A 72089-nucleotide genomic window follows, 5' to 3' on the forward strand; every position below is an offset into this window, starting at 1 on the left:
CCACAGCGAGGACTCTCATTAATAACACTGCTCTCAGCAGATGGGGAAATCAGTAATAACATCAATCTATATACGCATAGTAATGGAATACTAGTATATTGTCAGTCACATATCTTACTATAACAGTCACCTTTGTACCTAGTAAGCTTCGGGCTAGACTCAGTAAAGGGGATGAATACCCCAGCCCACAATATACCCCAATACTAAACTGCTCCATAACTGAAGCTGCAGAATCTCTGACCTTTACATGTAATATGCTATTCCAGTAGTCAGTTTATAATAGTGTATCCAGTATGTAATAAACTATATGTTACACACTGTAGGTATTTTGGGTATTTGATGAAGCTGATAACACAGAAATATATCTATAGTAAAAATCTTCACAAGAAGTCCTAAAATGTGAGTGAGAATCAATATTGGGTGAAGGACAAATTATATTATTTATTTATTTATCAACAGTTTCTTATATAGCGCAGCATATTCCGTTGCGCTTTACAATTAGAACAACAGTAATAGAACAAAACTGGGTAAAAACAGACAGACATAGAGGTAGGAAGGCCCTGCTCGCAAGCTTACAATCTATAGGATATAATCTTTTAGGCGCTGCGGAACCTTTGTGGCACCATATAAGCAAATTATAATAATAATAACAATAATAATTTTATTTATATAGCGCTCTTTCTCCAAGAGGACTCAAGGCGCTTTACAGACCTCAAACACAGAGCACATAGTACAAAAGATTACAGGCATAAGATCAAAGCACATAGTACCAAAGATTAATACAGTAATAAAGAGGTGAAAAGAAGACCTAGAGTGCGTAATAAGCATAATGCAGGGTTGGTGCAGACATTTTGGGTAATAACTTCCATGGGTCATCTATATTCCATCCACAAAAGGTACCATGTTTGGCGCGCTACATAGGATTACCCTGGGTGGAATCGGTCATGCCTAGAAGAGATGACCCAAAATGGAGTGAATACATTGACCTAATGCTAGGAGTGCGGTCCCAACATAATGGTATGGTCTATGTATTTTTCATAACATCCACAAGTGTACCAGGCGAGTCAGCCATGTTGTGCACGCTACAAAGGTTACACTGTGGGAGATAAGCCATACATGGACACAAGGCATACATAAGTTAGAGTGGACAGAAGACCAGTCAGAAGAAGTACACAATGCAGTGGGGGATTGCAGAGAGGAAAGGACAGTAGGTAGCAGTATCAGCACAGGGTAAGCAGCGGTCCAAACTATTTTAAATGGAAATAAATGATAGTTTCCAATCAGTATTATGCAGGTGGCAGCCTCAGCAATAGCACAAAGTGGGACGATGAACAAGTGGGCGATACAAAGGGGAGCCAGCCAAAATTAAGTGTGCAAAAGTCCAAGACCACAATGGTGACCCACAGTGGAGGAGTGGAAGACAAGACAATGGAGAGTGGGGAACAAGTGGTAGCAATAATAAGTGGTACCAAGTATTATTACTAAATAATAATAATAATAATGCATCTCCTACATATAATATATGCAGGGGCGAATTTAGGGGTCAGTCTGCTCCTATTCACAATGTTATTGGTCGCCCCCACCACCTCACTGCCCATTCTGCCCCACTCTCCAAGATGCTGGGCAGCCCCCAGGCTCCCCTACACTGTGGATAGATGTTGTGTACATCTGTTCCCCCCCACTCGACTCTGCGGCCTGTGGGTGGGACAGTTCTACAGTTGGTAGAAATGAAGTTGTATTGACAACAAAAAACAAAACAAAGCATGGTCTCATCTGGCTGGTGGTATCAGGTCTGTCATGCCAGGGAGCCTACAGTGCCCCCCACCCCCCCAAAAAAAAGTGTCACCCCTAGGAACATGCATCACATGCCCACTGGGAAATCTGTCACTGAATGCATATTAACATAAAAAATATATGTACTGATTTATAGGCTCTTAGGATGTTACAAGTCACCATTGACTTTAATGATCGTGTACAAGTGTAGGGCTATGGAGTACACTGACACCACCTGTATAATAATCCAGTGACCTGTATATGGATACACTCCTATAAATGATATCTTTATAACATATCACCCCAGTATAACATACATATATTTAGCTGTGGTGTCACGTGTCACATAAGTGACATGACTCAGTCAGTGTGACCTACTGTATACACTGTATAATAATCAAGGCAAAACTCACCAGAATATAAGGATTATCTCATTAAAATAACTTATGAATTTATATGGTCACATAAATCACCTGTAACATATAATGCCCTTGTATTATACAGTAGAGTATATTAGAATCATCATAGTCTACGATGCATCCGTAAATATTCTTTAAAAAATGAAGATATCTACATGCGCTGATAGGCAGCCCGATTAGACTATTTTGTGATAAAAAGATGTCACCTCACATCCAATGATATACAAACAATACAAAATTATATCACCAAACCGCCCTTAGGCGCCACAAAATTCCACCAATAGAACATATGTTCTGAACCACGTTTGTAACGCTGATTTTCCTCCAACATGCAAATGAAAAGACAAAAAGAACATGCAATAGTGTAACACTGTCACGTCCACTGGTTCTTTCTATTCAAAAACTACAAAAGGGATCCGTACCATATGTTGAGTCTACCCTTTGTAGACAATTGACGCATGAACAGGAGAAGATCAATATCTTAAAGGAATTTCCACCTCTTCTGTCGAAGTCAGAAAAATGTCTCAATGCACACTGCCATATTTGCACCGCACACTGGTCCGTGCTGCGCATGCGTATGCTCTCCCGTGGAAGCGCATACCCGCAATAGCGTGCACTCGCACGCGCAGTATGCGCATTTACGGTAGAGTTTATGTGATCGTAGCGTGCGACTCATTCGTTACAAAAGTTCACAATTAATGTCGTTTATAGATCATGTTCCCCTCAATAGTTTCTGTAAGTTTGGTTTAGATAGAATGTCCCTGAGCGGAGGAATCCCTCTTTGTATTGCACGAAGGGTCTAACAGGAGTCATACAGCAGTGTTTGATACCCATCGGAAGAGTATTTAATTAGCAATATTCCGGTGTTGGTTTGGAGCGTATTAATCGCTCGTGCGAATAGTTATGAACATAAGAAGTTTATGTCCATTTCTATTATTTACCCATACTCAGGTATGCGGCGGGAAACCCAGTTTCCCACCCACCTGAGCCGTTTAAACTCAGCACAGCCCACCTGTATGAATCAACCTATGACCTTTGGTTACAGTACAGGGCCGAATTCCTGTGTCCAATAAACTGAAGGATTGTAGGACCAGGAGATTGCATTGTGTGTGGGGCATAAATAGGCAGGCCGACCACATCCAGCTCTCACTCTCTCATCAACGGTTATCTGCTGATAATCGGGAGCTGGATATCGAGGCGCAGGCGATCATACCCTTTGTGCGTAAGTTCTCTCCGTAATCATTGTCTTTCTGTGAGCCAATTTCTCTCTCTCTCTCTGTGTCTATTTCTCTCTCTCTATTTTCTCTTTTCTCTCGTAACTCCCCTAGACTAAACTTTATAGTATTGTATTGTATTGTGTTAGGCCAGGATAGTATTGTAGTTTATCCCTTAGTTAGGTGTTTGGTTAGGAAGGCTTTGTTATATTGTAGTGTATCATTTGTACTGTGTTACTCTTTTACAAGTATACTAGATATAATACAGATAATAGGCTTTGGAACCCTAAAACAGTATCTGTGTATTTACTATAGTGTTAAGTGTTCACTTGAGCGTCGGTGACGCTCAAACAGCTTTGTAGGTAGTCAGGCTACACAAAGTTGCATTTACACCCTGTATTCACATTAAGGTATATAGCGCATTACATTGTTAAAAGGTTTAAATATAAAGGTATTGTGCTGTGAGCGTCTGCACCGCTGGTGACCTCCTCGTGGTCTCGAGCGTACGCTACGTTACAGCGAATCTTTCCCCTAGACATAACCAATAACGTGTCCTGTGATCGCTGGGCCGTGAGCGAACGTGACGCTTGAGCGTCTCGCCTACGGCTGAGCGATCGTTACGCAAATAGCGTACCATTACGGTATTTCTTAAGTAAACAGCGTACAGTGTTCTTAGCTTCATAAGGGTTGTTTATACGACATAGGAATTTAGCATTGTCAATTGCGGGCTCGCCCGGTCCTTTTCACATCTGCACTAGGTAGATCAGCAGACATTATCCCCCAGCAAAAGGGTGGGAGGTTGTCTCGCAGTTGCTGACGGGATAAGCGTCTGCTTCACTTAGGTAAAGAGTGCTGAAGGAATCCGGTAACCGGAAGTAAGAACAAAACGCTTGTCTTTTAAAAACTGTTTATTTGTCTTTTGTCTTGCGTACGCACGCATATATCTGCATTTCTGTTCCATTTTTCGTATATCACTATTCCTGTTTGCCAAATTTTATAGTTGATAGAAAGTGCTAAAAGGAGATTTGCTGTTATTTAATAAATAGAGGTAATAGTTAAAGAATAGAACAACACACGGCTTGTCCGAGAGACGAGGCAGCCAGTGTGCAGTGTGGATTGCGGTAGATGATCAGGGATCATCTACATTGATAAAATATATATTGTGTTACGGTGGATCCTTTGCATTGCGTACACGTGTCGCTAACAAAGACTAGCGTACGCAATCCGAAAGGCAGACGCACGCAGCGTACATTACGCAACGTAGCGTCTGGTTACGCCCACGTAGCTCAAGTTGTGATAAAGTTGAATTAGCGCAAAAGCGATAAGTAGCGCAAAAGCGATAAGTGGCGCAAAGGCGATAAGTAACGCACAGCGGTAGATAACGCGACGCGGTAAATAACGCAAATCTATTTTTGGAAAATCTGAAATTTAGTTTAACAGATCCTGCTCCTAATTGGTAACACTCTTGGCCTGAAGACAATTTCTGCGCAGAAATAGATATAGAAACAAAAGTGTACATGTGTTGAGTGAGTGTGTTTTGTATACAAAAGTTTATATAACTTTAAGGTGGAACCAAAAGGAAAGTCGGGTACTCGTTAAGGAACATACGTGTAAGTGACATATACGGTGGCCAGGGAGGCATCTCTGGTTAAATAAATATTTGAGCATTAGAGTATAGCGGACCATAAGGTGTAACAAGACCAGGAGGTCATAAGGTGTAACAAGACCAGGAGGTCATAAGGTAACAAGACCAGGAGGTCATAAGGTAACAAGACCAGGAGGTCATAAGGTAAAAAGGTCCGCTATAAAAGTCCAGTGGCACAACGCCTGGGGTGTTGGTGCAGAACCCATATAGGCCATTAAGCTCTGGCTGAAGGAATTCGCAGCCGAAATTTTCGATTCCACTGGTCGCTCCGCACATAAGATTAGTTGCTTATGTGCTGAACGATTGTACCGCACGTAATTGTGTGCATTGGTAAACCTGACCGGTACTATTTGTGTACGAAGGTCATAAACGCTATTTGTACATTCTGACGTGATTTGTGTAATTTTTTATTTTTGGAAGGGAAGTTCGCTGGTCACTCAGGAACTATCTAACAACCCCAACGTTTACTGGAAAGAGTAAGTGTCCTGCGGGTATCCCTCATATGTTCCAGTAAACTGAAGGTTCCATAGGGGCCCTGTATCGAGTACGCCAGCACCACGTCGGTGTGATCAGGTCGTATTGGTCGAGGTGGGCGAGTGAGTGGGGTACTCGGTAAACCGCCACCGCCGGCCTACTGCGGAGTAATTTGGTTGTCTGTAAAGGCTTGCTGAAAACCTTGATACAGAAAATCCAAGGAGGACTAAGCAACACCTACAGACGATGGGGGCCAGTTGCTCAGGTAGGGGGCGATCAACCCTGGTTCAGGTTGATTCTGTGAACCGACCAGTTGGGTCGGCACGATATGTAATGTGTGAAAAATATGGAATTCACACCGAATCTTTATGTGATGAATGGGAGAGAATGACTGTACAAGACAGGGACAAGTTCCCAAGAATAGGTAGCTTCAGTCCGGAAGTGTTACAAAATTTAAGGAGGAGGATATGTCTCGTAAAACCAACAAAGAGACGAATTCAGCATTATGATTATTTACAGTTGTGGCACCAGGAAGGTGAGATACAGAGAGGTTTGGCTCTGGCGGCAGGATCTGGGGCAGTCAGGAAGTTGATTGCCACAGCTCCTCCTCCACCATATATTGCAGGAGAGAAGTTGATTGCGGAGAGAAACGCACTGGGTTGTAAAACACAAACTCTTAGTAACAATGTAAATGTTAATGATGTTAACCAAATAACTCATGCAAGTATTAACCCGTGCAAGTTGTACCCTGTTTTGAACCTTCCTCAGGAGTGTGAACAAGAAGACGATTCGGCAACGATTTCAGCGCTCTCTCTAGCGGCCACCATAGCAGAGACCACAGTAGGCACAGCACCACCCACGAGATTAGTGAAGGCCCCTAGCGGAGGGATAGGTGAGGTCGTGTCAGCGGGTAAGTACGGCACCATGCATTACACTGAAACAATTGTACCACAAGTTGTAGAATCTACACAGAATGAAGTTGTTAGAATTGCTCCTGTAAAGGTGATAGTAGTTCCCAATGGGAAAACAGATGCATCAGGAGTCACACCCGTCAGGAACATTGCCATGTATTGCCCGTTAACTAGAATGGAATTGAGGACCATAGTGTCTGAATTCCCAGACCCCAGAAAGGATTTAGTGGCAAGCCAAAAATACATCAGGGATTTAGGAAACACTTTAGAGCCCAATAATAAGGATTGGCAGATAGTGTTAAGAGCTTGCTTACCTCCCAGTGTCGACTCAGTTAAATTCTTAGCTGATTGTCTATTAGATAAAGATGTACCACTTACAGATGTGTACGACCAGGATAATGTAAAAAGGATAAATTTACAGCTAAAAGAATATTTCCCAGCCGTTGCTAAATGGAATAAACTATTTTCCATCAAACAAAAAGAGTCTGAAACGGCAGCAGAATATTTCCACCGGGCATTATCAGAAATGGCAAAATACACTGGTATAGAAGACATAAAGACCAACCCAAACCATCGAGAAGTAGCAGTATCTGTACTGATGGATGGTTTGAAAGAAACATTAAAGGCTAGGGTACAGACCACGCAGCCATGCTGGCGAGGTCTGTCAGTGTCCACTTTGAGAGAGGCTGCTGTTGATCACGACAAAAACATCACTAGGCACAGGGAGTCGCAAAGTGATAAGTTGATGTCCGTAAGTATACAGGCGCTGACCACAAGGCAGCCTGCGTATGTACCACCGAATCCTGTGGATAAGGCAAGTATGATAACATGTTTTTCTTGTAACAAACCAGGACATTTTGCACGAGACTGTAGAGTAAGAAATGTACAAAGATCTTTTCAACCCCCTAGACAACAACACCACACACGACATTGGGAGCAGGGTCCACAGAGGCGGAGTTTTGAGCCACATACAGGGGAAACAAAAAGATATCCCCCAAACAGAGATTGGCATGCCTCTGGTAGTTCCCAGCTAACCCCCGCACAAGTAGTTGCTGCCAATGGGATTCAGGGCGGTCAGCATACCCAATAGGGGTGTGGCCATACCTGTAATCTGCAACCAGTTAAATTGATTGCCAGTCTTGGAAGCGAACCAGAGATTGCAATCAATGTGGCTGGTAAAACTTTAAACTTTCTTGTAGACACAGGGGCGGCCAAGTCAGTGATAAATTCGACAGTGGGCATGAGAACCACTGGTAGGACAGTTCCAGCCATGGGAGTAACAGGAGTAGTCCAGCATTACCCTGTTAGCAAACCAGCAGAGATTACAATAGGACCTTTGCATACCAAGCATTCCTTTTTGCTGGCTGCATCGGCACCTACCAATCTCCTGGGAAGAGACTTACTATGTAAAATGGGTTGCGTCATTTATTGTACTCCTGAAGGTGTATTCTTGGACATACCTGAGAATCACGCTCAAGAAGTACGAGATATGTTAGACTCCCCATCAAAATTAATGTCACATTCCATTATGACAAATAGGAATCCATCCCAGGTAGAAGAGATGACATCTCAGATACCAGATTCACTTTGGACAAAAGATGGACAAGACACTGGATTAATGGCAAACGTAGCTCCAGTAGTAGTGCAAGTAAAAGATGGTAGGATAGCTCCAAAAATCCCACAGTATCCTCTGAAGCCAGAGGTGGAGTTAGGAGTTTTTCCCGTAATAGAGCGCTTGCTACAACAGGGCATTCTAGTAAGAACGTCCAGCACAGCAAATAGTCCCATCTTCCCTGTTAAAAAGAGTGGGGGGAGGGGTTACAGGCTAGTGCAGGATCTAAGGGGGATTAACAAAATAGTCGAGAGTCAGTTCCCCGTAGTGCCTAATCCAGCTGTCATCCTAATGCAAATTCCTCCCACTGCCAAATTTTTCACTGTTATTGACCTCTGCTCCGCTTTCTTTTCGGTACCTCTGCACCCTGACAGTCAATATTTGTTTGCATTCACATACAGAGGAGTCCAATACACGTGGACTCGATTACCCCAAGGTTTCATAGATAGTCCAAGTATATTTTCTCAGGCTTTGCATGATTGTTTACAGTCTTTTCAACCAGAAAGTGGATCAGTGTTGATACAGTATGTGGATGATCTACTACTGTGTTCTGATTCATTGGAGGCATCCCTGAAAGATACGAAACAGCTCCTGTTTCATCTTTCAGACACAGGTCACAAGGTCTCCAAAGACAAGTTGCAATTATGCCAAGCTAAGGTAAAATATTTGGGACACTGTCTAACACAAGGACTGAGACACCTGACCGCTGATAGAATCCAAGCCATTAGAGACATGACACTACCACAAACCCAGCAACAGATCAGAACGTTTTTAGGAATGTGTGGGTATTGCCGTAATTGGATCCCAGGGTTTTCCATATTGGCACTACCTCTGCAGGAAATGGTCTCCTCAAACAAACCTGATCGGATTTCGCATACAGACGAATCTGAAACGGCATTTGAGAGACTCAAACAGTGTCTAACGCAGGCACCTGCACTAGGTATGCCAGACTATGGGAAACCCTTTGAACTATACGGAACAGAAAGTGCTGGGTGCGCAGCAGGTGTACTAACACAAAAACACGGTGACGCCAGCAGGCCAGTTGCATACTACAGCGCTCAGCTAGATACGGTAGCGCGGTCCCTCCCCACATGCTTGCGTAGCGTTGCGGCGATAGCATTGCTAGTGACGAAAAGCGAAGATGTCGTGCTAGGCCACAACCTCACAATCCATACACCACATGCAGTATCTGCCTTATTAAATTCTGCCCAAACCAGACATGTCTCATCAGCAAGGTTTACGAGATGGGAATTGGCATTAATGGCCCCAGTAAACATCACCATAAGGAGATGCAGCGCATTAAACCCTGCAACATTTCTCCCAGGTGTGCCTGGACAGGCACAAAGGGTGGGAGGTGAGAGTGATGGGGAAGGAGGATTTTATACAAAGGAGGATGCACATGATTGTATGGAATATTTGACCCAAAATTTTACCGCAAGGCCTGACATCAGTGACAATCCACTAGAAGATGCAGAACTCACGTTCTACACGGACGGTAGTTGTCACAGACAGTCAGACTCGGGAGACTTGTGTACTGGATACGCAGTCGTAGATGACCAAGACACCATAGAAGCGGAACCGCTAGGCCCACCTCACTCAGCCCAGGTTGCTGAACTGGTCGCCCTAACCAGAGCATGTGAATTGGCTAAGGGTAAGTCTGCCAATATCTACACCGATTCTAGATACGCGTTCGGGGTAGTCCATGATTTCGGAGCCCTATGGCGGCTCAGAAATTTCATGACGGCAGCTGGCACACCGATAGCGCATGCAGCGTATATAAAAAGGCTTCTAACAGCGATACAGGAACCCGACAGAGTGGCTGTTATCAAATGTAAAGCACATACGTATAGCCAAGACCCAGTATCCCTTGGTAACAGCCGAGCAGACGAAGCTGCAAAGCTTGCAGCTGCTACCCCCATACGGACAGACACCACACAGTTGATGGTATTTAATACCATCAACACACAGAAGTTGTGTGAGATGCAGAGTTTGTGTTCCACTCAAGAGAGAGCAGTCTGGAAGGCAAAGGGATATGGCCAGGAGCCCTCAGGGCTCTGGACGGATGGACATGGTAAACCAGTGGCCCCCAGGGCATACCTTCCATGTCTGGCTGAAGCAGCTCACGGGCTGACTCATCTAGGCAAGGAGGGGATGTGCAAATTGGTAAGAGCATACTGGTGCGCCCCAGGATTCTCCTCTCATGCTGGTAAAAGAGCAATGTCATGCCTTACCTGTCTGAGAAAGAATATTGGAAAGGCAATACCTACAGAACCCTCCCATATCCCACCTGCCGGCGGCCCTTTCCAAGTAATACAAATTGACTTCATCCAATTACCCCCATGTAGAAATTTGAAGTATGTACTTGTTTGCATAGATGTTTTCTCGAATTGGGTAGAAGCTTTTCCAGCAGCTACAAACACTGCTATGTTTACAGCTAAGAAAATCGTGCAGGAATTTGTATGTAGATATGGTATCCCTAGAATCATTGAAAGTGATAGGGGTACCCATTTTACAGGTGATGTCTTTCAAGGAATGTGTAAGTTGATGGGAATTGATAGCAAGCTGCACACTCCGTACCGTCCACAGGCGAGTGCGAAGGTCGAGAGAGTGAACAGCACTATTAAAAATAAATTGAGTAAAGTAATGGCAGAGACAGGATTGACATGGCCAGAAGCTTTACCCATTGTTTTATATAGCATCAGAACCACTCCCAGGTCCCCTCTTAATCTGTCTCCTTTTGAAATTCTGTTTGGTCGACAACCGCATGTCATGATTAACCCTCAGGATGATTTGAAATGTAACAATGAAGTAACTGTAAAGTACTTGATTAACATGAGTAAGCAGTTGAGGAGTCAAAATGATAATCTGAAGTTGGTGATTCCTGATTTACCAGATAGTAATTGTCATGACATTGAACCTGGGGATTATGTAATGATACGAAATTTTCTACGCTCAGGTTGTCTTATTGATAGATGGGAAGGACCATACCAGGTCTTATTGACTAGCACCACAGCATTGAAGGTTGCTGAGAGAGAGACTTGGGTCCATTCATCCCACTGCAAGAAGGTTGCTGACCCAGAGAAGTCCCGTGATAAGGAACAGACGGTAGAGGTTGTATCACTGGAGTGTCTGTTCCAGGAGGACTGAGGCGGCACCTGAGCCTTGAAGATCGAAAGCAGTTGTCGACTCCCTTCTCCCTTTTATTGTTTTTCTCCACTTCCCATCCCTTCTCCCTTGATATTTCTTTTTCCCCTTTCTCATTCTTCTCCATTTCCTCCTCAAAGATGGACTTGCCCAAAGAGACTGTGATCCGGATTTTGATGTTAACCATGATGTTGACCAGAGCAGTCTGTTCCGGCGAGAGTACCATAGAGGTCGAGAGAGGTTCTGGAATGGGTTCCGATTATGATGATGGAGGCGTAGTTTTCCAAGATCAACCAATCCAACAAGCAAAGGCGAGTATCAGAAAACGATCCGATAGAAGAAATTGTGATGGATTGTTAGCTGAGGAAAATTGTATCTGTAGGCTCTGTGGTAATCTGGTTGAAGATGGATGCATAAAGCAATGCCAATCTAGTTTTAATATCCATATGGACCGGCATCCATTGAGTGACTATCACTCTCTAGTGGGTAACGTGTTGAACCAAACAGATTGTTGGGTATGCTCTCAAGTACCTCAGGGTCACAGCAAATCAGGGCTAGTACCATTTCCTTTAACGTTAGGGGAAGTACTTGAGCTAAGTGGTGGGAGACCGGTGGACCGGAGGTTTAACATCTCCAGCCCTCCTAGTTTGAAGCTCCACCAATACCATGTGGATAGGTCCCTCTTATGTTTTAACATCTCCAATCCTAGAAAACCGGGAAATTGGGAAGTGTCATGGAGCAACCTTACCATGACCTTTTCACACAGAGCAGATAGAATGCCTACAGATACAGAGCTTGTACGCCACATAGCCAGTAGAGGAAAATCTTTCCGGTATAGGTATACCTTAGGAAATAGAATTACTAAAGTTGGAGAGGTATCACCAGGATACTGTGCACATATCGTACAAACCGATACATGTATTAGACAGATGGAAGAATTAGGGTCAGGAGATTTCACCTGGAAGGTTTGTAACATGGTCATGTCCTTCTCCGTCCCTTATGTTCTCCCCGATGATGCATATTTCATATGCGGGAGAAAGGCGTACAAGTGGCTTGCCCCAAACTCTGAAGGATTGTGTTATATTGGAAAAGTATTGCCTGAAGTGATGACTGTAACACATGACAAAATGAAAGACATACACCATGGTGCCCAAGCTCCTTATACTCACACTCACTACGAACACCGAGTTAAAAGACAACTGTCAGAAAGGTTAGAGCATCCGGCCTCTGATCTTATCCATGAATCCACCGGGATTCAGGTTCTGGTAGCGTTAGATTTCACTCGTACCGCTCGAGGAGTGATGAATTATAAATACATTTCCGCACTCGCCAATTTGTTAGATAATATCACTGAAATGTATGATGACACGTTTAGATACACTGGAAGAGAACTTCAAGCTTACAAAACAGAACTAGTTCAGCATAGGATGGTTCTTAATTACCTTACAGCAGTAACAGGCGGATATTGTGTTACATTGGCAACACAGTACGGTATAAAGTGTTGCACGTATATCACAAATAACACCGAGGATCCGGTAGAGGTCATAGACCAAAAGATGGACGATATTCTGCAATTAAAGTGGGAATTTCGTCGGAAACACAATCTCACCCTTGCTGCTGTAGGTAATGAGCTGACTGGTTGGGTGTCATGGTTGAACCCGCGAAATTGGTTCTCCGGTTTGGGAGAATGGGCTCAAGGAATCATAATGGATGTTGGAAAGTTTCTCCTGTGTATCTTAGGTGTCGTTATATCTATTGGATTGATATTTAGATGCGGGCAGGCTTTGATGAGGTGTAAACAAAGTACGAAAGTGATGAGCTTGAGGAGTGAGGAAACTGTAATTAACCTGGATTTGATTTATGACCCAATGCTAGAAACCATGACGTAATGATGTAATGAGTATACGGTCCGTCTTTCACCCATTTCTATGTTTTCCTCCGAGGTACAAAGACCCACGTAGACGAAGGACCTGATGAGCCAAGGGGCCGACAACGGAAAGATGGAAAGAAGAAGAGCAGACGACCTGATAAACAAGATTTTGATGGACAATGCCATGGGTACCCCAGTTTCCCTAGGAACTTTAAAATCACGCTAGCCCAACATTTTTTGTAAATCCATGGACGTTGTTTGCTTTACTCACGATTTATGAGCAAAAGCACAAAGAAGAAGACTGCAATCAAACGACACCAATCAAGACCTCAATCGACGAACGTACATTAACCTGACATAGAATATCATTGCATTTTTCGTAAGTGTTCTTTATCTTCATCTCTGCAACCCTCAGGTAATAACACACATAGTCGATAGGGAATACAGGCACAGATAGCAGCAACCACATACCCCCCCAATTCATGTATCATCAACTAAAATGTGCATCCCCATTGTGTTACAACCACAGCCGAAATGAGCTCGGTAGAGTTTGACAGCCCATCCACAGACCTGTACCACAGGATAAGAAGGAATTCAAATGTATACTTCGCAATACCTCGAAGCTTGATTTACCACACGTACGGCACGATGATACATGACCCCCCCAAACATGGACTCATACACACATGCTCCTGCTTTCTCACTAGGTCATACTCTCTTCACACCTACTCCATTCTTCCTCCTTTCCCCACCATGGAAATCAATTAACCCCTGACTTACATTTTTCTCCTTAAATATTTTGTGGCAGTTATTATTGACTGCCAAAGGGTGGACTGTCGAAGTCAGAAAAATGTCTCAATGCACACTGCCATATTTGCACCGCACACTGGTCCGTGCTGCGCATGCGTATGCTCTCCCGTGGAAGCGCATACCCGCAATAGCGTGCACTCGCACGCGCAGTATGCGCATTTACGGTAGAGTTTATGTGATCGTAGCGTGCGACTCATTCGTTACAAAAGTTCACAATTAATGTCGTTTATAGATCATGTTCCCCTCAATAGTTTCTGTAAGTTTGGTTTAGATAGAATGTCCCTGAGCGGAGGAATCCCTCTTTGTATTGCACGAAGGGTCTAACAGGAGTCATACAGCAGTGTTTGATACCCATCGGAAGAGTATTTAATTAGCAATATTCCGGTGTTGGTTTGGAGCGTATTAATCGCTCGTGCGAATAGTTATGAACATAAGAAGTTTATGTCCATTTCTATTATTTACCCATACTCAGGTATGCGGCGGGAAACCCAGTTTCCCACCCACCTGAGCCGTTTAAACTCAGCACAGCCCACCTGTATGAATCAACCTATGACCTTTGGTTACAGTACAGGGCCGAATTCCTGTGTCCAATAAACTGAAGGATTGTAGGACCAGGAGATTGCATTGTGTGTGGGGCATAAATAGGCAGGCCGACCACATCCAGCTCTCACTCTCTCATCAACGGTTATCTGCTGATAATCGGGAGCTGGATATCGAGGCGCAGGCGATCATACCCTTTGTGCGTAAGTTCTCTCCGTAATCATTGTCTTTCTGTGAGCCAATTTCTCTCTCTCTCTCTGTGTCTATTTCTCTCTCTCTATTTTCTCTTTTCTCTCGTAACTCCCCTAGACTAAACTTTATAGTATTGTATTGTATTGTGTTAGGCCAGGATAGTATTGTAGTTTATCCCTTAGTTAGGTGTTTGGTTAGGAAGGCTTTGTTATATTGTAGTGTATCATTTGTACTGTGTTACTCTTTTACAAGTATACTAGATATAATACAGATAATAGGCTTTGGAACCCTAAAACAGTATCTGTGTATTTACTATAGTGTTAAGTGTTCACTTGAGCGTCGGTGACGCTCAAACAGCTTTGTAGGTAGTCAGGCTACACAAAGTTGCATTTACACCCTGTATTCACATTAAGGTATATAGCGCATTACATTGTTAAAAGGTTTAAATATAAAGGTATTGTGCTGTGAGCGTCTGCACCGCTGGTGACCTCCTCGTGGTCTCGAGCGTACGCTACGTTACAGCGAATCTTTCCCCTAGACATAACCAATAACGTGTCCTGTGATCGCTGGGCCGTGAGCGAACGTGACGCTTGAGCGTCTCGCCTACGGCTGAGCGATCGTTACGCAAATAGCGTACCATTACGGTATTTCTTAAGTAAACAGCGTACAGTGTTCTTAGCTTCATAAGGGTTGTTTATACGACATAGGAATTTAGCATTGTCACTTCTTACATACGTCTCCACAGTAATAGGTTATCATAAAAAGGATGAAACCAGATATAGTATAATACTGTTTAATATCACACAAATTAAAAACAGAGGAGCGGCTGGTCTCTCACCATATGAAAACAGATACAAGGCAGATATAAACATATACCAGGCGTCCCCAGCACCTTATACATCCGTCTATGGATCCCTTCCCAGGCTCCCCAAACGTCCACACAGGTCAGCCAACGCGTTTCAATACTTTACAGTATCTTTTTCAAGGCATATAAAACCATCTGTTAGGGTCATCTATATATACCCCTCTCAATAATGCAATTATTCATTATTGGGAAAAACCTATTTCCAGACATGGATATACTAACTACTACTCCCTATTGAATTCTCCTAACAAAAAGTTCATTCCTAATGTCCATTCCTTCTCTTCCGCTTTATTTTAGAGGTCCAATTTTAGCGCCAACATGTTCTCCCATCTCTTTCCTCCGGAAGTCACCCGGCTTCCGCATTTGCGTTTCACCGTCATAACTTCCGGTGACGTCACGTCCGGTAAAATCCCGTCTTTGCGTTTCAAATTCGGGACTTTAATTTCAAATGACTCCGGACCTCCCACTTGCATAGATATGTGTGTAGGGGGAAAACTTCCATTCAGTTAATATATTTGGCACGGCCATCTCAATGCGGACTTGATGTGGACTTTGATTCCGTATTTTCAATGCAAAATTAAAAATATATAAAAACAATTAAAATTCATACATATAATCACATATATCATATAGTTTTTATAGAAACTACTTAATTTCAAAATCTTTATTAATACCCATCGGAGACAATGTGTTAAAATGATATATCATGTTCATCTCACACTTAGCTAATTTGGTGGCTATTAAGCCTCCCCTTGCATCTGCAGACACTTTTCTTAAAATTGTATGCCATTGAATGCCAATGTAACAAATTTTATATAGGTAGAACAAGTAGGGCATTTAAAGTGAGACTGGGAGAACATCTTAGAAATATTCGTAAGGGTCTTGATACACACGCACTATCAAAGCACTTTAAGGACGCACATAATTGTGATATTAAGTGTATCAAGAATTTCTATATTTTAAGAAAAGTGTCTGCAGATGCAAGGTGAATGTTTGTAATATATATCATATAGTTATTGAAAAAACTCCCCTTTAGAATGTAAGCTCTCACGGGCAGGGCCCTCTTCCCTCATGTGATTTTTCTTCTCTTTTATTTAAACCATCTTTTACTCCATACTCCCTTTGAAGGCATGAAATCCCTCGGTTTTCTGCCACCCTGATACTTATTTCAGTGTCTTGTCTCCTGATGCAGCCATATTAATATACCCTGTACTTGTACTGTATTGTCTTGAAATGGAAGTCACTATTTTCTTGTTTTGCTTATTTGTTTATGTACTCTGTAATTCAGAGCTGGATTAAGGCTTCGGGGGGCCTGGGGTACTTAAGACAGGGGGGCCCTAAAATTTTAAATTAAAATCATAACGTCTTCAATCACTACAATGATCCAAAATTCACATTACGCCACACAGTATGAGTCAAAATTCACATTAAGCCACACAGTATGAGCTGTATTCACATTACACCACACAGTATGAGCAGTATTCACATTATCCCACACAATATGAGCCGAAATTCACATTATGCCACACAGTATGAGTCGTATTAAATTACACCACACAGTATGAGCCGTATTCACATTACACCACACAGTATATACCGTATTCACATTACACCACACAGTATGAGCCGAAATTCACATTATCCCACACAGTATGAGCCGTATTCACATTATTCCACACAGTATGAGCCGTATTCACATTATGCCACACAGTAAGGGCCAATGTTCAGGGACAGGGAGAGTGACAGCAGGGACAGTGACAGAGAGTGACAGGAAGGTACATAGGGACAGGGAGAGTGACAGCAGGGACATAGGGGCAGAGAGAGTGACAGCGGTGATAGAGAGACAAAAAGAGTTAACTAATGAGCAGTGGTAGGGGCTGTGGTCAGCAGCGGTGCAGAGGCTGTAGTCGGCGGCAGTGCGGAACAGGACGTGGGTAACAGCGGCGACGGTGCAGAGGGGCAGTCCTGGGGCAGCAGTGATGTGGACCTTCGGTCCCTATGACCGCGGCACCACCATTTGAAATCTGCTGCGTTTCGGCAGCAAATCAGGTGATTGGCTGCAGCTTCCAGCGCTTAAACAGTGCGGAATTTGAAAGGCGGTGGTGGCGGGGGACAGTGCTCAAAGTACCGGTATGCCATACCGGCATATACTGGCCCCTTCAGCAATTAGTACAACAGGAAGAAAACAACGGAGCAAAAAAAAATACATTGCATTATTTGAACAAGACTATCGGACTGACGCTGTTTTCTTCCTGTATATATATAGATAGATAGATAGATAGATAGATAGATAGATAGATATCTCCTATAATAGCCCAGATCTGTGACTTTGTGACTCATTTGCTAACGCTGGGCGGAGTCACAACACTGGGCGGAGTTAGTCAAATGAGTCACAGATCTGGCCAAATCTATAGGAGACTAGGAGCAGAAGCAGATAGTATGGGCATGGCACAGGCAGGGGTGCATACCTCCAAGCTTTCTTCAGGCAGAAGGAGGGACACACATGCGTCGAAAAGGGGGCGTGGCCAACAAAAGGGGGCGTGGCTTCACGGGAGGGCCCCCGTTTTCGTCAGAGAGGGGGCATGCCCAGCGCTCTGTGAGCTGCTGGCATGCCCCAAGGGGCTGATTATGAGTCCGGGGGGCCCAGGGCACTTGAGACAGGGGAGCCCTATCTCATTGCTGTGCCTGCAGTGGGGTTGGGGGCGTGGCCTAATCGCGGGGCGCGAGGCCACGCCCCTCATGCAAATTCCGGGATTTTTTTTGTTTTTTATGGAATTTTGGCCCCTCAGCTTGGGCTAAATCCAGAGGAGGTGGTCACTCCCCCCTACACACCCGCACAGGCAGAAAAAAGCAGGGAGACTGCTGCCTCCCTGCAACACCACAGACCTGCCAACACGCAGCAGCGTGTGCTGACTGTAGCACAATGCTGCCGCTGTTGCTGGGCAGGACGGGGGAGCTTCTGAGCTGGGACAGAGCTACTCGAGCTGGGGGGCCCCCTAAAACTGTGGGGCCAACGGTACGTACCCCCTGCCCCCCCCCCCCTTAATCCGGCTCTGCTGCTGGTACCCCCCCTTAATCCGTACCCCCTGATGCCCACTCTCCCTCTGTCTCCACTATTCACCGCTGCACTGCTAAGCAGAACAGCGAGTACAGGAGCTTTCCAACTGACCCCCCCCCCACCGCGGGACACTGCGACCCGAGGGTGGGACAGACCCCAAAAAATGGGACTGTCCCGCGAAAATCGGGACAGTTGGGAGGTATGGGGGTGTGTGAGGGGGTATGCCGTACAGACAGATGGGCACCGGCTCACTGTGTGCTTGACCCCCCACATCAGCATTCTCAGCAGGGTCTCTCTGGCGCGGAGGAGCGTCACTTTCTGGCACACTCCACGCTTCTTAGCTGCAGTTTTGTGGGGCACCTGCCGCTGTGCAGGTTCCGTACTGCCTCTGTTATCACCAGCCTCGGCAACCCCACCACTAGCTGCAGCGCTGCCACCCGCAGTGAGGTGCGCCCAGCTTCTTCACACACTTTAACCGGCGGGTAGCGCTGCAGAAGTCCGAGCTGCTTGCAGGCTCCGACCCCCTCCTCCCTCCAGCCGCAGCGTTTCCTGGGAGCTAACCAGTCACTCCCAGTCTCCCCTTATCACAGTGCCCAGCAGCCGCGAGGTCCGCGCCGCGTGCATGCTATGACCCCCTCCTCCCTCCAGCCGCAGCGTCTCCTGGGGGCTAACCAGCCACTCCCAGTCTCCCCTTACCACAGTGCCCGGCAGCTGCGTGAGGTCTGCGGTGTGTGACTGAGGAGGGGGGGAGGGATGTGGACGGGCAGAGGAAGCAGGACTCCACCCTAAGAGAGTCAGCCATGCCAAGTCTCCACCAGCAGCAGATCCCAACAGGTTGGAGTGGAACAGCAGCAGCCAGCAGCAGTGACTCCGGTAAGACACATCTGTCTGTCACCACTGTTTTGTCCCTATTACCAATCTCTCCCATGCCCTGTGTTCTGTCATGTCCCTGTCACCCCTGGCCTTGTCCTGTCATCCTTATCCTGGCCCTTTCACCCTTATCCTGGCCCTGTCACCCTTATGCTGGCCCTGTTACCCCTATCCTGGCCCTGTCGCCCCTGTGCTTGCCCTGTCAACCCTATACTGGCCCTGTCACCCCTGTCCTGGTCCTGCCGCCCCTACCCTGGCCCTGTCACCCCTATCCTGTCCCTGTCATTTCTGTCCTGGCCCCGTCGCCCCTGTCCTGACCCTGTCACCCCTGTCCCGACCCTGTCACCCCTGTCCCGACCCTGTCACCCCTGTCCCGGCCCCGTTACCCCTGTTCTGACCCTGTCACCCCTGTCCTGGCCCTGTCACTGCATACCCTCCAACTACCTTTTTGGCAGGTACAGTATCCGCAGCGCCTCCAGACCCCTCCCCAATGCACCGCACCTTCCCCTCCACCACATGCGGCACTCCACCCCTCCCCCACACACTGTGCCTCCAGACCCCCTACACCACCCGCGGCTCCCACTCCTCCGCCCCTTCACCACCCACAGCACCTCCAGACCCCCTCCACCATCTACCCCTCATATATGTCTCCCCCCACACCTGCCACCCTCCACCCGCAGCATCTGCAGACACCCTCCTCCATCCGCGGTCCCCCCGCTCACCCACCCCTCCCCCGCCCATGGCACCCCCGCACCTGCCCCTCCACCACCTGCAGCACCTCCGGACCTCCTTCCCCATCCGCCGCACCACCCGTACCTGCCCCTCCCCTACCCACGGCGCCTGCGGACCCCTACCCCACCCCCCACCCTTCCCATCCCACAGCACCTCCGGAACCCTTCACCCATCCGCTACATCCCACACCTGCCCCGCTCCCACCCGTGGCACCCCTGCCCCTCCTCCACCTGCAGTGCCTCCGGACCCCTCCCCCATCTGCAGCCCCCACTTCTCTGCCCCTCCCCCACCCGCAGCACTTCCCGACCCTTCCCCATCCGGCCCTTCCCACTTCCACCCCCCATCCGCAGTCCCCCCCCCGCACCCGCTACATTCTGTACATTGTGCCCTGCAGGTGCTGTTCACGCCGTCGCAAGGGGCTGCGCCTTTTTCACCATCGCACGCCCTTTCATTGTGCAATATTTAACCACTAACAAAGGAATGCAGGTAATACTCCATATAATACAAATATTGAACCCCAGAAAGGCATGCAAGGGTTAAGGGGGCGTAGCCCCTTGCGACGGTGTGAAGAGCGCCCGTAGGGCGCGATGAAGCACCTAGTAGATATATATATATATATATATATATATATATATATATATATAGGAACACAGTACATAATACAGACAGTACATAATAGTACATAATACAGCCAGTACATAATACAGCCAGCCTTACGTTTTTCTGTACTTTGCTGCTGGCAGGCTGCACAGATAATGTACTGTAGTCTGTATAAATAGGAGAGCTGCTTCTACGCAGGGCCGGCTCCAGGTCTACTAGCACCCTGAGCGAGAAAATATAAAAGCGCCCCCCCCCTCCCCCAAACCCTATGCGCACGCCGAAGGCGCGCTCGCTCCAGGAAAAGTGGGTGTGGCCTCCTGTAAAAGTGGGCGTGGCCTCATATTATCACACTATAAATATATTTCCACACCCCCTCTACGCACACAATTAGCAGCCTTACACATAACAGCCACAGCAGTGTTCCTTACACACAATGTCTCCAGTATAGTGGCAGATACACATAATGTGCAGTGCCAGATAGACGTAATATGCCCCCCAGCAGTGCCAGCTACACATGACATGCCCCGCAGCAGTGCCAGCTACACATGACATGCCCCGCAGCAGTGCCAGCTACACATGACATGCCCCGCAGCCATGCCAGCTACACATGACATGCCCCCCAGCAGTGCCAGCTACACATGACATGCTCTGCTGCCATGCCAGCTACACATGACATGACCCACAGCTGTGCCAGCAACACATGACATGCCCCGCAGCAGTGCCAGCAACACATGACATGCCCCGCAGCAGTGCCAGCTACACATGACATGCCCCGCAGCAGTGCCAGATACACGTGACATGCCCTCCAGCAGTGCCAGATACACGTGACATGCCCCCCCAGCAGTGCCAGATACATAAATGCCCCTACAGTGCCAAATAAATGCCCCCACAGTGCAAGATAAATAAATGCCCCCACAGTGCCGATATGCCCCCCAGCAGTGCCAGATACATAAATGCCCCCACAGTGCCAGATACATAAATGCCCCCACAGTGCCAGATAAATATATGCCCCCACAGTGCCAGATAAATATATGCCCCCACAGTGCCAGATAAATATATGCCCCCACGGTGCCAGATAAATATATGCCCCCACGGTGCCAGATAAATATATGCCCCCACAGTACAGATATGCCCCCCAGCAGTGCCAGATACATAAATGCCCCCACAGTGCCAGATACATAAATGACCCCACAGTTCCAGATACATAAATGCCCCCACAGTGCCAGATACATAAATGCCCCCACAGTGCCAGATAAATATATGCCCCCACAGTGCCAGATAAATATATGCCCCTACAGTGCAGATATGCCCCCACAGTGCCAGATACATAAATGCCCCCAGTGCCAGATAAATAAATGCCCCCACAGTGCCAGATAAATATATGCCCCCACGGTGCCAGATAAATATATGCCCCCACAGTGCCAGATAAATATATGCCCCCACAGTGCAGATATGCCCCCTTAGTGCCAGATACATAAATGCCCCCAGTGCCAGATAAATAAATGCCCCCACAGTGCCAGATACATAAATGCCCCCACAGTGCCAGATACATAAATGCCCCCACAGTGCAGATATGACCCCACAGTGACAGATATGACCCCACAGTGACAGATATGCACCCACACAGTGCCAGTGCCCCCACACAGTGCCAGTGCCCCCACAGTGCAGATATGACCTCACAGTGACAGATATGACCCCACACAGTGCCAGTGCCCCCACAGTACAGATGACCCCACAGTGCCAGATATGCCCCCACAGTGCAGATATGACCCCACAGTGACAGATATGCCCCCACACAGTGCCAGTGCCCCCACACTGACAGATATGCCCACACAGTGCCAGTGCCCCCACATTGACAGATATGCCCCCACAGTGCAGATGACCCCACAGTGCCAGATATGCCCCCACAGTGCAGATATGACCCCACAGTGACAGATAGGCCCCCACAGTGACAGATATGCCCCCACAGTGCAGATGATCCCACAGTGACAGATATGCCCCCACACAGTGCCCGATGATCCCCACAATACCTGCGGTGGCGCTGGGAGGGGAAGTGCTGCCGTCTGAGGGCACCGACTGTCTGTTAGTGTTCCCGGCCGCTTGAGCGCTCTACATGCGCGCTGCGCGGCGCCGGCGTCTGACGTCAGACGCCGCGCATCGCACACACAGTCAAAGGCCGGGGACGGCGGGGAGAGCTGCAGCGTACAGGGCCAGCTCCATGTATGACTATGGCGGCGCCAGCGCGCGGCGCCCATTAAGGGTGGCGCCCCGCACGGCCGCTCTAGACGAACATGCCTGGAGCCGGCCCTGCCTCTACGCACCGTCCTCCTTCTTCCCTGCAGCCTGCGCGCCCAGCCAATGACTGAGCCGCAGGCTGCTGCTCTTCAGACTATTGGACAGCTGAGCCGTCGCTCAGCTGTCCTTCCCTTTACACGCTGACAGTGACTTCCTGCGTGCAGCTGCGGCGCCAGCCTATGAATGCTGTGTGGAGCCGGGAGCCGCCAGGGACAGCAACCGCTGAGCTGCCCTGCGTGTGGTGCCGCCGCACGCGTCCGATCTATGGCGATGGCGGCGACGGGGGGCCCTTTAAAAAAGGGGGCCCGGGGTACTTATCCCCAGGGCCCCCCTCTTAATCCGGCTCTGCTGTAATTGGGTACTGCTGTTCCCTTGTGGCACCATATAAATAATAATAATAATAATAATAATAATAATAATTTAATTTATATAGCGCTCTTTCTCCAAACAGGATTCAAGGCGCTTTACAGACATCAAAACAATAAACATAATACAGAAGATTAATACAGCAATACACAGGCCACAAAGACATAAAATTGAAAACATAGAACGCATAGGATAATCATAATGCAGGATTGGTGTAGGCATTTTGGGTAATAACTTCCATGGGTTGTGTATACCACCCTCACAGGGTACCAGGTGCGGCAGCCATCTTGGGCGCACTGTGTAGGGGTACCCTGGGTGGAATAGTCCACCCCTAGAAGAGATGACACAAAAAGGGAGCATCCTAACATTCAGAGTAGGGTACAAACAAAACTATCAGGTCCATGTATTTTCATCTCATCCACAAGTGCACCAGATGAGGCAGCCATGTTGGGCGCACTACGAAGGATACACTGTGGGAGGTAAGCCATACACGGGCCCAATGCATACATGGGAAAACGGGCACTTGTGTAGTCGCATGATAAATATAAAATAAATAACAATAATAATAATAATATTAATAATGTATTAAAAATATATAATAATTAGGTAAATTGTATTGTTTCATTGTTTCTTTTTAAAAGTAATTTCACTTAGAACAATAAATTAAAAGCAAAAAGCAAAGTATCAGTGGACACTACCATATGTCTTTGTTGTAGATACCATCTTGTAACAGGTCTTTCCCACACTCCCAGCCCCCAGCTAGCCCCCAGCCCCCTGTATTCCAGCCTCCAGATGCCACAATTACTGGGACACACGCTCATTCTCCCTGTGATTGGCTGCTGAGTGTGGGAACCTCTGCACTGCCTGATCCTCACACATACATTTGTAATACATAATGAAGCAGCAGCACACACCGTATGATGATCACATGCCGCACACTCGCACAGTCACACGTGACAGGTGCTTTGTATTGTGAACACACTTTTATTTTAAAAAGGAAAAAACATGTTAATAAAAAATGTTAAATGTGTCATATGACATCACTGCTCACCAAATATATGGATGTATTTTATGATTGATATCACTACTCTCCAAATATAAGTGAACTAAGGATATAAATTAAAGACGTTTTTACGTAATTATTTATTTATTTATCTATTTATTTAGTTATAGCCTCTTTGTGACTCATTATACAAATACACTCACATGTGGCTTGTTTATTATATTATACTGTATATAAACGGTGTGGTGTGATGTCATTACATTAAATGAGCGAGTTTTGGTGTCATCATTTTCAATATCTTTTAGTCAAACTTGTTTTCATATAAGTAATAATACACCTCACCTTAAATTTCTGTGAAATGTACCAAAGCACTATTGTGCTACCGAACTCCTCATGGATTTCTAACTCAGTATAAAATCTATAGGAGACTACTATAAGGTCCCTCCAGTATTCCTAATCCCCCCCACCCCCTTTACGGGGCCTATTTATTAAATAATACTGCGGGATAATCCCTAGGAAACAGCTAATTTTTTTCGGGTGATACACACAAATATTGAGTATCCCCTCAATGTACCATGTAGGGACCTCATATCTGCCGTGGAACCTCCATTTCCAACAGGAGCAGCTCCCAAAGGTTTCTATGGGAGAAGCAAAGCGGTCGGATTTACCAAGTTTAACCAGATTTTTGACATCCACAGCTAACAGCTAACATACCTCCCAATTATGGCCCTATTTTCCTGTCTAACCCGTGAATGTATGCTGTGCACATGCAGACGGTATCTACACATAGGGCCGTAGTGAGCTTTCACGGGCCCTGGTAATGAAGGTGGCATGGCCTAATGATGAAGGTGTGGCCATGCCCCCTTTTAAAAAAAGTATAGAAATTACATCACATACGCTGGCACCAAACTGCACAGGGGGCACCGTGCGCAGGGGGCACCACCGCTAAGCCATGGTCAGAACCAGGGATGGGGCAAAATCAGTGCCAGCTTTCTCCCTTAACCTACTGCAGCCCAGCACACAGCAACATGTGCTGGGCTGGTGGAGAAGGAGGCTGCTTCTGGTGATAGGTAAGAGGGTGGGTGACGGGAGAGGTCACGCGGACCCAAGCCCCTTACAGAAGTCTGGGTAAGAAGTACCTGCCCCCCCCCACCCCCTCTGCACCACTGTATACACACTGCAGGGACGGTCTCAGGGGGCAGCCCAGCACCTTCGGAAATGCTGGGCACAGCACCAGAGTGAAGAAACGGGAGATACTGTGAGGCCATGCCCTCTTTTTTTGACGCGTGCACGCTGATGATCCTTATCATTGTCGTTTTATCAGTGGGCGAGCCGTGCAACTGCACAGGGCACCAGCCGCAGTACTTTTCTCCTGGCCCAACTGCTGTCACTGCTCTCCCTCCTCCCGTCAATAGTACGCCGCTCTGGGTGCGGAGTTTCACTAAATGACACGTTTGCATCGTGACGTCTTGACGCAAAGCGTCATTTTGCAATACTCTGCCCCTAGAGCGGAGTACTATGATGGTAGCATCTATGACAGGGAGGAGGGGGAGCGAGCGGTTGGTCAGGGGAACTGGCTGGCTCTTGCCGGCTGGGGCTGGCTGTACACACCCCTGACAATGAGCATTAGCCTAGGCAACTAGCATTACACACCCCTGGCAACTAACATTAACCCTAGCAATGAGTCTCACCCTGGTAACGGGCATGACACCCATCTCAGATCATGAAACCCCTGGCAACGAGCATGGATCCCAGAGCATGAAACCCATGGCAACGAGCATGACACCCAGTGTATGAATCCCCTGGAAACGAGCATGAAACCCTTGGCAACTAGCAGGTAATTTAAAAGTAATTAGATGCTTTACTGTAGGGCATAATGTATCACGAGCATTGCGGTGTGTGGCATAATATCGTGCAAGGGGCATTGCTGTGTGGGGCTTAATATGGTGGATTTTTTTTTTTCCCCTGTGGTGCAGGGTCAAAAACTGGGGCGTAAGGTCATCTTTTCCTGCAAGTCCATGCCCATTTTAGCAAGACCAAGCCCATTTTAGCGAGGCCATGCCCCCTCGTTAGAAGGCGCGAACCAAATTGTCTAGAAGCAGCCCTGATCCTTATTCATCAACAGAATTGTTGAAAGGTCCGAGCTAACTCCATCTGAAGATGGCATTGGTCCATTGTAGCCTATGGGTGACATTTTGCAAAATGGTCGTGGAGACATATCCTCTCAGGAATGGCCGTCGCGCATACGTGTTCAGCAGACGATAAGAAGTTACTATCATCAGGTCTAAATCCCGATAATTGATAAAGATGCAACATTAGTCTTTCTTTTTGATAATACTTTGCATTATAAATACTTCTGTGAGTGCATTGAGCATATATGTAGTGTATATAATATGATTTATTTAACTCTGAAATGAATATACACAACTGGTTCTACAGACCTGTCTTGTATAAGATAGCATGTTAGACCCTAATACTGTAATAACACGTTACATGTAAAAGACTCTCAGGCTGAAGTTATGGAGTAAGGGTGATTTGTGGGTTGTCCTGTTTACCCTATTTACTGAGTCCAGCTATAAATGTAATAGCTGATGTAACACAAAGGTGACCTTACAGTATACTAGTATTCCATTACAATGCAATGGAATGTGAGACAGCAATGCAAACCACTGTCCATTTATCTCTCTTCAAGGTTATATACATCTCCTCCTGTTGTGTCTGATAACATAATAGGGCATCTGATTAACCGTTGCAGTATGTAATTGGTTTAGGATAAAAGGGTCCACTAGTGTTTATTAATTAAAATGAGTGATATTTAGGTATTTCCTTTCTCTCTGCCTGGTTAGTGCAGTATCATTTCAGTTCTTTCATTATACATGTAGTTGAATCCTTAGAAACTGCTATCATACCCTCCTATGCTAGTAATGTAGTTCATATTAGCCTACTTGCCTGGAACGGCCGGGAGGCTCCCGAAAATCATGTGGCTCTCCCGGCCCCCTGGTAAAGACAGCAAGTCTCCCAGTTTCTGCTTCCACTGGCTGCACAACCCCCAGCCGCCAACACGCCCTGCACCCACTGCAAAAGGCATCAGTCCGGGGGGACGATGCCGCAATTCGCAGAAAGGGCGGCCAGAAAGCTGGTAAGTATGTAGCTCCTAAATATTATATGGACAGATCTAAATGTTCGGGGAGAGTTCAGCAAACAGATTTTAGGGGGAGATGTACTAAGCAGTGAAAAGAGTGGAGAAGTGAGCCAGTGGAGAAGTTGCTGCTCTGTATAAATGTATAGTATGCAAATTACAACTGCTACTTCAATGCTGATTGGTTGCCATGGGCAACTTCTCCACTGGCTCATTTCTCTAGTCTTTTCACTGCTTAGTACATCTCTCTACTACTATTTGCAGACATGGGTGATCATATTGGACAGTTCTGGATTTTAAACCAAATAATTTGCCCAATCCGTGACCTGTATGTGACATATAGTATAGGTCCTATACACATGCAGATCCTGGGGCAGATGTGCTAAGCCTTGGAGACAGGGGCGTTTTAAGAGAGGAGGAGGCCCGAGTTCAGCCTCCTCCGTCGGGCCCCCTCCTCTCTGCCCGGTGCGCCGTAGAGTCTGAGCACTAGAGGGCTCAAACTCTACTGCGCATGCGCAGATCTCTGTGAAAATGGCGTGGCGGCCATTTTCCCTGAGATCTCTCTACTGCGCATGCGCAGAACGCCGTGAAAATGGCCGCTGAGCCATTTTCACTGTGTTCTAGCGGCGCAACGGATGCCGGCGCTGGACTTCGGAGGGGTAATTATTTTACAAATGGGTGCACTGTATGCGGTGGGGGCCCCCGCTGGACTCAGGGGCCCATGTGCACCGCACACACTGCACCCATTATAGAAACGCCAGTGCTTGGAGAGTGATAAAGTTGGGAAAGATAAACCATAGCTTCCAACATGATCCTCTCCAGGTGGGACAGAATTCTCTGCTCCTGGACTTCCCTCTTCATGTATGATTGTCATCACCTGTGATAAAACACCTTTCTTATCCATTAACCTGTTCAAAACAGGTGCCGACAATCATAAATGAAGAGAAAAGTCCAGGAGCAGAGCATTGTGTCCCTCCTGGAGAGGGTCATGTTGGGCGGTATGGATAAACTGCCAACCAATCATCTCCTAACTGTCATTTTTCAAACACAGCCTGTAACAAGGCAGTTAGGAGCTGATTGGCTGGTGCTTTATATCTTTCCACTTTATCTCTTGCCAAGGCTTATTACATCTGCTCCAGATCATACTTGCCTACCTGACCCTCTCCATGAGGGAGAAAATGCTCTGTTCCTGGACTTTCCTGGTAATGTATGATTGCCATCACCTGTGGTGAAACACCTTTCTTACCAATTAACTAGCTCACCACAGGTGAAGGCAATCATACATTACCAGGAAAGTCCAGGAACAGAGCATTTTCTCCCTCATGGAGAGGGTCAGGTAGGCAAGTATGATTATAATTGTATGGCCCAGATAGATCTGTCATTGGGCCCTCTATACAGCATTGGAATGAATGTTGTGAAAGACATGTTAACACTTATTTAAAATGTATAAAATAAAGACACAAAACTTATATTTAATGATTGAATTTTATTGTTGATGACTGCAACCTCTCTCATCAGGGAAATATTACATGAATTCATCATTTACAGTCATCTGCAAGTATTGCATAACAAAGATACATTATACATGTGGTAATCCCTGCAAATATTGCATACCATCATACATACTAACATGTTTGACACTTGCTACAAATGTCTACAGCAGGGTTGGGGAACCTTCGGTCCTCCAGCTGTTGTTGAACTACACATCCCAGCATGCCCTGCAACAGTTTTAGCATGGCCAAATAGCATAACTGTAGCAAGGCATGCTGGTATGTGTAGTTCAATAACAGCTGGAGGACCGAAGGTTCCCCATCCCTGGTCTATAATATACTATATTAACTTTGTATTAACTCCTGTAAATATTGCAGGATTCCTGTTTGATGTTTTCTCAGATACTGAAAAGACAGCAAATACACATAAAATACAACCTATAGCCCATTAAATCAGTGCTAAAAATATGTAATTTACTGTACAATATACATCCAAATATTGAATTAACAATAGGTTTTATTCTCAATGAGAATTGAAATATTGTAATATACAACCAAGGCCTATATTTTGTTATATAGAAGGATCAATTTGATCAATAATCAAAAGCATGAGCATAATATCTTTACATCACTCATTCTGTTAGTACAAATTACACGTCAATGCTCTGTATACCCCCAGTCACATAAAGTGTAAATATTACATCTCACTGGTATATTACAGAGCTAGGACAGCGTGCCCATATGATACATTGTATCACTGATAACATCCATAGGATGTGTCACTATAGCACCCAGAACATGTTCTTCATAGAAGACAACTACTGTTATATATAGAGAAATAACCATCTCCATATAGGAGAGCTGCTGCTTATATCAAAGACATGATATACTAGTACATCACATAGTAATTACATTATGCCAGTAATAACATCACCCATACATAGGGGTACAGCAGCCACCCACACTGACTACTGGTGACGTTAAGTCACAGCGTGGTGACCTCATGGTCCACAGTAACCTTAATCCCACATCGGAATAACACATGAATGGCAGGTGGGTACAGCTGACAGGTATACTGAAGTACACCGATCACAGGGCGCTCAGGGTGGCACAGTCGGGAATAGCGGGTGTACACCCAGCGCAGACACTTATCACCAGGAACTCCGAATGGCTGAGCTCCTGTGCTGGGTCTGGGAGGGGGTGATACAGCGCTGAGCACAGTCTTAGCCACAGGATGTTCTGCAGCAGCTGGTACCGGAGCTGCGTGTGTTTGCCGTCCTGGACACATCTGGAGCCTTCTCCATGGGCCTGGTTGGAAGCTGTCATACCTAGAACAGGAAAGACATAGATGTCAGTGACATTGTCCATCACCTCCTACAGTCTCCTCTCTTCTCCTAACAGGAAACATGGAGTGTATGAGAATAGCTAGAACCACACACTTACTTCTCCCAGCCATGTGATGTGGTAGGATGTCTCCTCCAAGACCCTAGCTTCCTCTCAGTGCTTCTGCGATAGGATGTCTCCTTCTCTTCCCCATAATCTGTGAGTGTGAGGTTGCTGTGCCCACTGCCCCCTATATACAGCTCTCTCTGCATAATGATGTGTGAGTATCAGGCTGGGCAGAGGTTCCCACACTCAGCAGCCAATCGCAGAGCAGCGGGGACAAAGGACGTGTGTCCCAGTGATAGGGACATCTGGAGGCCTGGGGACCAGCTTGGGGTGGTGGAGAGACCTGATACAAGATGCTATCGGAATAAGGACATATTGCACTGGTTGCATCATCTAGTGATACTTTGCTTTATTGGCTGCTGATTATTTAAGCAAATTAATAGAAACACAGATTTAAAACAACATAATTTAGCAAGCGGTTATATATTCCCGGACAGTGGCGTTTAATAACAAATAGATACATTATTAACGATCTACTATTATTGTCTACAGGAAATTATATTTAAGATTCTGTATTACCTACTGAATTTTATAAACGTATGAAGATGTTAGAATTTAACCAGTTCTGTTAAAGTATATTGACCACAGAAATCCCAGGTAACCGCTAATATTATCCATAATAATGGCTGACGTAATATTTATAATACTCAGGCTTTGACAATGGCATCAGAATTTACAGATTTTGCAGACAGAAATGTATATTACTGTCACTTGTGTATTATAATGGTTATAATGTACTCTGTGTCAGGGATAAGGGCATTAGGAGTCACAGAGGATTTATGTGACTATATAAATGGCACAGGTTGCTTTTATGAAAGTGTGTTTTGCCTTATCTGACGCTACGTAATCTCAGAGCACTTTGTGCAATCATGTGACACAGGTGACATCACTGCTGACTAAATATAGGTTATACAGTAGTGAAATCACTATTCAAGGCATATGTGATTGTGTTAAAGGCATCTTACATATATCCAGGTTACTGGATTACCATACCTCCCAACATGACCCTCTCCAGGAGGGACAGAATGCTCTGCATCTGGACTTCCCTCTTCATGTATGATTGCCAGCACCTGTGGTGAAACACCTTTCTTATCCATTAACCTGTTCAACACAGGTGCCAGCAATCTTACATTAAGAGAAAAGTCCAGATGCAGAGCATTGCGTCCCTCCTGGAGAGGGTCATGTTGGGAGGTATGGGATTACTATTATAGCAATATACACTTACTGTGCACCTATCTGTGTTGCGAGGGAAGCCTTACGATGTTGGTAACTGTAATGTGCATTTACAGAAGAGCACATTGCAGACATTACATGTGGACTGATGTGAATGATCCCCTAGCGCTGTGCTGTGAAACAGTAAACAAGCCGGCCTGCTAGCAGCACATAGATGGGAGGGGTCTCAGTTAAGCCGGGTACACACTGGAGGGATATCGGGACAATTTTCTGTATCATAATGACAAATCATTTACATCACCTAGTGTATACGGGACATATGCGCGCTCCAGCGGTCGCATGCAGCGCCAGCCGTGCTCCGCGGCAAACCGGACAATTTGGCATGCAACCTGGTGTGCGGCGGAAACTCAGCACCACTCTAGTTACGGCCCTGCTCTGACGGGAGGCTATTACACTTGTCCACTACACTTTCTGTACAGTCATTTTTCCCCCCTCAGATTTCCCCTGGACCTGCCTCCCAGCCTCCAGTCTCAGTGCATGTCCTCGAGTTCTAATCCTCTTCATTTGAAGAAAGTTTCCCACCTGGACCTTAGTAAAACCCCTGTTATATTTGGAAGTCTCTATCATATCTCCCCTTTCCCTCCTCTGCTCCAAACTACACATGTGAAGATCTTTTAGTCTTTCCTAAACCTGTAACTTCTCACCTGTTGCAAAATGTTACACCCCATCTGTGCTGGCATTTGTAGTTCTTCAGCAGCTGGTGTGCAGGTTGCCAGTGTGTGCTATAAATGTAGAAGGGGCTAATACCTCCATTCTAAGTAACTGTAGAGCCAAATGTTGTATGTTTTCCTCTTATTAGTAAAAACCCAATATACCTGTAGGATGTGTTGCTACATGCTCTAGATCAGCAGCCTAGCTATTCTCACCATGTTCATTTAGTACATATCAGCCTAGTGTAAGACATAGGCGTAGTATCTAGACTGGAATGGGTGCAGGATTTGCACTGCAATGTGTCTAGGGGGTCCCACAGTACATGCACCCAGAAACTGTTCTTACATCTCCACCTCTGCCATAGCACTCACGACCTAAACACTGACAGATACAGATGGAGCCTTGCTCATCTAGCCTTCTCTGCTGCACCTAGGTGCACCAAGATTTATTAGCATAAGCCTTTCATCTATTGTTCTCAGCTGCAATACAATACAGAGAGAACAATACAGCAGGGGATTAAGTCATTACAGCAGGGGATTAAGTCCAACAGCACTGGCTCGATTAATCCTATTGAAGGGATAGATGAGCAGAGCTCCATCTGTATATTACATTGTTAAACTAGTTCTATTTATGCCATAAGTCAATACTTATATACAGTATCTCAGTAGACATTGGCAATGACCAGCTTTCATTAGAGCCACGTACAAGTAAATGCCTTCTGGCCACCATCCCAGTCACATTACCAGCTGGCACCTGTGTGCTTGGCATTGCGTCTCAAACTCCAGCGTCATAGAAAGGACGTGTCACTTGCACACTGCAGGAACCTGGCAGGGAACGTTGGACTGAATGTGCTCCACAGAAAACACAGGGCTTACTAAAGACACTTCTTTACAATACAATATCCGTGAAACCGTCTAAAATGCGCACAAGCCTTATTAGGCGATCCAAGGGTTACCATCTGACCTCTGTCTTTTGCGCATGCTTCAAATGTCATTATCTTCTGCTAACATGAATTATTTACATGCTTATTATTTTATTGGTGGACCACGGTTATCTATGTCTTGCGCTCTGCTAACACACGGACAGATCTGGTGGTTTAATTTGAGTAATCTGTCTAAAAGACACAATCAAAACCTTAAACTGGAGACCACAACTTTTCAGAAGAGTGGCCTCTTGTGAGCATGCAAAGGTCCAGCTCACGTACAGCGAAGGCCTAATAGTGCACACATACACAGCTCATTACAGTCATTGGCAACAGTCCCAGTGGAGCTTACAGTCTACATTCCCAACCACACAGACACACATACACGGGAATGCCAGCACGGAGAGAACATGCAGAGTCCACACAGATAGTGCCTTAGTCAGGAACTGAACTCATGATCTCACGGCCGTGAGGCAGCAATGCTAGCCACTACACCAATCATGTTGGTTATTTGGACTAGGAAGGAGCACACATTCTGCTCTTGTTAGAAAATAGCATGGGGCCTGTGAGTTTGGAGCGCATGGGCGAGAACTTTTGCTACAGTCATAGCTTGCCTGGTTTGGCTTATTGCTACCGCAGGACCATATGGTAAAAATGGCTTAGGGGGACATGTACTAAGCAGTGATAAAAGTGGAGATGTGAGCCAGTGGAGAAGTTGTCCATGGCAACCAATCAGCTGCTCTGTATAGTTTTATAGTATGCAAATTATAAATGTTACATCAATGCTGATTGGTTGCCATGGGCAACTTCTCTACTGGCTCACTTCTCCACTTTTATCACTGCTAAGTACATGTCCCCCTTAGTCTGCATTATATGCAAGCTTTCACTTGAATAAGTCAAACAACAAGTACAATAACAAATAACACGTACTATGCTAGGAGAAGAGTTTGCATCAAAAAGCTTATCTTTCCCGATGGCCCCCAAAATACACACATTAACATGCCACTTCCACCCTGGGACACCATACTGTGTGTACAGACCATAAAGTGTGCACTAGCAGATGTAATGATCATTTACTGCTGTCCTTATACTTCTGCATTGTGTGATAACATAGTTCCTCCGCAGGCAATGCCTTACACGTATCCGCACATTAATGAGTCTCTCGGCGCATATCTGACATTCAGAGCTGTAAAATGTGCTTTACATCTGAATGAGCCTGCTACAACAAAGTTACTACAAAGTCTTCCATTTGTATAGTCAGCAACCAAAAGGAAGCACGTTCTTTAATGAACTGAATTTCCATTGGGTTAATATTGCAAATAAAAACAAGTCTAATAAAACAAGCTTCTTTCACTTGGTGTATTGCCAAAGCAAAGGCTCATTTGCGTAATACCCTAAATTGGGCATCATTAGAACTAAAATTAGATCTAACACTTTGGGCAGGACAGGTTCAGCTCCTGATATGGAAATAAGAGTTTATTGCAGTTCCAGTCACTTAGGGAGTAATTCAGAGTTGATTGCAGCACAAATTTGTTAGCAGTTGGGCAAAACCATGGGGGTAATTCCAAGTTGATCGCAGCAGGAATTTTGTTAGCAGTTGGGCAAAACCATGTGCACTGCAGGGGGGCAGATTTAACATGTGCAGAAAGAGTTAGATTTGGGTGTGGTGTGTTCAATCTGCAATCTAATTTGCAGTGTAAAAATAAAGCAGCCAGTATTTACCCTGCACAGAAACAAAACAACCCACCCAAATCTAACTCTTTCTGCACATGTTATATCTGCCTCCCCTGCAGTGCACATGGTTTTGCCCAACTGCTAACAAAATTCATGCTGCGATCAACTTGGAATTACCCCCCATGTGCAGTGCGGGGGGGGGGGGGGGGGGGGTTGCAGATGTACCATGTGCAGAGAGAGTTAGATTTGGGTGGGTTAAATTGTTTCTGTGCAGGGTAAATATTGGCTGCTTTATTTTTACACTGCAATTTAGATTTCAGTTTGAACACACCCCACCCAAATCTAACTCTCTCTGCACATGTTACATCTGCCCCACCGGCAGTGCACATGGTTTTGCCCAACTGCTAACAAATTTGCTGCTGCGATCAACTCTGAATTACCCCCTTAGGCGGTTCGTTGGTGGTTTTAAACAAGTACTAGGGGTACCACTTCATACGAGGATGCAGTTGCTGGCTGCAACACGCCTCTGAAACGGTTGCAACACTCCTGTGTTTTACTAGCTATCCTCAAGCGCTGACTACCTGTCAATCAATCTGCGTCCAAATCCTCACTACGACCTTCGTCTCAGCTCCATGGCGGCACATGGGCGGTTCGACCATTTGCAAAAAAAAAGACACATTGCAACAAAGAAGTACAGAGGTTCATATCTTTAAATCAAACTTTATAGGCCCTTTCTAAACTTTAACCACATCTTAAGACGGTCACACACTAAGTATCGCTCAGATCCAGCTGATGGACAGCAGATCGGAACAATTATTGTTCAAAGTATATACATGATACAACGATAATTTGTTCAGTGCTTGAAAAAAAAAGATGCAGCTCTTCTGTCAGGTGATGTGGGGGAGCGGCACTAAGTCCAGGCAGGAGGACGCTGGATTACCTAGTACCTGTCATGACCTTGTGCTTTCAAAATCTGTGTTTGGGAGAATCAGGGCGGCAAAGACTAAAAACAAAAAGATAAAAAGTTAATAAAATCAACATAATAATATTTGTCTACTGCCACCTAACACAGCTGCCCTAGGCAGTGCTTAGTTCCTCTATACCAGCGTTTCCCAAACTCTGCGCATTACAGTCCAGTTTTTATGGATATCCATGCTTGAGTCACAGATGTTAAATCAAATTGACTGCGGTACTATTTAAGTCACCTGTGCTCAACATGGATAGCCTTAAAACCTGAACTGTTATGACGGAATTTGGGAACCTCTATATAAAAAAGACTAATCGCAGACCCAGCAATTATTTAAGAAATATAACAAATTATTCTAATCTCACATAACCATCCTCACAAAAAAAGTAATCATTTTTCTTAACTGTATACTAAATGTAATCAAATACAGAAGAGGAAATAAAAGAAGCAGAGAAATGTAACTAAACAGTAAGCAATATAACACAAATAATTGGTGAGTAAACAGAAGACACCATTCCCAATCAATACTGTTGCTGACAGAGGGAGAAACTATCTCCGTCATGTAAATGTAAACCCAATGAATTTGTTGAAATTTCCCACCATCAGGGGATTCAGGGAACAATGTAAGTGTGTCCGACTAAACTATGCATCGGAACAAAGCAACAGCTGGAGGCAGGCCACACAACGCATGAAAGTGTGGGAAAAGGCTGCCGCAAACCCACAGTAAATGTAACCCAACTTGTGAACTAAGAACAATTTAATAGTACGTGACACATTCCATTTATGGGAATGGAATTCAGGTTCTTTACATGCGGACAAAGCAGAACCTATTACATCATCATTTTAGATTCCACAATTGGACCCTGGGGGAAAAGACAATGATCAATTTATTGATGGCTAGTTATGGTTTGACAGTGGACGATAATTAAAATGACATTTAGAATTTGCCATCTTTGGAGAATAGGGTTGTGCGCAGGCTAATGATATGCAGACAACTTACTGGCAAGTTAAAGATTGGTGGTGTCTTCAGATATAGCCAACAGTATGGAGATTTGTGCACCAGTCAACAGATCAACAAATCTTATCATCAGATTTTCACACAGAAGCAGAAAAATAAAAATGTTCATATAGTTTGATATTAGTTCATTTATGCTTAAAAAAAAGTAATACATAAACGCATAATAGCCTGGTGGAAATAAAAAAAATCACATTGAGATTCACCTTAAGACATTATTATAGTTATTATACCATTGCATATATTTTCTGTCCTACTAGTTCGTGAGGTTGTCTTGTGTTTTCATTAAATGTAATTAACCACATTTCTCAGATGGCCTCGTTACATTCCCGTAAACAGGAGTTTCCGCTAGGAGTGGGTGGTCCAACACAGAATTCTCAGGAGATTGGAATTCATGATGCAATTTAATTAATTTACAGACAGTTACGGAGAAAGCTCATTTCAAAAGCCCTTTAATCTAGAAGACTGGGAGAAGAGTTCATTGAATGAAACGCCCCATTGTTCCCTCTGGCGACCAATATTGGACCGCATATAGGCAGGAAATCTTATTTAGCAGACATGCCATTGGCGCAGTAAAAGGTGTAAATTATAAGGGAAATTATTTGTTACAAAATACTAGAAGTACATAATTTACATTATTTAGTACACCATAATGAGGCATGATCTGAGTACGTTCATCAAATTTAACATGTCAGAAAAAAAATAAAAATAAATGTAATCAGGCTGAGGTTACACGATTTCTGCAGAGCCTGAGAGATTAGATCAGAGAATCGGGATACGGTCATCACTTAGGTTGACAGTCATTAGGTCGACCACTATTGGTCGACATGCATTAGGTCGACGGGTTCACTAGGTCGACATTGAAAAAGGTCGATATGAGTTTTTCCACTTTTTTTCATTCTTTAAACTTTTTCATACTTTACAATCCACATGGGAATAGTAACCTTGCCTGAAGCATGGCGAGTGAAGCGAGCCATACGAGGGGACACAGTGCACTAATGGGGGTTCCCCGTCACTTTACTAAGAAAACGACACACAAAAGTAAAAAAAAATCATGTCAACCTTTTTCCGTGTCGACCTAGTGACCATGTCGACCTAAGTGTGGTCGACCTAATGACCCATACCCCAGAGAATCAATATATCCAATACTAGATATGTGCAGCGGGCAATTTTCGTGTTTTGTGTTTTGGTTCTAATTCCACTTTTGTGTTTTGGTTTTGGCTTGGTTTTGCCAAAACCACCCTTTTGGGTTTTGGTTTTGGCTTGGTTTTGCCAAAACCACCCTTTTGGGTTTTGGTTTTGGATCTGGATGATTTTTGAAAAAAACATAAAAACAGCTAAAACCACAGAATGTGGGGGTAATTTTGGTCCTACGGTATTATTAACCTCATTAACAATCATTTCCACTCATTTCCAGTCTATTCTGAACACCTCACACACACAATATTGTTTTTAGGCCAAAAGGTTGCACCGAGGTTGCTGGATGACTAAGCTAAGCGACACAAGTGGACAACACAAACACCTGGCCCATCTAGGAGTGGCACTGCAGGAGGGCAGATATAAGTCCCCAAACAGCACATCATGCAAAGAAGAAAAAGAATTGCAATGAGGTAGTTGTATGTCTAAGCCAAGCGACACGGAAGTAGGGATGGCCATAGGTGTGTTTCCATTGATGATTGCCATCAGTGGTGGAAGTACAAGGATCCATCAGTGGTAGTAAACTATGTAATGATGGACTATCAATGGTTTCACCAGTGGATGTTTATCCCTGGTCTTTTGGTTTTGTTTTGGATTCCTTACAAAGATTGATAAAAAAAATTGAACAAGATTGATAAAAACAGCTAAAATCACGTCATTTGGACTTGTGTACATGCAATCCAAAACCCGAGTTTGTTTTTAAATCCGAGTTCCAAACTGACAACGGACCCGAGCAGGAAATCTGTTCCACTAGGAACCCTAAAGTGATTCTGAACTGGGACTCAATTCGACTTGGAACCCCTAAGTTTGTGTGTGTTCCTATTCCAGGAAAACCGAATCGCATATCTCTAATTCAGAGGTTTTTAAATGAATAGATCGCTGAGTCTAATGAAAAATCGTTGTTGCATGACCAATGGCCTAGAGATATCTATTTTTTGTTCTCAATGGTGAAAATATTGAAACAATCAATATTTCTTATACGATTCCGATCCCTACTTCATTTCAAAGTAAGTGGAACATAGGTGGGGGCCTCTTTGCAGGATGCACGGTCTGGCTAGTGTGAATGCTTAGACGGGGCCTTAGGGCGAAGTGAGGCATCTCTAAGGTGAATAATCTCCCCCACTTCCTGGCTCTGTAGTCCACACTGGTCCGGTATGATGTATTGGCAGACGGGATGCCGGATGTCAGTATTTCACGGGCTCGCTGCCCGCGCCATGCTTCGGGCCAGGGGGCTCGTTACGCTCGCCGCAAGTTTTATTTAAACTCAGTTGGTGTCGTGGGCCCACCAACTGAGTAGGTATACCAGGCGGTGGGCGGTATTTCAGGTGTCGGTATTCCACTGCATCCCATCCACACAGTCCCTATACCCTCAATAATTTTTCTCCTAGACATCCCTGAGAATACTGCAAATCCATTCACAAGCAACTACTAAGGTAAGTTTGCTTGGATCTCCTAGGACCCTTAAAATAACTGCTAGCTCAAACTGTCATAAATTTCAAGTGATTATTTGTATTATTATCATTATAACCATTATATAGCACCAGCATAATAAGCAGCAACCTTTTCTTTTTTTGTAGGTACTTGCAAAAGTGCCCCTGCTGTTGTCCAGTTTAAAACTGACCATGAAAGGGTTAAAGGCGCAATGTGAAGTGTATCATTTTGAAGGCAGAAGAAAACAGTTTTCATTGTTCCTTTTGTAAATTCTCTTTGGAGAAGATAACACCTTATAACATCTGTTCTGGACATTTAACATCACTTATTTCTGGGCGTAATTTGATAAAATCACCATCTGACGTGAGGTGACATCTTGCCCCAGTCCCATTCAGAGGCCTAAGCGGAATGCACTTGAGGAGGTGCAGTGTCAGGCAGGTGTCGCCCCGCAGGGACAGAAGCTGCTCAGAGACACTTTTTGGCAGCAGTGTGAGAGTTCGACTTTGCTAAATTTTCCCACACTGTTTCCCTATTGAAGGCTTTGAGCCTGGGGACAAAAGAAGTGTGCCACACTATACGTATATCCCTCATTAGCAGAGAGGTCTGACCTGACTCTGTGCTAAGCTGTAACTCTACTCTGGGGACCATCTGAAAGCCGCCATCCTCTATGGCAGTTTCTGATGATCTCACACCCTGAGAATTTAAATGAATGAATAGACCCTCAAAGATACGGAAATATACTAAAAAAAAAAGACAAGCACAGAAGGTTCCCTCTCCACACAGGAGTTACAGACAAGTGGGACTGATACATAAATCACTATTATTTATCACCTGGGTCTGTTTGAATTGGATCGTGTAACCAAAACTTTGACATACAGTAGTTAAAAAGTATTTATAGAGTTTCAATGTTGTTTACTATAAACCTATATATGATACAAATTAGCACAGAAAAAATAAGAATTTACTTACCGATAATTCTATTTCTCGTAGTCCGTAGTGGATGCTGGGGACTCCGTAAGGACCATGGGGAATAGCGGCTCCGCAGGAGACTGGGCACATCTAAAGAAAGCTTTAGGACTATCTGGTGTGCACTGGCCCCTCCCCCTATGACCCTCCTCCAAGCCTCAGTTAGGATACTGTGCCCGGACGAGCGTACACAATAAGGAAGGATTTTGAATCCCGGGTAAGACTCATACCAGCCACACCAATCACACCGTACAACTTGTGATCTGAACCCAGTTAACAGCATGATAACAGAGGAGCCTCTAGAAAAGATGGCTCACTACAGCAATAACCCGATTTTTTGGTAACAATAACTATGTACCAGTATTGCAGACAATCCGCACTTGGGATGGGCGCCCAGCATCCACTACGGACTACGAGAAATAGAATTATCGGTAAGTAAATTCTTATTTTCTCTAACGTCCTAAGTGGATGCTGGGGACTCCGTAAGGACCATGGGGATTATACCAAAGCTCCCAAACGGGCGGGAGAGTGCGGATGACTCTGCAGCACCAATTGAGAGAACTCCAGGTCCTCCTCAGCCAGGGTATCAATTTTGTAGAATTTTACAAACGTATTTGCTCCTGACCAAGTAGCTGCTCGGCAAAGTTGTAAAGCCGAGACCCCTCGGGCAGCCGCCCAAGATGAGCCCACCTTCCTTGTGGAGTGGGCATTTACAGATTTTTGGCTGTGGCAGGCCTGCCACAGAATGTGCAAGCTGAATTGTACTACAAATCCAACGAGCAATAGTCTGCTTAGAAGCAGGAGCACCCAGCTTGTTGGGTGCATACAGGGTAAACAGCGAGTCAGATTTTCTGACTCCAGCCATCCTGGAAACATATATTTTCAGGGCCCTGACAACGTCTAGCAACTTGGAGTCCTCCAAGTCCCTAGTAGCCGCAGGCACCACAATAGGTTGGTTCAGGTGAAACGCTGAAACCACCTTAGGGAGAAACTGAGGACGAGTCCTCAATTTCGCCCTGTCCGAATGGAAAATCAGATAAGGGCTTTTACAGGATAAAGCCGCCAATTCTGACACGCGCCTGGCCCAGGCCAGGGCCAACAGCATGACCACTTTCCATGTGAGATATTTTAACTCCACAGATTTAAGTGGTTCAAACCAATGTGACTTTTGGAACCCAAAAAACTACATTGAGATCCCAAAGTGCCACTGGAGGCACAAAAGGAGGCTGTATATGCAGTACCCCTTTTACAAACGTCTGAACTTCAGGGACTGAAGCTAGTTCTTTTTGGAAGAAAATTGACAGGGCCGAAATTTGAACCTTAATGGACCCCAATTTCAGGCCCATAGACACTCCTGTTTGCAGGAAATGTAGGAATCGACCCAGTTGAATTTCCTCCGTCGGGCCTTACTGGCCTCGCACCACGCAACATATTTTCGCCAAATGCGGTGATAATGTTTTGCGGTTACATCCTTCCTGGCTTTGATCAGGATAGGGATGACTTCATCCGGAATGCCTTTTTTCCTTCAGGATCCGGCGTTCAACCGCCATGCCGTCAAACGCAGCCGCGGCAAGTCTTGGAACAGACAGGGTCCTTGTTGGAGCAGGTCCCTTCTTAGAGGTAGAGGCCACGGATCCTCCGTGAGCATCTCTTGAAGTTCCGGTTACCAAGTCCTTCTTGGCCAATCCGGAGCCACGAATATAGTGCTTACTCCTCTCCATCTTATCAATCTCAGTACCTTGGGTATGAGAGGCAGAGGAGGGAACACATACACTGACTGGTACACCCACGGTGTTACCAGAGCGTCTACAGCTATTGCCTGAGGGTCCCTTGACCTGGCGCAATACCTGTCGAGTTTTTCCCAACGGTTTATAATCATGTGGAAGACTTCTGGGTGAAGTCCCCACACTCCCGGGTGGAGGTCGTGCTGAGGAAGTCTGCTTCCCAGTTGTCCACTCCCGGAATGAATACTGCTAACAGTGCTATCACATGATTTTCCGCCCAGCGAAGAATCCTTGCAGCTTCTGCCATTGCCCACCTGCTTCTTGTGCCACCCTGTCTGTTTACGTGGGTGACTGCCGTGATGTTGTCCGACTGGATCAACACCGGCTGACCTTGAAGCAGAGGTCTTGCTAAGCTAAGAGCATTGTAAATGGCCCTTAGCTTCAGGATATTTATGTGAAGTGATGTCTCCAGGCTTGACCATAAGCCCTGGATATTACTTCCCTGTGTGACTGCTCCCCAGCCTCGCAGGCTGGCATCCGTGGTCACCAGGACCCAGTCCTGAATGCCGAATCTGCGGCCCTCTAGAAGATGAGCACTCTGCAACCACCACAGGAGGGACACCCTTGTCCTTGGTGACAGGGTTATCCGCTGATGCATCTGAAGATGCGACCCGGACCATTTGTCCAGCAGGTCCCACTGGAAAGTTCTTGCGTGGAATCTGCCGAATGGGATTGCTTCGTAGGAAGCCACCATTTTACCCAGAACCCTTGTGCATTGATGCACTGAGACTTGGCTCGGTTTTAGGAGGTTCCTGACTAGCTCGGATAACTCCCTGGCTTTCCCCTCCGGGAGAAACACCTTTTTCTGGACTGTGTCCAGGATCATCCCTAGGAACAGAAGACAAGTCGTCGGAACCAGCTGCGATTTTGGAATATTGAGAATCCAATCGTGCTGCCGCAACACTACCTGAGATAGTGCTACACCGACCTCCAACTGTTCCCTGGATCTTACCCTTATCAGGGAATCGTCCAAGTAAGGGATAACTAAAATTCCCTTCCTTCGAAGGAATATCATCATTTCGGCCATTACCTTGGTAAAGACCCGGGGTGCCGTGGACCATCCATACGGCAGCGTCTGAACTGATAGTGACAGTTCTGTACCATAAACCTGAGGTACCCTTGGTGAGAAGGGTAAATTTTGACATGAAGGTAAGCATCCTTGATGTCCCGAGACATCATGTAGTCCCCTTCTTCCAGGTTCGCAATCACTGCTCTGAGTGACTCAATCTTGAATTTGAACCTCTGTATGTAAGTGTTCAAAGATTTTAGATTTAGAATCGGTCTCACCGAGCCGTCCGGCTTCGGTACCACAATAGTGTGGAATAATACCCCGTTCCCTGTTGCAGGAGGGGTACCTTGATTATCACCTGCTGGGAATACAGCTTGTGAATGGCTTCCAAAACTGTCTCCCTGTCAGAAGGAGACATCGGTAAAGCCGACTTTAGGAAAACGGCGAGGGGGAGACGTCTCGAATTCTAATTTGTACCCCTGAGATATCACCTGAAGGATCCAGGGGTCTACTTGCGAGTGAGCCCACTGCGCGCTGAAATTCATTGAGACCGTCCCCCCACCGTGCCTGATTCTGCTTGTAAAGCCCCAGCGTCATACTGAGGGCTTGGCAGAGGCGGGAGAGGGTTTCTGTTCCTGGGAACTGGCTGATTTCTGCAGCCTTTTTCCTCTCCCTCTGTCACGGGGCAGAAATGAGGAACATTTTGCCCGCTTGTCCACGAAAAGACTGCGCCTGATAATACGGCGTCTTCTCATGTTGAGAGGCGACCTGGGGTACAAACGTGGATTTCCCAGCTGTTGCCGTGGCCACCAGGTCTGAAAGACCGACCCCAAATAACTCCTCCCCTTATTAAGGCAATACTTCCAAATGCCGTTTGGAATACGCATCACCTGACCACTGACGTGTCCATAACCCTCTACTGGTAGAAATGGACAATGCACTTAGACTTGATGCCAGTCGGCAAATATTCCGCTGTGCATCACGCATATATAGAAATGCATCTTTTAAATGCTCTATAGGCAAAAATATACTGTCCCTATCTAGGGTATCAATATTTTCAGTCAGGGAATCCGACCACGCCAACCCAGCACTGCACATCCAGGCTGAGGCGATTGCTGGTCGCAGTATAACACCAGTATGTGTGTAAATACATTTTAGGATACCCTCCTGCTTTCTATCAGCAGGATCCTTAAGGGCGGCCATCTCAGGAGAGGGTAGAGCCCTTACAAGCGTGTGAGCGCTTTATCCACCCCAGGGGGTGTTTCCCAACGCACCCTAACCTCTGGCGGGAAAGGATATAATGCCAATAACATTTTAGAAATTATCAGTTGTTATCGGGGGAAAACCACGCATCATCACACACCTCATTTAATTTCTCAGATTCAGGAAAACTACAGGTAGTTTTTCCTCACCGAACATAATACCCCTTTTTGGTGGTACTCGTATTATCAGAAATGTGTAAAACATTTTTCATTGCCTCAATCATGTAACGTGTGGCCCTACTGGAAGTCACATTTGTCTCTTCACCGTCGACACTGGAGTCAGTATCCGTGTCGGCGTCTATAACTGCCATCTGAGGTAACGGGCGCTTTAGAGCCCCTGACGGCCTATGAGACGTCTGGACAGGCACAAGCTGAGTAGCCGGCTGTCTCATGTCAACCACTGTCTTTTATACAGAGCTGACACTGTCACGTAATTCCTTCCAACAGTTCATCCACTCAGGTGTCGACCCCCACTATTACAGGCAATCTGCTCCGTCTCCACATCATTTTTCTCCTCATACATGTCGACACAAACGTACCGACATACAGCACACACACAGGGAATGCTCTGATAGAGGACAGGACCCCACTAGCCCTTTGGGGAGACAGAGGGAGAGTTTGCCAGCACACACCAAAGCGCTATATATATACAGGGATAACCTTATATAAGTGTTTTTCCCCTTATAGCTGCTGTATTGTTAATACTGCGCCTAATTAGTGCCCCCCTCTCTTTTTTAACCCTTTCTGTAGTGTAGTGACTGCCGGGGAGAGCCAGGGGAGCTTCCCTCCAACGGAGCTGTGAGGGAAAATGGCGCCAGTGTGCTGAGGAGATAGGCTCCACCCCTTTTTCGCGGACTTTTCTCCTGCTTTTTTATGGATTCTGGCAGGGGTTAAAATTCATCCATATAGCCCTGGGGGCTATATGTGATGTATTTTCGCCAGCCAAGGTGTTTTTATTGCTGCTCAGGGCGCCCCCCCCTAGCGCCCTGCACCCTCAGTGACCGAAGTGTGAAGTGTGCTGAGGAGCAATGGCGCACAGCTGCAGTGCTGTGCGCTACCTTGGTGAAGACAGGATGTCTTCTGCCGCCGATTTTCCGGACCTCTTCTGTCTTCTGGCTCTGTAAGGGGGCCGGCGGCGCGGCTCTGGGACCCATCCATGGCTGGGCCTGTGATCGTCCCTCTGGAGCTAATGTCCAGTAGCCTAAGAAGCCCAATCCACTCTGCACGCAGGTGAGTTCGCTTCTTCTCCCCTTAGTCCCTCGATGCAGTGAGCCTGTTGCCAGCAGGTCTCACTGAAAATAAAAAACCTAAACTAAAACTTTCACTAAGAAGCTCAGGAGAGCCCCTAGTGTGCACCCTTCTCGTTCGGGCACAAAGATCTAACTGAGGCTTGGAGGAGGGTCATAGGGGGAGGGGCCAGTGCACACCAGATAGTCCTAAAGCTTTCTTTAGATGTGCCCAGTCTCCTGCGGAGCCGCTATTCCCCATGGTCCTTACGGAGTCCCCAGCATCCACTTAGGACGTTAGAGAAACAGTACATTACATTGTAAGAAAAATATATTGGGGCCTATAGTATGTACTAAGCCTCGGAGAAAAACAGAGAGAGATAAAGTACCTGCCAGTGAATTCTTACCTGTCATTTTTCAAACACAACTTGTAACATGGCAGTTAGGAGCTGCACTCCTACTTTATATCTCTCCAAGGCTTAGTACATAGGCCTATCAATGAGGATCTACATTGGGTCTGATGCGCCTGATTTTGCGTCCAGCTTTGTGATAGGATTTATTCACAAAGTGAGTGACAGTCAGGGAGCGTTTGTGGGAAATAACGGGGGAGTGGCTACTCAAACGCAGACGTGTCCGTCCGTCCATGGGCGTGTCACAAGCTGTGACTGTGATCCTGTATGCAGTTCCAGTGGCTCCGGCATCTTACTATTTCATGCTAAGCTCCGTCCACTGCCCCTGATTACTCCCGGTGTGGGCAGCTGCTAAACGGGGGCGTGGATTAGTGGGAGGGGCATGGCCTCTCAGCCCGCACCCCTCTTATGACGCCACTGGCTCCATCCACTCGAGATGCGGCTCAGACATTCCCAGACCCCATTTCTCAGTTATAAGCGCATGCGCCGTTGGTGGAAACTAGCGAGATGCAGCCATTTCTGCAGATGCGTCCAACACAGAATCAGGCCTTCCCTACATATTAGTGAGTTGCCGGTGTCACCGAGGCAGGGACGCCGGGAAGAGGAGATCCTGTGAAAGCCGAGGCTGTGATTGATGCTACTGCCGCCGTTGCCAGCACTGCCAGGGCGGTAAGTGGCATTATGTAGAGAGCTGAGACCCAAGTCTGTTACAGATTTTTAGCCGAATGTGAGCAAAAAAATTGGTGGTGGGGAAGGGGGAGAGGTGGGAAGGGGGGGGGGGTCGTACACTTCTGTATTAGCCTAGGGCGGCTGGAACCCTTAATCAGGCCCTGCAGAATGCAGACATCGGACAGGTCAATGTTGTCATTGTGTCAACATTTCCAGGACATTTACAGTTAGGGTTAAGGACAGAATAAGAGCAAAAACAACATGTAGACATTCTAATAATGGCAACATTACATCATAGTCAGAGTCAGTGTCAACATTATGTTCATGTGAGATTCTCATGTCAACGTGATGAATGTCGACATTGCAATTGTTGGACATATATACCGAATCGCACACGAAGGCGCTAGCCGACTCTGTAAGTGCAAGTGTAACTTACACATAACAGCATACGTTGTATACATGTATAGTGCTGCAAATATTACTCAAGTTGCACCTTTACACTGCGCAAACAGACTTACATCCAACTCTAAACCAGGCCCCATACCTGCAATGGCAAAGATTATACATTGTTAGAAATAAGTACTAGGTTTATCCAGCCCTTGAATGCGCTAATAGTCTGATTGGCTACAGGTTGGCTTAGTCCTATGAACGCTCTAATGCTATGATTGGCTGCAGGTTAGTCTGGTCCTATGAATGCTTTAATGCTCTGATTGGCTACAGGTTGGCCTAGTTCTAGGTATGCTCCAATGCTATGATTGGCTACAGGTTTGTCTAGTCCTATGAATGCTCTAATGCTATGATTGGCTTCAGGTTAGTCTAGTCCTATGAATGCTCTAATACTCAGATAGGACTAGATTAACCTGCAGCCAATCTGAGTATTAGAGCATTCATAGGACTAGACTAACCTGTAGCCAATCATAGCATTAGAGCATTCATAGGACTAGACAAACCTGTAGCCAATCATAGCATTGGAGCATACATAGGACTAGACTAATCTGCAGCCAATGTATGCTCTAATGTCATAATTGGCTACAGGTTAGTCTGGTCCTATGAATGCTTTAATGCTCTGATTGGCTGCAGGTTAGTCTTGTCTTGTGAATGCTCTAGTTGGCTACAGTATACCTCCCAACATGACCATCTCCAGGAGGGACAGAATGCTCTCCTCCTGGACTTCTCTCTTAATTTATAATTGCCAGCACCTGTTCTGGAACACCTTTATTAACAAGTAACTAGTTTAACACAGGTGAGGGAAATCATACATTAAGAGGGAAGTCCAAGAACAGAGCATTCTGTCCCTCCTGGAGAGGGTCATGTTGGGTGGTATGGCTACAGGTTGACCTAGTCCTATGAGAGCTCTAAAGATCTGATTGGCTACAAGGGGGCCTAGTACTATGAATGCTCTAATGCTCTGGCTACAAGTTGATCCAAAAGCCAGACTTTAAATACTGGCAAATATTCATAGCATTAGTGATAAACCAACTAGATGCTTGTACGTATACTTCCCTGTGAATGCATGATGAGTTATGTCCTCATACTTACACACTTTTCAGTTTTATTTTATATATAATGAATAATGAGAGACATTGCATTAGTCTAATAAGATGCCTAATACGATCGTCTCTGAACTTATTTTTAACCAATGAAATCTGCATCACCTCCCCACACACAAGTAACGCAGTGTGGGTGTTTTTGTAGTAATTCAGGAGCCTCCGTGGTGCAGCAGTAGATAGATAGATATGCTACAGTATATACTCCTTCCCATCAGGCAAATAGAGCACGTGCCTCCTGACCGCACAAGTCTTTCCCAGAATCTAGTGTATTATTATCGGCTTCTACCCTATTGTTATTCCACACTCCACCTGCTCCTGAACAGAGGGTTGTTATCCTAAAGCAGTTCCACAGTTAATTTAGCATCTAGTAATTGAAGCCCTCTGCATTGTGTGGGTGGGCTCTGCCATTGGCTGCTGACTGTGGGAAACTTCAGAGAGCAGAGGACTCACAGATTCAGCTGCTGATATGGACATATAAATAGTGGACAGCCTCACATCTGCCGCAAGCAGAAAATCAATCAGCAGGGATATATTATATATTTATAAACATGGCCGCAACCAGCACCATGGATTCCTGCACCAGCGGACAAAGATCCAAACATTCTGTCAGGGTATGTACCGGATTTTTGTTCTATGCACTTTATGCACAGATATGTAATAATATAGACATACAGTGCTGTAATGTACAATAATTAGGACGCATGATTTTCTAGCGCCAATGCACACCTGTGTGTTGTAAACAGAGGAAACTGGTCATATGAGCTCACAATCTATATTGCTGTTCAATTGCTTTTACAATATAATCCATTGTAACAAGCCGCAATTTTTGTTTTAACATTTTTAGCAATTAAGGAAACCGGCGGTGGAAAAGCTGAGGAGAGACAGGATAAACAGTTCTATTAAACAGCTCCGGCTCCTGCTGGAGACAGATTTTCAGATACACCAGCCGAACTCCAAACTGGAGAAAGCTGATATACTGGAGATGACGGTCAACTATTTGAAACAGCAGCACCTGCAAATGAACGGTGGGTTCAGAGCACTGTGCTTCCCGTCATGTTGCTCATTAAAACAAATACTTATCTCCCTTATGTAACATACTGTTGTGCTTTGTACGGATAGTCTGGTATCCAGATGAAAGGTCAATAATGGAGAGGTCCACAATCAATAGGTCGACACCCATGTGGTCAACATGCCAAGACAGGTACAAAAGGTCGATAGATGAAAGATCAACAGTGCTTAAGGTTGACTGGTTCTGAAGGTCGACATAAAAAATGGTCGACACATGTTTTAAATGGTTTACACGTTTTTTCAACATCTGCTTGATTTACTATCCACGTGAACATCTATTGGGAATAGTAACCTGTGGCGAGCGAAGCGGAGCGAGCCACCAAGCCCGAAGCGTGGCGAGCAAGTGAGCCTGCGCGGGTTGAAGTTTCTACTGATGGTGGACACATAACAATAAAAATCCAAGATTTGGCACAAAGCCCACCCCCCAAAAAACGTGTCAACCATTTCCATGTTGATCTTTTGAACCTGTCGACCTTTTGTACCTGTCAACTTAATGCATCTCGACCATTAACTGGCGACCTAAGGATTGCTGACCTAAACATTGTCGATCTATTAATCCACACCCTATTAGATTACTGTGTATTATCCGTTATACATCTTGGCTTTAGCTACTGGCATCTTTCTTAAGGCTGGTGTCTACTGTATATTACATACATTTTAAGTACAAGCCATCTTTCATGTTTACTTGTGAAAATATATTATCAGGAGTCATGAAACCTTCTTGGGCCTCACCTCCAAGATCTTGGAGAGGAGGCAGGAGAGTATGAACTAGTGACTGAGGCAGCCATTTTGTGAGGTGAACCAATGTTTCTGAGTATACACTAGTAATCAATGAGGACACAAATGCATTTCAAATTAGTGATAATAATATAGCTACTCACGATTAACACAATTTTTTTATTAGCCAAATAACATGTAAAACTAGGTAGACACTGTGCCGATCACACTGTAAATCAGATAAAGGCTCCCATCCTCAGAGTCATATCCAATCAGGGTACATGCACTTTCTTCAAGAGGATCGTGAGGTTGGCATCTCAATTTTTAAGCAGCTCCTAAGATGCAACCTCTCGAGTCGACCATTGCTGGAGTGCTTGCAGCCATTTATTGGCTAAGGGCCTAATTCAGAGTTGATCGCAGTAGCAAATTTGTTAGCAGTTGGGCAAAACCATGTGCACTGCAGGGGGGGGGGGGGGACTGGGGCAGATATAACATGTGCAGAGAGAGTTAGATTTGGGTGGGTTGTGTTCAAGCTGCAGTGTAAAAATAAAACAGCCAGTATTTACCCTGCACAGAAACAATATCACCTACCCAAATCTACTGTAACTCTCTCTGCACATGTTATATACCCCCTCCCCCCCCCCCTGCAGTGCACATGGTTTTGCCCAACTGCTAACAAATTTGCTGCTGCGATCAACTCTGCATTACCCCCTAACTGTCCTATGCCATTATTGGGCCAAGCAGACAGTATCTGGTGATCGGCCCGATAATTGCATAGTTGTGTATCCAGCTTTGCTGTTATATAGCATGATAAATTAGTAGCGGATTATATGCATACATAAATTGTTATATAGTTGGACAGAGTCATGAGAATATATAAAAAACAAACAAACATTGAAAAGGATTTTAATATATGTTTTGTTGTTCAACAGTGGAATCAGCTGCTAGAAAAACTCTGTTCCCTGACTACAACCAAGGTTACAGCCAGTGTTTGGAGGAGACGCTCCAATTCCTGTCGTATGCTGACAAAATGAGCCCGACACATCAAAAAGTATTACAGTATTTCCACATAGCCCAGCCAGCGGACAGCAAGGCACAGCTGGCACCTCCAGGCGCCAAATACCAATCCGCACCCGCCATCTGGAGACCGTGGTAAATCTCAGATCTTACCAGCCCTTCAGAGCTAGAGAGTCTACGTATTGCAGTTCCTGACACTCAAGGATAGGACGCAACTTAGTAACTTTGTTCAAACGATGAAGATTCCGGTCATGTGACCGATAGTAGAAAACATATTTTCCCCCAACTTGGTGAATTGTTACTTCATGTTGAAGTGTCACTGCGAAGAGGATTTCAAAGAAATGTCTAAAGCACTTGATTTTTTTTTTTGGTTCTATATTTTACATATAAATGACAAATATTTGATTGACTTTGTGTGTTTTATACGGGGTGTCCAAGCAGTTACTGTGCACTGAATGTAGTGATGTAATAATGCAGCAATGTGCTGTGCCTGTTCTCCGTCATGGGCCGTCCTGCACTGCGCATGCGGCTGTGTGTAGTGGGGATGTAGTTATGTGTTAGGCGGCCTCAATACCTCCCTCTACATCCCGATCACTAAGAACCCCGACAGCCGGAATGCCGACTAGCAGTGATTATTCCCACACGTGGGTGTCCACGACACCCATAGAGTGGGAATAAAACCTGCGCTTGCCACCGATGCCGCAAGGGACTTCTTGTGCTGCCCCCCCCCCATCCCCCTTCCCTGCTGGCATACCTCCGGTCACGCATACCCAACCTGTGTAGTGTAGTCGATGGAGTGATTACTTATCGCGGCACAAGCACAATGCTGCTGACGGTTAAACAGAGAGTGTGTGTTGTCACAGTGCACAGTAACTTTTTGCACACACTGTATTATACATACTATGGCTGACCGAGAATGTTGTAGAGTGAAGACCTTGAACCATACTTGCCTACTTCCCTGAGTAGGTGGAAGTCCAGGTAAGAGGGGCAGCGGCGTTCCGCTTTGAAGTGTCATCATTGCCTCACCCCTTTGGATGTTTAACACCACACACCCTCTTCACTGGAGAAGTGGCGAGATGCCCACTCTTCTGGGAGCTTTCCCCCAAATTCAGGAGTCTCCTGGAATTTTTGGGTGAGAGGGCAAATAAGTTTTAAAATTCTTTGCTTTGGCAATAAAAGTAAAATAAAGCTAGCAAAACAGTGTACTGATATGGAGTTTTATTCCTTTCAAAGGACAGGTGAATCAACTATCTATCTATCTATCTATCTATCTATCTATCTATCTATCTATCTATCTATCTATGGAATATGGAGTTGTAATCCTTCATTAAAGACAGATAAATCTGTCTGTCTATTTATCTCTCTATCTTTCTTGATCTATCTATGGAATATGGAGTTGTAATCCTTCATTAAAGACAGGTAAATTATCTATCTCTCTATCTATCTATCTATCTATCTATCTATCTATCTATCTATCTATCTATCTATCTATCTATCTAATTTTAATCCTTCATTAAAGACAGATAAATCTACCTATCTGTCTATTTATCTATCGCTCTATCTTTCTTTCTTTATCTATCTATCTATCTATCTATCTATCTATCTATGGAATATGGAGTTGTAATCCTTCATTAAAGACAGGTAAATCATCTATCTATCTATCTATCTATCTATCTATCTATCTATCTATTTATCTATCTATCTATCTATCTTTCTTTCTCTATCTATCTATCTATCTATCTATCTATCTATCTATCTATCTATCTATCTATCTATCTATGGAATATGGCGTTGTAATCCTTCATTAAAGACAGGTAAATCATCTATCTATTTATCTCTCTATCTTTCTTTATCTATCTATCTATCTATCTATCTATCTATCTATCTATCTATGGAATATGGCATTGTAATCCTTCATTAAAGACAGGTAAATCATCTATCTATCTATCTATCTATCTATCTATCTATCTATCTATCTATGGAATATGGAATATGGAGTTTTAATCTTTCATTAAAGACAGATAAATCTATCTGTCTGTCTATTTATCTCTCTATCTTTCTTTATCTATCTATCTATCTATCTATCTATCTATCTATCTATCTATCTATCTATCTATCGAATATGTTGTTTTTTTCTCCCCTTCCTTAAAGACAGGTAAATCATCTATCTATCTATCTATCTATCTATGGAATATGGAGTTTTAATCCTTCATTAAAGACAGGTAAGTCTATCTATCTATCTATCTATCTATCTATCTATCTATCTATCTATCTCATACTGTATCTCATATCCATCTATCCTGGCAAGTGGCAGCTGCATCATATCCTGTAAAAATGTCTTTCTCAGTCCTTTGCCGGAATTTTAGTTACGGTAATTTATCTCTGGGAAATTGCACATTGTGGAACAAGGAACCCCCACTAAAGTTCCATCTGCTCATTCTGATCACAACTTACTGTACCACGTAATGTAACATCCTGTAGACACGTGATACTATGACACAGTAATTATATCTCTTCTGAGTAATTTTACATAAATTACTATATACGGTCAAATATTTGTAGTGATGACATTTGCTTTCACTACGGCTAAATACGTCAGAGTTCAGCCGGGAACCCGCACTTCTGGCCAACTTGGACTTCATTACATCCGGCCTGATTACTATATATTCAGCATACACATATTAATTTCCTATTTTCTCCTTACCCTTGTCCATGCTGAGTTACCAATGGCAGCCACCATGCTGTCTTCTCTATGGTTAAATGTTTTAGAACGTACATTAGTAATCTACAAAACCAAAATGAATAATAATGTATCATTTACACAGATTCAAGTCTGAAAAGCAATATAAGAAAACCTAAACCTTCTTATGATGTGTGACGCATGTATGCTAGTGTAGGGACTTACTTTTTATTCATTAGCTACACACAGAATTGCAGCCTGCAACAATTTATCTGGGATTGGGTAAAATCGGAACACTGGACAGGACCGGCTCCCTGCAACAAAATCTGCCATCCTGGAGCCTGTAGTGCACATTCCTGTCCATGAGGTGTCCTGTCAGGTGGGTGGAATTGCTGACAGACGCCACCAGGTAGGCAGGGAGGGAGAGATTACAGCCTCCCTGTGTGGTCTAGGGATGGGGTAATAACCAAAACAGTCCGCATTATATGGCATACCTCCCAACTGTCCCGATTTTCGCAGACAGTCCTGTTTTTTTTGGGACTGTCCTGCTGTCCCACCCGCGGGTCACAGTGTCCTGCGGTGGGGAGGGGGAGGGGGGGGGGGAAGAGTTGGGGAGCTCCTGTCAGTCACTACTGGTCTGCATAGCAGAGCAGCGTGAATAGACGCTGTGCCAGGGACGTGCAGTCAAGGGAGGCAGGGGAGGCAGTGCCTCCCCTGTCATTAATGATTAAAATAATACAAAGATATTTATGACACATATTCTGTGTCATAAGTATCTCCTTTATATTAAACTGATCATTACTTCTGTTTAAATGGGTTTGGGAGGCACCGATCGTGGTGCCTCCTGTTGTGAATGGGAACAGGGGGCGGGCAGGGGCAGGCCAAGCCTTGGGCTGTAAAAGCCCATTGAAAATATAATGGAAAGCGACACCTACTAAAGTGCCGCTTTCATACAGGGACGTGCTTTCAATCCATGAAAGCACGCCCCTGTCAGTGATGCCAGATGTGATTGGCCAGCGGATCCGTCGCTGCCATCACTCACTGGGTGCGGGCGAATGCGGAGGAGTTGCGGGCGGCGGGATGCGGTGGCGGTGCGGGCGTCAGGCATGGATCCGAGATCCCTGCCTGCCATTCTGCAGAGTTTGGCAGCGGAGCGGTACCCATTTAAAAAATGGTGCCACAGCGTAATTTTTGAAATTAAAGATGGCCACCGCGAGCCAATAACGGCTCCCCGCATCATCGCCCCGCCCTCTCAGGCTGACTTATATAAGTCAGCGCGAGTCAGCGGCTGTCAGTCCGACGGCGGAGGAGGAGCTGTGAAGAGCTCCTGACGATTGATGACGCTGTGGAAGTCCTGGATGGGCGGCGGCCATGCAAAAGAGCTTATAGGCCGCCGCCTCCCAGGTGAAGACCCTGAATAATAAATGTTATTTTAAAACTGTGTCTTGTGTTTATTTTAATATTTCCTTTACAGGTGGACTATAGGTGCCAGCGGGCCCCTTAATGTCCAGGCATGCTGGCACTTGTGGTTCTCCAAGTGCCAGCATGCTGGGGCAGGCTCGCTGGGACCTGTAGGCCACCTGTAAAGAACAATATTATAGCATGAACCCCGCACCCACTGCCACCAGGCCAGAGGTGCGGGGCATAGCACTGGGCTATCAGCCCAGTGCTGGTTGCTGCTCAGGAGGGGGGGACCCCTCTTAAATTTTTGGGGTCCCCACTTTCTGAGGAATGCCAATTGGGCTGACTGATTTGGGGGGTGTTAATGTTATGGCAGGGGGACCCCATACTGAGTGTCTCCCCTGCTATGGCATTATTCCCCTGGCTGGTTCAGCCTGGTGCTGGCTTTAGTGATGCAAGGGGGACTCTACGCTTTTTTTTAAAGTTTTTTTTAGTTTTTTAAGAGGGGGGGGGGGGGCGGTTGGGTAGCAGCAAGTGCCTTCCCAGCCACTGACCTCACCGCAGTCACTGAGTCTGTTCATAGGATACAGAGGGGCTGGGGGTATGCCAGCAGCTCATAGAGCGCTGGCCATGCCCCCACTGTGAGGTAAATTTGAAGCGTGGCAGGCAGTCGCTGCATTTCCACGAAGCCATACCCACTTTTACCGAAGTCACACCCCTTTTTCGGGAACTAAAAGTTGGGAGGTATGCTTATGGCCTATATACAAAAAGAGTCCTATAACCAAGGGTGGTTTAAGAGAGGAGGAGGCCTGTGTCCAGACACCATGTGGGCCCCATCCTCTCTGTGGTGCAATAGAGTCTGGCATGTGCAGGCTTCGAGAACATGGTGCCTTCGTCATGTTACTGCTGAGAAATCTCTCAGAAAATGTTTGCCACACCATTTTCCCAGGGATTTCTGCTCCTGCTGCAGCGGTGACATGGGAATGCATGACACGAGAGCTCCCAGGGTGCGACCCTCCTCAGGCATATTGCTGGGTTGGTGATGTCAGCGGTGAGGGCGGCGCTTGGAGATCACATGATCTCCAAGCGCTGCCTGTCCACACACAGTGAATGGTAAACGGGTCGCAGCAACCTGGCTCCCGTTCACACCGCACAGCAAGCTGGGTTGAACTCGTATTCAGCCCTGCTCGCTACCAGAGTTAGAATACCGGGTCGCTCGACCTGGTATTTCAACCCTGGCACCTTTCAGACCGCACATGAACACGGGTTATGTGTGTTCATGTGCCAATAACCCGTGTTTATAGCTGGCGGTCTGAAAGGGGTATAAGTATGTGTACCCAGGGGCCCACGTGCACTGGAAACCCTGCACTGTTTTGTGCAGCCACGTTACACCAGCAAGGTCTAATTAGTATTGATGTTTGGGATGAAAAAGCAAAGTAACCCTCTTGAGTGCCTAGGGCAAGTATTACTCATCTTCAGCGCTCAAACTCGTTAAAATAAAAGTAATAAAAAAACTTGCCTAGATGCTCATTAACATCATACTTGCCTACCCTCCCGGAATGGCCGTGAGGCTCCCGATAATTGGGTGACCCTCCCGGCCCCCCGGAAAGGTGGGCAAGCCTCTCGCTTTCCGCCTCGGCCGCCCACAGCAGAGAACAAGTGGGCGGCCCGAGGGGGTCCGATGACGCGATTTGCGCTGAATCGCGTCATCGTAGCTCCGCCCCCCGCTATGCAGTGCCTCGTTTCTCGGCACAGCACAGCGGGGGGTGGAGTCACGATGACGCGACCCTGATGCAACGCCCCCGGACCGCCCATCCTGCTGCTGACCACGCCCCTGAACCGCCCATCCTGCTGCCGGCCACGCCCCTATACACCTACAACGCTGCCTCCTCCCGGAGGAGGAGGCAGCAAAGTAGGCAAGTATGATTAACATACTGCATAGATCCTATCTGTCCCCACATATGAGGTTTCTGCTTGGCATCTCGCCAACTCATACCTGCTTTAAATATGGTTTGCCCCAGGCCAATCTATTCCTCTGTCTATGATCCTGCCCACTAATCCACATATTATGGCTACAGGTGCTCAGTTACTCTAATGAGCATTTGGTATATTATCTGACATAGGGGGTCATTCCGGTCCTGATCGCTCGCTGCAGTTTCTCGCAGTGCAGCGATCGGGTCAGAACTGCGCAATCGTCGTTGCCTAGCGATCGCCTCCAAGGCAGAGGCGGTCGCTGGGCGGGAGGGGGCTGGACGGCGGCGTTAAGCCACCGTTTAGGGGGAGCGGTCCTGCCAACACAGGTGTGGCCGGACCGTTGGGGGGGTGGTCCGCAGCGGCTGCATGACGTCACACGCAGCCGCTGCGGGCCGGGGAGCGATGAGTAGCTCCGGGCCAGCACGCTAGAGCTGCGCTGGTCAGGAGCTACTCTTGAAGTGCAAAGGCATCGCCGCTATCCGATGCCTTTGCACTTCGGCGGGGGGGCCGGCACTGACATGCGGGGTGGACTAGCCCTGTGCTGGGCATCCCCCCGCATGTCAGTGTGAATGATCGTAGCTGTGCTAAATTTAGAACGGCTACGATCAACTCGGAATGACCCCCATAATCTCCAGAATGGGCACTGTTTGGCATTCTTCCACGGGAGATCAGGGGCTCAAGGAGCAACAGATGGCTGCTGTTGGTGGTCAATGTGGCACCTCGTTATCTATTCTACAAGTTTGGCTATACCCTAAACCCCCAACCAGGCCCCTTTTCAAAGCAAAATGATTTTATCTTCAACACATGGCGTGGGTGGAAGTTACACTGGAAAAAAAAACTATGGCCGGGATGTAATGAAGTCCGAGTTCAACGGCCATGCGTGATGCCGGCCAAACTCGGTGATTTTTTAAAGGGGCAATCATTTACAAAGCTTAACTTTGCCTTGTAATTGATTGCCCCTTTAAAAAAAAATCGGAGTTCATATGGCATCCTGCACTGCTGTTGAAATGAGACTTCATCACATCCCAGCCTAGGAGTGATACGTTTTTCAAAATGTTTGAAAGCTTTATAGTGACCCTGTCAATAGCCACACGATCTCAAATTCATAACTCTTTGCGTAATACTTCCTGGTGTCTTTTGCACATGGTGGAGGGTAATCCTCCTATTACAGTGTGACCCTGGGGGCAGGGTTGCCAGAATGTTTTGTGGTTGGGGGGGCGCGGAAAAAATACATTTTGGCACTCCCCCAAGGATCCACCCGACCCACCGCCATGGCACAGGCGCTGCGGAGGGCGAGCGCTTACCGCCGAATCACCACAGAGACTCCAGTCTACTTTAAAATGTCTGCCGCTGCAGCGTACTGCCCCATGTCATGTCCTAGCCGACTCTTCACACAGATGCATTACTGGGAGGAGGCGTGACCATGCTGAGCCTGCTGGGACATTCTCAACTCCTCCCAGTAATGCATCTGTGTGAAGAGCCGGGTACGACAGGGCATGGGGCAGCACGCTGTGGTGGCAGACATTTTAAAATAGGACTGGAATCTCCACGGTGATCCGGGGGTAAGCGCTCCCCCTCCCCAGCGCCTGTGCCTCTGTCATATTGGGGGGTGGGAGGCATGCTTCCCCCTTGCCCTCCCTCATTCCGATGCCTCTGCCTGGGAGATGAGGGGATGAGGTGCGAGCAGGTTTAGTTATGTTTAATTATGGTTTATATGCATACTTTTCTTACTTACTAATTTGTTAATCTTATGCCCGTCTCTTGAAATATCTCTATGCCACATAAATTGTTTTTCTCTTTGCTGATTGTTCCTTCATTCATTATGTCATTTTCATTCAGTTCCATTGGGCCCTACTGAAAGTAGTTTTCATATATCTTGCTTTGTATTATTTTCATTGTTGGATATTTCACTCACTACTTCGATAAAAATCTATGGCCCTCATTCCGAGTTGTTCGCTCGGTAAATTTCATCGCATCGCAGCGTTTTTCTGCTTAGTACGCATGCGCAATGTTCGCACTGCGACTGCGCCAAGTAATTTTGCTATGAAGATAGTTTTTTTACTCACGGCTTTTTCTTCGCTCCGGCGAACGTAATGTGATTGACAGGAAATGGGTGTTACTGGGCGGAAACACGGCATTTTATGGGCGTGTGGATGAAAACGCTACCGTTTCCGGAAAAAACGCAGGAGTGGCCGGAGAAACGGGGGAGTGTCTGGGCGAACGCTGGGTGTGTTTGTGACGTCAAACCAGGAACGACAAGCACTGAACTGATCGCAGATGCCGAGTAAGTCTGAAGCTACTCTGAAACTGCTAAGTAGTTTGTAATCGCAATATTGCGAATACATCGTTCGCAATTTTAAGAAGCTAAGATTCACTCCAGTAGGCGGCGGCTTAGCGTGTGTAACTCTGCTAAAATCGCCTTGCGAGCGATCAACTCGGAATGAGGGCCAATGTAAAAACACAAACAAAAACGTACCTAGCCCCCACCAGTAATCACCACCAGCGGGGAAGAGGCTGAGCTGTAATGACATCGTCACAACTATCCATGATGACTTCATGAAAGGGGCAGGGCTTACTCTGCACTAAAACAAAAATTTCATGGGTGCAAGCAGGGCCGATCTTAGGCGATCGCACGGGGCGCCTGTGGCCAGTGTTTGCATAGTATTTCATGCATGACGTCATCTCCCTGTCTGTCTGACCACACACTGACGGAAGGATCCACACGCACTGAGCCGCTGACCGGAGTTCCCGATTGTCAGCCTGCCAGCACCTGAGAGTGTACTACCTCCAGCGGTCTTAGTACAAGCGGCGGCTCTATCTCAGACGCTGATCAGAAAAACCCGCTGTCCGCCTGCCAGGACCTGAGAGTGTGCTATCTCCAGCGGTCATACTACAAGCGGTGGTTACATCTGAGACGCTGACTGGAGCTCCCGTTGTCCGCTTGCCAGGACCTGAGAGTGCAATATTTCAGCGGTCACACTGCAAACAGTGTACTGGTATCATACCGATCCACCTGCCCGCCAGGACTGAAATTAACAAACTACTCACCGGCGGTAAGCATTACAGTTTGAAGCTATACAGAATCTGTATTCCTCCGGGTGCGTGCATTCTCATACTGGACATTCCCGCAGGTCGGGTAATAATTCAGCAATCAATCCTCTGCACTGGGACGCCAGTAGCAGGAGGATGTGAGAGATTTGCATGTGATACATATTGGCAGTTGTTACAGTACTTATATTCATTGTGACACAATTGGATGTAACAGATTGGATAAGTCTGTTTAGTGTCACTCATATACACTGTTGCCAATAATACAACTATACTGTTGCTGCCAAGCTCTTTCAGTATTAGTGGATTCTATCTGCCTTCTATTATAGTGTGTGGAATATACAGAATTTTAGTTATTCATGTATGTGTGTCATTTTATTTGAGTAAAATAATTATATATAAATCAAGGCAGACTCTCTGTTGTTTATTTCGGTGGTGAGTGAAAGCGGACACCTACTGATATATATATATATATATAAATAATTACAAATGGTTTAAATTTAAGCGCACCATTGTTTTTCCTTTTTCTTTAATACAACTGTTTGAGGATTTAGCTAATCCTTTAATGTGTGCAGCTGAAGTTAAACAATTAAATTAATTAATTGCGCCGGGAGTTGGGGTGTGAATAACACCTCTCTTGTGTTTGTAGTATTTCATGCGGTCTGGCCGTCCGCATGAAATACTATTGAAAATGTACCTCCCAAAATGTCCGCCGCCACAGAGGAGACAGTTTTGAAGGATGCTAGAGGTGGCGTGGCTATTTTGGGAGGGACATCGCTCCCCTGAAGTGCCGGCCGGGACAGAGGGATGGCTGCAGGCAGCTATAGGGGCAACAAGCAGGTAGTGGGACACAGAGGTGTAGCTAAGTGCCATGGTGCCCGAATGTTTCAGTATGTTTCGGTATGTTTCAGCGCCCTCCTCCCCTGCACTGACGTTGTGGAGCTCAGGGTGAAAGTTTCCTTTGGGTGCCCCCTTGATTAAAAGAGGAACAGTGTGCGCCAAAGGCGCGCAACAAACATATAGGGGCATAGCTTCATGCTGAAGGGGCGTGGTCACAGAATAGTACCAATACAGATTACACCGCACAGTATTGTCTGTTATTTACATTACACTGCACAGTAGTGTCTGTTATTCACATTATACCGCACAGTATTATCTGTTATTCACATAACACCACACAGTAGTGTCCGTTATTCACATTACACCACACAGTAGTGTCCATTATTCACATTACACCACACAGTAGTGTCCGTTATTCACATTACTCCACACAGTAGTGTCCGTTATTCACATTACTCCACACAGTAGTGTCCATTATTCACAGTACACCACACAGTAGTGTCCGTTATTCACATTACATCAGACAGTAGTGTCCGTTATTCACATTACACCACACAGTAGTGTCCGTTATTCACATTACACCACACAGTAGAGCCCTTTATATACTTTACACACCACAGTATAGTCGCTTGTACATGTTATGCCACAGTAGAGCCGCTTATACATGTTACTCTGCAGCTTCTAATGCAGAGAGAGGTGCTGCTGCAACAGCTGGGACAAAGAGATGTGCTGCAGCAGCCGAGCCAGAAAAAGGTGCTGCAGCAGCCAGGGCAGAGAGACGTGTTGCTGCAGCTGGGGCAGAAAGAGGTGCTGCAGCAGCTTGGACAGAGAGAGGTGCTACAGCAGCCGGGGCAGAAAGAGGTGCTGCAGCAGCGGGGGCAGAGAGTGGTGTAGCAGGACAAAAGTAGTAACCCTACTGCAAAGGTACAAGCAGAGAGTGAGACGCATAAAGAGGGCGGCATGTGCTGGCTGTCAGTGTTTCCTGCTGTCGCCTCTGGCCTGCCCTGTTCCCTGCCTAGTCTCTGAGTTCGAGTCAGTGTGCAGCCCTCTGCTTCTCCTCCTCTTGCTTTGTGGCTGCCTGTACAGCGGCACGCAGTATAGCAGGTGGTGGGAGGGGGGGCACGCCCTTTAACTTTTCCAGTGCCCGGAGCTCACGTTCCACCGGAGCCACCCTCGCTACACCCCTGGTGGGGCAGGATTATTATGTGAAGCTGGCAATGGTGCAAAGGGCATTTACTGTGTGGGACATATGGTGCAAGGGGTATTACTGTGTGGGACATTTGGTGCAAGGGGCATTATTGTAAGGTGTATATGGTGCAAAGGGCATTACTGTGAGGGACATAATATGGTGCAAGAGGCATTACACTGTGGAGCATAATAAGGTGCAATGGGCATTTACTGTGTGGGGAATATGGTGCAAGGGGCATTTACTGTATAGGACATATGGTGCAAGAGGCATTACTGTGTGAGGTATAATATGGTGCAAGGGGAATTACTGTGTGGGGCATAATATTGTGCAAGGGGCATTACTGTGTGGGGCACAGTATGAAAATTTTTATTTTCCTTGTCTGGGTGTGCAGGGTCACAAGTTGGGGTGTAAGGTACTGTAGGCATTTCTTGCAAGGACACCTCATTTTAGTGAAGCCATGCCCATTTTACTGAGGTCACACCCCCTTTTTGCGGTGCACGCTAGTATTTGCATCTTAGAATTTTGCACATTTGTCTACTATTCGCACCGGTAACCAACTTCTCTAGAAACAGCCCTGATTGCAAGGGAAGGAGGGTGTTCTAATGATCCAATAAAAGCAGGGGGTCTCTCATGTAGTAGGTTTTATAGTTTTCAATATGGTATGCCTTTTTGGCATACTACATAATCCGTCTCCACTGTAAACATTTGATTTTAAGACATTGAAAACCAGTGTATAGCAGTCACATAGTTATTCTCTGTAGTGTATAGCGGTCACATGGATGTTCTCTGTAGTGTATAGCAGTCACATGGATGTTCTCTGTAGTGTAAAGCAGTCACATGGATATACTTTGTAGTGTGTAGCAGTCACGTGGATACTCTCTGTAGTGTATAGCAGTCACATGGATACTCTCTATAGTGTATAGCAGTCACATGGATGTTCTTTGTAGTTTATAGCAGTCACATGATACTCTCTAGTGTATAGCAGTCACATTAATGTTCTCTGTAGTGTATAGCAGTTACATGGATACTCTCTGTAGTGTATAGCAGTTACATGGATGTTGTCTGTAGTGCACAGCAGTCACATGGATGCTCTCTGTAGTGTATAGCAGTCACATGGATGTTCTCTGTAGTGTATAGCAGTTACATGGATGTTGTCTGTAGTGTATAGCAGTCACATGGATGTTCTCTGTAGTGTATAGCAGTTACATGGATTTTGTCTGTAGTGTATAGCAGTCACATGGATGCTCTCTGTAGAGTATAGCAGTCACATGGATGTTCTCTGTAGTGTATAGCAGTCACATCGATGTTCTCTGTAGTGTATAGCAGTCACATGGATGCTCTCTGTAGTGTATAGCAGTCACATGGATGTTCTCTGTAGTGTATAGCAGTTACATGGATGTTGTCTGTAGTGTATAGCAGTCACATGGATGTTCTCTGTAGTGTATAGCAGTTACATGGATGTTGTCTGTAGTGTATAGCAGTCACATGGATGCTCTCTGTAGAGTATAGCAGTCACATGGATGTTCTCTGTAGTGTATAGCAGTCACATTGATGTTCTCTGTAGTGTATAGCAGTCACATGGATGCTCTCTGTAGTGTATAGCAGTCACATGGATGTTCTCTGTAGGGTATAGCAGTTACATGGATGTTGTCTGTAGTGTATAGCAGTCACATGGATATACTTTGTAGTGTACAGCAGTCACATGGATATACTTTGTAGTGTACAGCAGTCACATGAATGTTCTCTGTAGTGTATAGCAGTTACATAGATGTTCTCTGTAGTGTATAGCAGTCACATGGATATACTTTGTAGTGTACAGCAGTCACATGGATGTTCTCTGTAGTGTATAGCAGTCACATGTATGCTCTCTGTAGTGTGTATCAGTTACATGAATACTCTCTGTAGTGAAATGCAATTGCATGGAAGCTCTCTGTAGACTGCAGTGGATTGAAGTCACATGGATGCTCTTTATTGTGTATAGCGGTTATTTGGATGTCCTCTGTAGTGTATGATGGTCGCAACTATACTCTCCATAGGCATTTCCATAATGGGTGCACCCATATATTATACTTACCCCTCCAGAGTCCCGCGTTGGTAGCCACTGCACAAATCACTTGGAAAATGGCGTGTAGCCATTACAAAGTGATTTACACAGGCACATGGAGATATCGCTGGGAATAAGCATAGACACCATGTTCTAGAAAACCTGCGCATGCGCAGTAGACTCTGGCATAATGCCAGTTTCTGCACGCTGCCAGAGAGGAGGGGGCCTGCATTGGAAACTACACGAAGGCCCTCTCCTCTCTTGAAATGTCCCTGATACTCTCTGTAGTGTATGGCAGTCACAAGGATACTCTCTGTAATGTATAGCAGTCACAAGGAGGCTCTCTGTAGTGTATAGCAGTCATGTGAATGCTCTACGTAGTGTGTATCCGTTACATTATTCTTTGCAGTGCATAGAAATCATGTGGAAGCTCTGTGTAGTGCATAGCAGTGACATGGATGCTCTCTATAGTGCATAGCAGTGATGTGGATGCTCTCTCTAGTGCATAGCAGTGACGTGGATGCTCTCTGTAGTGCATAGCAGTGATGTGGATGCTCTCTGTAGTGCATAGCAGTGACGTGGATGCTCTCTGTAGTGCATAGCAGTGATGTGGATGCTCTCTGTGGTGCATAGCAGTGACGTGGATGCTCTCTCTAGTACATAGCAGTGACGTGGATGCTCTCTGTAGTGCATAGCAGTGACGTGGATGCTCTCTGTAGGGCATAGCAGTGATGTGGATGCTCTCTCTAGTGCATAGCAGTGACGTGGATGCTCTCTGTAGTGCATAGCAGTGATGTGGATGCTCTCTGTAGTGCATAGCAGTGACGTGGATGCTCTCTGTAGTGCATAGCAGTGATGTGGATGCTCTCTGTGGTGCATAGCAGTGACGTGGATGCTCTCTCTAGTACATAGCAGTGACGTGGATGCTCTCTCTAGTGCATAGCAGTGACATGGATGCTCTCTGTAGTGCATAGCAGTGATGTGGATGCTCTCTCTAGTGCATAGCAGTGACGTGGATGCTCTCTGTAGTGCATAGCAGACATGTGGATGCTGTCTGTGGTGCATAGCAGTGACGTGGATGCTCTCTCTAGTACATAGCAGTGACGTGGATGCTCTCTGTAGTGCATAGCAGTGACGTGGATGCTCTCTGTGGTGCATAGAAGTGACGTGGATGCTCTCTGTAGTGCAGAGCAGTGATGGGAATGCTCTCTGTAGTGCATAGCAGTGACGTGGATGCTCTCTGTAGGGCATAGCAGTGAGGTGGATGCTCTCTGCAGAGCATAGCAATAACGTGGATGCTCTCTGTAGGGCATAGCAGTGACATGGATGCTCTCTGTAGAGCATAGCAATAACGTGGATGCTCTTAGGGCATAGCAGTCACGTGGATGCTCTCTGTAGGCCATACCAGTCACGTGGATGGGCTCTAGTGAATAGCAGTCATGTAGATACTTTCTGTACTGTATTACAGACTCATGGATACTTTATGTAGTGTATAGCCACCATGTGGATTGTCTCTGTAGTGTATAGTAGTAATGTGGATGGTCTCTGCAGTGAATTGCGTTCATTGTGATGGTATCTACTGTGTGGTGGTCACGTGGATGCTCTCTATACTGCTCTGTGGTTAGACTTGCTAACTCCATGGATATTCCACAGACTTCACGGATCTACTCCACAGACTCCGCCTACAGTTGTTTTGGCATCACCTACATGATGCCATTTTTCAGAATCTTTTCCTAATCTGCCCCTGCCTTTAACACACTTCACAGTTTTCTGTAACAAATAAAATAAGGTAACATTTGTTTGCCTACTGCATAGCAACAATAATTAAAATTGATGGTTGAATGTGACCAGCTCAAAAAGGTCCAAAATGGGCTCAGCACAGTGGTGAGAAGAGACACAGAGGCTAAGGGGTTAAATGGTGTGCTGTAATGAGGTAAAAAAAACAATAATACAGTTCTATGCCATATTAGCATTTAAAATAGAAACTAAGGGGAATATGTACTAAGCAGTGAAAAAGAGTGGAGAAGTGAGCCAGTGGAGAAGTTGCCCATGGCATTAGCATTGAAGTAACATTTATCATTTCCATTATACAGAGCAGCTGATTGGTTGCCATGGTCAACTTCTCAACTGGATTATTTCTCCACGCTTATCACTGCTGGTCTATCCCCCCTGGAGGGAGAATAGAGCATGGCTCGCGTAGTGCACCACCGTGCCAGCCGCGGGGCGAGCGTAGCGAGCCCGTAAGGGGCTCGCCCAGCTGTCGGTATGCCGGAGGTCGGGATTCCGTCGCCGGTATTCTGGCCGCCAGGAGCCCAGCCACCGGCATACCCTACTACACCCTATCACTGCTTAATACATTTCCCCCTAAGTAAGGTAGAGGGATCCGCGGTAGGGCTTCTCAACCACAGGTACCACAAACAGGTCATGTTTTCAGGATTTCTTTCTGTGAAAACAAATGGAACAATTTACTGATTAAGCATACCAGAATATCTTGAGCTCTAGGGCACAAAGCTATACCACGACGTATCATCTGTAGAAGTGGAATCTGTTTTGTTAGTGATTACATAAATTTATAATTGCATGTCCCCATTTAAAACAAGTATACAGATATAAGAAAATAAAGTAAAAAGACTACAGAAATACAAAATATAGGGGGAGATGTACCAAAGCTTGGCGAGAGATAAAGTGGAGAGAGGTAAAGTACTAGCCAATCTGCTCCTAACTGTCATGTCACAGACTGTGTTTAAAAATGACAGGTAGGAGCTGATTGACTGGTACTCTCTATCCACTTTTTTCTCTCTCCAAGCTTTAATAACTCTCCACCTTAAGAACAATTTTTCGGGAGGGGTTGGATGGGGGGAGCACAATTTCCTATATAGGGAAAATCTTTTATTGCTTTATTTAAATTATTAAAGATCTCTTTCTTTTGCAAGTATAAAAGGAATGACTTATTCCACTTCGGCCGCTGAAACAAGACCATTACCCTAGTCATTTCCCGCCAGTAAACCCTTTGTATGCAGGCTTTGCAGGGCAAATTCTGGCCTTATTTCCATCTGAAGAAAAGCCTCTATTATTCTCCGGATTGCCATGATCTCATCGACAAATAAATAATCTGCTTGAAACCTATGAAGCCTGGTGCATTTTTCTAGGAAGTTAGAAAAGACACCAGGCAGCTGCTGAATGGGTACAGGCTTCCTGTCTTTTGATCCTGTTTCCCGCCTAGAAGTGTGTCTCCTTTTATCCGTGTCTCTGGAATGCCTCTGATTCCAAACATGAGGCTGTGTGGCTTTCTCTTTAGCACCATTCATCCACAGTCTTTCCTTTATGTCACTCACCCTCCACCATCAGTCATTATCCCAAGGTCATTCACAGTCAATTTACCCAGCCGTAATTGAAGCCTCTATTGTGGGCACAAGCTAACAATTGGTAGTGGAGTGTGGGAATGGGCAGTGAGCGAGAGGCTCACAAGCAGTGTGATGATGGAGTGGATTATAGACCCCAATCCAGCGCAAACTGTGTCACAGCGACATTGAACTTGGGTCCCATTCAGAAATACACGGCTCATTGTTCTAATGATCTGCTGGCAGAATTCCTCAGCGCACAAGCTCGGGCGACAGGAGACTGGAATGTGTGGTAATCGGTGTTTGCAGGGATACACAGGAGGGCACAATTAAACACTTGGGTGATAATGGTTGGAGAGATAGCTACTCTTTAAGGAATGGTGGGAAATGCTTAGGAACAACAGTACTGAGCTGGCATATTAATGATCAAACAGGAAAGCTGACATCTGTTGCCTTGATTGACTCATAAGTATAGGAAATTCATTAACTATTAACTTCTAGCATCGCATGGTTGTTCTGATGAATACATTTTTTTTAAATTAAATAATTTGATACTTGTATCGTTTATTGCTATGGGGGACATGTATCAAAGGTTGGAGAGAGATAATGTGAGAGAGATAACGTACCAACCAATCTGCTACTAAGCCTTGAAAAGTGACAAAGTGGAGAGTGATAAAGTACCAACCAACCAGCTCCTAACTGCCATTTTTCAAACAGGGCCTGTAACATGGCAGTTAGAAGCTGATTGGCTGGTACTTTATCTCTCTCCACTTTATCACTTTTTAAGGCTTATTGCATATGGCCAGCAGCCTTTAAAATGACAGTTAGGAGAGGATTGGTCAATACTGCTCCTCTCTCCACTTTATCTCTCTCCAAGCTTTGATACAGCTACCTCTATGGGGCCTATTTATCACCATCCGCATCCAGGATTTGGATAACAGGTGATAAAATCGCCTAAACTCGCACTGCGATAATTGATTACATCGCAGGGATGTATCAATTATCGCATGCAGGAACAGTGCTTGCGGTCAAGCTCTGTCCCTGTGATGCCTCTCTGCAGCATCATCGGGGTATTTTTTGTAAAAAATACCCCGATGTCCTGCTGCGCATGTGCCGCCCCCGCCGACATCGCCGCTACTGCCGCCGCCGGTCGACTTCCCCATCGTGACTACCCCCGCGCGCCACGGACCCCCCCCCCTGCCGAATAATATACTCACCTGTCCGGATAATATACTCACCTGTCCGCGCTGCATCTGCTGGGCTGCTGGGCGCCGGGTCCTTCTCCTGCGCTGTAACCCCCGGTGCTGTAAAGTGCGCTGCCATTTTGCAGCGTCACTTTACTGCACCGGGGTCACATTGCAGCATATGGGGTACCCAACGCCCGGCAGCGCTCACCGGAGCAGCAGACACCGGCTCCCTAGACAGGTGAGTATGGTTTGTTTTGTTTTTTTACTTTTTTTTTTATATTTTTACACTGTGATCACCTTGTGTGTACATCGGACACACATAGATGATCACTGGAGCCGTCGAATTCCGGCGCCGGTATTCTGGCCTCCGGGAGCCCGGCCGCCGGCATACCCTACAGGGGCAGAGAAAGCTGGGCAAAAGGGTGCTTATCACAGTGCTGCCCTGTGAATTCGCCAGCCTGAGCGGCCGAGATTTCCACAGGGCACACTGCGGTATTTTTTCACATTTTTTTTTTTTTTTTTTTTGTAAATCTGGTCAAGTCGCATTTCCCATTATAAGTATGGGGAATGCGATGTGGCTTACTAACAAAAAAAAGTGAATTAAAGGGTTTGGAGCAGTTTTTCATGAAAACTGCTCCAAATGCCCTTTAATACATTCAGGTGATACTAAAATAATGTGAACAGGGTGTGGAAACATCATTTTTCCCAATATTTTAGTAAAAACAATGTTAATAAATAGGCCCCATTGTATTTGGGATGTTCGCTTTAAACTTTTCTTGGCTAAGCAGCGATCTGGACTTTGTGGAGATTAATTTTTGCTTTGACACTTCCTGGGGAATCTAACCAGGCTGAGTAAGGAGCAAAATCTGTGCAAAGTGTCTTCTTTCTGCGCTGGTAAAGTACAAATAAAGCTAAAAGGTTTATAGTAATATAGTATAGTAATATTAGTATAGTATAGTATACTAGTATAAAATAATCTTAGCAGGAATAACATATTCTCAAAGAGTGTTGCAAATAGCGATGTCTTTAGTATTAAGGGCATTTTAAGAAGTTGCACCGAAAAAATGTTACGGTCAGAACACCAAACTGAGAGTAGACCTTGTGTGTCCAAAAAATAAATGAGGGCTGAGGATGTTTAGTAAACATACGAAGCTCCTAAACACTGTCTGCTTTGCTGAATCACGCAAGAGGCTAAGAGTGCACATGTATATTTTTGTTCTTTGCTTTCAGATGCCTATAAACTGCGCAGCACAGCTTCCGACTCTCTTGTTTGTCCGTCCGTTCCCCCCCGTACTCCCGCCACCGGAAATTCCCGTTGTAAAGAAATATGGGGAAAATCCGCAAGTTCATGCTCCCTGACTCACGGCACACCCCCGAGAGCAGTTTCCGCGTGTCCCTTTCACGTTGCACATGCCCCCTTTCACATGCACGCGGAGGCCAGGGTCGAATAGTGGCCCAAGTCAGTCCCTGGTTAGGGGCAGTAGCGGATCTTGCTACGGGCACACAGGATTTTTGCCCGGGGTGCCGCCTTCCGGTGGGCGCCGCCGCCGTGGCAAGATCCGCTACTGGTGGTACCCCCTGGTGGTGTGCGGTGATGTGCTGTCACTGCTGTGCAGTGCGCGATGACATCATCGCGCACAGCACGGCATTGTTGGACCGGCACATAGACGCTAGGGGTCATAATTGACCTCTAGTGTCTATGCTGTGCTATGAGAGAGACGTCATGACGTCTTAGATCCGAGGAGCGGCGCCGGTGGCTGGAGACGTAAGTCAGCAGCGGTCGGGAATCAGGAGCGGGGATGGTGAGTATCAATTCATGTATTTTAATTTTCTCTAACGTCCTAGTGGATGCTGGGAACTCCGTAAGGACCATGGGGAATAGCGGGCTCCGAAGGAGGCTGGGCACTCTAGAAAGATTTATGACTACCTGGTGTGCACTGGCTCCTCCCACTATGACCCTCCTCCAAGCCTCAGTTAGATCTTGTGCCCGGCCGAGGTTGGATGCACACTAGGGGCTCTCCTGAGCCCTTAGAAAGAAAGTATAGATTTAGGTTTTTTATTTTCAGTGAGACCTGCTGGCAACAGGCTCACTGCAGCGAGGGACTAAGGGGAGAAGAAGCGAACTCGCCTGCTTGCAGCCGGATTGGGCTTCTTAGGCTACTGGACACCATTAGCTCCAGAGGGATCGACCGCAGGCCCAGTCCTTGGTGTTCGGTCCCGGAGCCGCGCCGCCGTCCCCCTTACAGAGCCAGAAGCAAGAAGAGGTCCGGAAAAATGGCGGCAGAAGACATCAGTCATCACCAAGGTAGCGCACAGCACTGCAGCTGTGCGCCATTGCTCCTCATGCACACCACACACTCCGGTCACTGAGGGTGCAGGGCGCTGGGGGGGGGGGCGCCCTGAGCAGCAATATAAACACCTTGGCTGGCAAAAATACATCACATATAACCCCCAGGGCTATATGGATGTATATTAACCCCTGCCAGATTCCATAAAAATGCGGGAGAAAAGTCCGCGAAAAAGGGGCGGAGCCTATCTCCTCAGCACACTGGCGCCATTTTTCCCTCACAGCTCCGTTGGAGGGAAGCTCCCTGGCTCTCCCCTGCAGTCTACACTACAGAACAGGGTTAAAACAGAGAGGGGGGGCACTAAATTTAGGCGCAGTATAAATTATATAAAAGCAGCTATAGGGGACATAACTCAGTTAGTCCCTGCATTATATAGCGCTCTGGTGTGTGCTGGCATACTCTCACTCTGTCCCCCCAAAGGGCTTTTGTGGGTCCTGTCCTCATTGGAGCATTCCTTGTGTGTGTGCGGTGTGTCGGTACGGCTGTGTCGACATGTTTGATGAGGAGACTTATGTGGAGGCGGAGCAGATGCCGATAAATGAGATGTCGCCCCTGTGGGCCGACACCAGAGTGGATGGATAGGTGGAAGGTATTAACCGACAGTGTCAACTCCTTACATAAAAGGCTGGATGACGTAACAGCTATGGGACAGCCGGCTTCTCAGCCCGCGCCTGCCCAGACGTCTCAAAGGCCATCAGCGCTCCCTCAGATGGCAGACAATGTCGACACGGAGTCTGCCTCCAGTGTCGACGAGGTTGAGACATATACACAATCCACTAGGAACATCCGTTACATGAT

At 46.0% G+C, this 72089-nt stretch overlaps 1 protein-coding gene and 1 long non-coding RNA gene across 2 annotated transcripts; one reads left to right on the top strand and one right to left on the bottom strand.

Moving 5' to 3' along the window:
• The first annotated feature begins 48864 nt into the window (after positions 1–48864).
• Positions 48865–51980, top strand: LOC134965557 (transcription factor HES-5-like). Its single transcript, XM_063941929.1, has 3 exons — positions 48865–49048; positions 49282–49462; positions 51155–51980. Exons 1-3 carry the CDS (start codon positions 48986–48988, stop codon positions 51376–51378), a joined length of 468 nt encoding a protein of 155 aa, XP_063797999.1. The 5' UTR covers positions 48865–48985; the 3' UTR covers positions 51379–51980.
• Positions 51981–52274: 294 nt separating this feature from the next.
• LOC134965558 (uncharacterized) lies at positions 52275–58684 on the bottom strand. Its single transcript, XR_010188433.1, has 3 exons — positions 58599–58684; positions 53944–54024; positions 52275–52358 (listed from the first exon to the last, which is right to left on the bottom strand). It is a non-coding gene; the product is annotated as an uncharacterized LOC134965558 (long non-coding RNA).
• Positions 58685–72089: the final 13405 nt, after the last annotated feature.

Source organism: Pseudophryne corroboree, chromosome 10 (genome assembly GCF_028390025.1).
Source record: "Pseudophryne corroboree isolate aPseCor3 chromosome 10, aPseCor3.hap2, whole genome shotgun sequence".
Taxonomy (NCBI): domain Eukaryota; kingdom Metazoa; phylum Chordata; class Amphibia; order Anura; family Myobatrachidae; genus Pseudophryne; species Pseudophryne corroboree.

Coding starts and splice junctions, on each gene's coding strand:
- LOC134965557 (XM_063941929.1), top strand. CDS start 48,986: ATGGCCGCAACCAGCACCATGGATTCCTGCACCAGCGGACAAAGATCC. Junction 49,049..49,281: donor GATCCAAACATTCTGTCAGG/GTATGTACCGGA, acceptor TAACATTTTTAG/CAATTAAGGAAACCGGCGGT. Junction 49,463..51,154: donor GCAGCACCTGCAAATGAACG/GTGGGTTCAGAG, acceptor GTTGTTCAACAG/TGGAATCAGCTGCTAGAAAA.